At 40.8% G+C, this 72,089-nt stretch overlaps 1 protein-coding gene across 1 annotated transcript; it reads right to left on the bottom strand.

The window, feature by feature from the left end:
- Positions 1-10,694: 10,694 nt before the first annotated feature.
- hsd3b7 (hydroxy-delta-5-steroid dehydrogenase, 3 beta- and steroid delta-isomerase) lies at positions 10,695-50,986 on the bottom strand. The gene is made up of 6 exons (XM_036560784.1): positions 50,626-50,986; positions 35,631-35,786; positions 28,455-28,563; positions 19,385-19,484; positions 16,902-17,064; positions 10,695-11,867 (listed from the first exon to the last, which is right to left on the bottom strand). The coding sequence occupies exons 1-6, from the start codon at positions 50,777-50,779 to the stop codon at positions 11,452-11,454; spliced, it is 1,098 nt and encodes a 365-aa protein (XP_036416677.1). The 5' UTR covers positions 50,780-50,986; the 3' UTR covers positions 10,695-11,451.
- Between the last annotated feature and the right edge of the window lie 21,103 nt (positions 50,987-72,089).

Here is a 72,089-nt window from a genome sequence, read left to right on the forward strand (position 1 = left end):
CCGAACAGAACAAAATACATAAGAATAAATGCGCAAACACAACAAACAATGCCAAGCAAGAAACAGGTCACAAACACATGGTATAAATACACAGAGAGCAAAGAGAAACACCTGGGGCTGATGAGAGGGCGGGGCTGTAGACAAGAGACAGGTGAAGGGAAAGGCAAAGGGAGGAGCAAGGAAACAGAAGCACATGGCCAAAGACATGAGAGAACCCATATGGAAAAAAAAAAAAACATTCCAAATGTATTTATCAAATATATTTTTGCAGTGTATGAAAATGTACAAAAAATGTATTTGCTAAATATGCTTTGTATTTGTGGTTATATTTTTCAATTTTCTGTAGTTTAAATAAAGATTACAGGTATAACGAAATATACTTTAACTGAATGAACGGAACTGACTTCTGTGTTTCGCATTGTAGTTTACATTAATCATTGTACATATCACACAAAATGTATTTCAAATAAACAAGATATCAAATCATAACTGCATTTTCACAGAGTATCAATACCTACAACACTTGCTTTTGCCATATTAAGGTTTCATTTGCTAATATTTAAAATTAAGATACTGTAATACAAATTCAGGAACAAATTGGTTCCAAACAGTAAAGTGGGTTAGACAGTATTCCGGCTATTTTCATACATTTTCAAATGTATGTGATAAATTAATTTACATACATTTCTTGTTGTATGTGTAATATTTTCCCAAATAAATGTATTAAAAAATATGTGGTTAATATGACTCTGAACTGAAAATGAATATATTTCAGTATGGACTGCAATGTACACTATACTGCCAAAAGTATTCACTCACCCTTCCAAATCATTGAATTCAGGTGATCCAATCACTTCCATGGCCACAGGTGTATAAAACCAAGCACCTAGGTCTGCAGACTGCTTCTACAGACATTAGTGAAAGAATGGGTCGCTCTCAGGAGTTCAGTGAATTCCAGTGTGGTGCTGTGATTGGATGCCACCTGTGCAACAAGTCCAGTCGTGAAATTTCCTCGCTACTAAATATTCCACAGTCCACTGTCAGTGGTTTTATAACAAAGTGGAAGCGATTGGGAACGACAGCAACTCAGCCACGAAGTGGTCGGCCAGGTAAAATGACAGAGCGGGGTCAGCGGATACTGAGGTGCATAGTGCGCAGAGGTCGCCAACTTTCTGCGGAGTCAATCGCTACAGACCTCCAAACTTCATGTGGCCTTCAGATTAGCTCAAGAACAGCGTAGAGAGCTTCATGGAATGGGTTTCCATGGCCAAGCAGCTGCATCCAAGCCTTACATCACCAAGCGCAATGCAGAGCATCGAATCCAGTGGTGTAAAGCGTCGCCACTGGACTCTAGAGCAGTGGAGACGTGTTCTCTGGAGTGACCAATCACGCTTCTCCATCTGGCAATCCGATGGACGAGTCTGGGTTTGGAGGTTGCCAGGAGAACGGTACTTGTCTGACTGCATTGTGCCAAGTGTAAAGTTTGGTGGAGGGGGGATTATGGTGTGGGGCTGTTTTTTAGGAGTTGGGCTCGGCCCCTTAGTTCCAGTGAAAGGAACTCTTAATGCTTCAGCAGACCAAGAGATTTTGGACAATTTCATGCTCCCAACTTTGGGGGAACAGTTTGGGGACGGCCCCTTCCTGTTCCAACATGACTTCGCATCAGTGCTCAAAGCAGCTCCATAAAGACATGGATGAGCGAGTTTGGTGTGGAAGAACTTGACTGGCCTGCACAGAGTCCTGACCTCAACCCAATAGAACACCTTTGGGATGAATTAGAGCGGAGACTGCGAGCCAGGCCTTCTGGTCCAACATCAGTGTCTGACCTCACAAATGCGCTTCTAGAAGAATGGTCAAACATTCCCATAAACACACTCCTGAACCTTGTGGAAAGCCTTCCCAGAAGAGTTGAAGCTGTTATAGCTGCAAAGGGTGGGCCGACATCATATTAAACCCTCTAGATTCAGAATGGGATGTCACTCAAGTTCATATGCGTGTGAAGGCAGACGAGCGAATACTTTTGGCAATATAGTGTATGTAAATTGTACTTCAAATATACAAAAATTCATGTCCAATTTTCCATATGGGAAGGTAAACAAGATGGGACTGACAAACAAAGATGAGAACAGGGCAATTCATTTCAGACTGAGCTTTTAGAGACAATAAACTTTGCAGACATCTGTTTCCTGTTGTCACCACAATGAACAATTCTGAGTCAGTTAATTTCTCTATAATGGAGCCTTTTGCATTAAACCACTCTGTATGACTGTTCAGTCAGGCCGGCTTTACACTTTCACAGAACTAGTTGCATAATTTCCGTGCAACTTGACTACTGAGAGCAAAACAAAGCAAATCAAAAACAAAGTTGCACACAGCGCATTTGGATTGTTCTACAAGTCAGGCCAGGGGTCGGCAACATGCAGCCCTATTACTGCCCTGTTGCGACTCCTCAGCAGAATTAGATTTGTGGGTAAAAATAAAATAATTCTCTTTTCCAGTAAAATAAAGCTCTGCTGATCGTTCAACACAGTTTAACAATAAACGATCTGGAGTTAATGTAGAACTGCTGATTCACCCTTTAACCCTGAAGGTTGGCGCGCAGACTACTGGTCACCATAGCAATGCAGATAACAATCTCGCCTGGCTAGTAGCTAACGAAACAGCAAAGAGAGAGATTTAAGACGAACATCAATAATTTGGAGACAGATGGACTGCATTTATAATCACTCCAGCTGGTTTCCTGATACGTTTAATCTGCAACGAGAAACTGTCAAACACTAAAACGTCACAAACTGGAATCAGATTTTCGTTCAAATTGTTCTGTTCCACCTTAAATGACTTCAGCTTTGTAAAAAATCGAATGTTGAGAGACATTTTACAAGAAACTGTTCTACTTTTGGTGGAAAAGTTTCCTGCTGGAGATGTGAGAAAAGCAGCTATAGCTGAGCTGAAGCTTAAAGCAAAGAAAGGTCTGTGTTTTTGTTTATATTAGCTATAATTCTTAGCTTATATTTTACATCAGCACATACTGAGACATATTTACAGCCAAGATGGTGAAATGGACGTAAAATATTGTGGCTGCCAAGGTGGATTGATTTTTGTTGAAAGGACAAAATGGCTGCCCTTAACATTTGGGTTGCGATCCCTGAGTTTGGCAAAACACCGTAAATTCATCTGTGGTGTGTTATTTACATCCCTGCTGAGCAAAACAGTGCAGGCTAGCATGCGTTTCATAACATTCTGGTTTACTGTGGTTTATGCTCCTCTGGTGCTGGTTTAGCTGGTCACCCAGCATGGTCCTGCTAGTTGACGAGCATACCAACATCCAAAACACAGCATATGCTGGTTTTGCTGGTGACCATGCTGGTCTAAGCTGTTTTGCATTTTTATCATCTTCTTTTATTTTTCACAGCTGTCGTTGCTTTTTTTTCTTTATCTGTACATCTTTCATCTGTCTGTGGTTTTTACTATGTACTTGGCTTTTTAACCTGCTCTGTCTGCGCTAAGCCTTTAAAAATAAATGCTGAAGTAGCTCTTCTGGTTGTACTTGATGCCTCATTGTGTTCTAGAAGCACTGAAAGTTCATCTCAGTCTCCTGTTCTGTAATAAATTTCCTACTTTGGATCCCAAAAGGAATCCGAGCTCTGTGTACAATTAGGAGGCATCAAGAGAGAACAAATAAATCTCGCCACATGGATCACGATAACAGCAGGCTAACAAAGAACAAACGGTGGCACAAGCAGCTATTTAAACAGCTGTTAGCGTGTCTGGCTAGTTAACGCTTTTTACAGAAACATCAGCTTCGAGAAGCTCAGACAAAACTAAAACTACCAACCTTACACAGCCAGTGGGGGGATCTTCTGTTCAACCATCCAATAAACCATCTTCAGTTTTCATTTCTTGTTCACTGAACCAGTAAAGCAATCTTTTAAAAGTATGTTGTTGGATGTGATCATGTGATGCACTATCTGCATTTTGATTGGCTGTTTCATGAAACATTGTTCACAAAGTTGGGACTCTTGCAAGGTTGCAGCAGACAGTGTTACGTGTCAGTGCCTCTACCTGTGTGGGTTTGTCTTCTCTCCCCTCTTGGCTGCTCTTCTCCTGCTCTTTTGGCCGTCTCTTTTCGTAGGTTGCTTGGTGTGTCCATCACAATCACTTCATGGACATCATTTGGCCAAACAGCTTGCAGAGTTAAACCCTGGGCATCATGTGACTGATGTCTCAGCTCTTGGCTCATTGGTTCGGTTCTGGCCTTCTGTGTTCTTAGCTCTTGTAGACTTGCTAGCTTTAGCCATTACTTGTTAGCTTTAACTCTTGCTAGCTTTAGCCTGTATCCTGCCTTCTGCCCAATGACAGCTGAGATAGGCTCCAGCACCCCACTGCGACCCAGAAGGATAAGCGGTTTAGATGACGTATGTATGTATGTAGCTTTAGCCTTTGCTAGCTTTAGCCTTGTTAGCATATTGCCTAAACACACTTCATTAGAGGCAGGTACCACCATAGATCAACATACCTAGATGCCACCATTTTAGGGTGGTCAACATCGCTGCTGGACTGCATTCAGTACCATTACAGAGCGGCAGTTTAAGAAAGATACTGTCCGAAATTACACTATTTCAAGAATATTGCTCTCAGAAAGTGGGATAGGATTATATAAGGAGGGAACGCAGCGACCCACACTCATGTTTGTGTGATGTTTGTGTGGATATGGCTGTGTGGTTGGTGAGGCACAGAGAACCTGTTGGTGTGATTGTTGTTCCTTTAATAGTCTATTCAGGGGGTCTTAACTTTATGTAGTAGTTATTTATTTACGATGATGGTTAATGCCCTGTAGCTCGGTAAGTTATAGCATTCCTTAATCTGTGATATTCATAAGAGATTAACGTTAGCACCTTCTTACACAGACCTGAAGTAAGCTTCTTATTTGCCAGCTTCTTGCTCGAATTTTCCCGTTCCACCTTAAATGGTTTAGCTTCAGGCACCAAAAAACTGACTGCTGTACAATTTAAGGTGGAATGGATAAGCTCAAACAAGAAGCTGGCGAATAGGAAGCCAACTTTAGCTTCGTCCTTCTCACTGTGTTTTGTGGGGTTTATTTTATTTTATGTGTATTAAGATTAGAAGTGATCCACACATTGATGGATTTGCTGATGTGTGTGAGATTATGTTTCATGCTAAACTCGGTTTTTAATGTCAGGTACAGACTGAATACTTTCCTGCTGGTCCAGACGGATAACTAGCATTTTCTGTTAGCCTGTTTGTCACTTTGCCTTTGGGCAATGGGACCAGTAAATCGCTGCTGTTGAAACAAAGTCTTGTATCTCTATTTTTGTCGTTTTTTCAGTTTTTGACATAATTTAAAAATGCATGTTGCCCTTTATATTGTGTGTAAATTTCCTGATGGATGGACCAAAAGAAATGGCACAACAAATTACTTAAGAAACATCTGGTTCCATTGACTTACATTAAAAGTAAAGTATGTTTATTCCTTCTCCTGTAAAGTTATATGTTGGAGGTACAAGGTTTTGTTCCGACAGCAGCGAAATGCTTCATCCACTTGTCCAGCCCAAGTGTTCCAGACAGGCCCTGGTGTATGGTTGATTTCCAAGGGGTGGTAAAGAATAGAAACTCCATTGACCCACAACTCTCTTATAATAGAGGTCAATGGACAGATGTTTCTATTATAAGCTCATTTCCAGTCAACAGAGCTTCTGTTCTTTTCTAAGTGCAGGGAATTGTTATTGGTGCTTTGTACAGATGATAGAGATAAGGCTAAAAACGCTGCATTATGCAGCACTGCTGTTGTTACTCTATATGTGTGTTAGCAACAAAACATGGAAAACAGCTGAGAAGGATCCTACACACTGCAGTGTTTTGAATGGGTGGAGTGTTTTTGTTACGTTAGAGATGTAAGAATGATTTATTACATAATACTACTGTGTTGCTAGGCCTGACTGCACCGATGCCCATGTGTTTTGTATGTGTTTAGTGGCTATGACTCAGAGTTGCCTTCTTACTCAAGTCTATTTTGACAGTATCCATGGCAAAGCAGAGGCAGTTTGCTGTGTTTAGGGAATCCCTTAGACTGAAGCCAGCAGGATTCCCCCATTCTGCCTTTTGCTTTCAATACTTCTTTTTCTGTAGTTCTCATAAAATGGTTACGCACGTTTTTCCCTACCAACACGTGAAGGGAATTCACATTATACAGAAAATAGGAATAAACTTTTAAATCAACTTTTACTTCCAGGAGTCAGAAGTCATAAACCAGAGTATTTGGACACCCCCTCCTAATTATGGAGTTCACGTGTTGCAGCCATGAGTCAGTTTGTGAAATTTCTGCCCTGCTAGATCTGTCCCAGTCTACAACTGTAAGTGCTGTTGTTGTGAAATGAAAGCTAGGAGCAACAACTGCTCAAACACGAAGGGGGAATCCATGCAAGCTCACAGAGCAGGAGTGCTGGGCGCTGACATGAGCACTGAAAATTTTCCCATCCACTGTTGCATCACCCACTAGAGAGCTCCAAACTGCCTCTGGAAGCCACGTCAGCACAAGAACTGTGCATCAGGTGCTTCATGAAATGTGTTTCCATGGCTGAACAGCTGCACACTAACCTAAGATCACTATGCGCAATGCCAAGCGTCAGCTTTCAATGGTTATGGGAGGAATGCGTTGTCAATCTACAGGGCATAGTAGCTGCAGACCAGTCAGAGTGGCCATGCTAACCCCTGTCCACCATCAGAAGTGCCAACAGTGGACACACAAGTGTCAGAACTGGTCCTTGGAGCAATTCAAGAGGTCTTGTCCAAAGTGTCCTGTCTTCTTTTTATATCACATGGCACCAGGATGCACTGTGGGAAGAAGACAAGGCAGTGGAGGTAGTGTGATGCTCTGGTCAACGTTCTGCTAGGAGACCCTGGGTCTGAGCATTCATGTGGACGTTGATCTTAACATGGTTGCAGTCCAGGTACACCCCTTCACGGCAATGGTATTCCTCTAAAGCAGTGGCATCTTTCAGAGGGATAATGCTTCCTGCCACATTGCACACACAGTTCAGGAATGGTTTTAGGGACATGATAAAGAGAGTGTTACCCTGGCCTCCAGATTCTCCAGATCTCAATCCGAGTGTGCATCTGTGGAATCTGCTGGAAAAACAAGTCCAATCCTCAGCGATTCCACATTGCAACACATGGGACTTAAAGGATCTGCTACTAACATCTTGGTGCCAGACACCACAGGGCACCTTCAGAGGTCTTGTAGAGTCGACTCAGGTTGGAGCTGTTTTAGTTGCACATGGAGGACCAACAGCAAATTAGTGGTCATGATGATTTGGCTCATCAATGTACATTTATACGAGTGAACCAGTTCTGCTAGAGACTTGTTGAACTGCTGGTCTGCCGTCAGTGTTGACCGGGAGAAACCACGCTGGCAGTGCAAAGACAGCTTGTGCCAAACCGTGTGTTTCTGTTTATTTACAGGAAATATGTTTTCATCTTAATGCATTTTTCGAGGCGCTCCAGGCGTCCTGAATTGAAAAGTGTTCAACTTGAAGCAGTCAAGCAGACTATGCTACAAGCATTTTTCTGTGCTGGTCAACGGACTTCTGTCAGCTCTTCCTTTCAGATGGGAAAGAAGAAGTAATAAGATTTAAACAGCTTCCTGATTTATGTGTTGAGTTCTTTCCAGCCATGGGAATTTGCTGAGTTCAGTGTGCTCGAGCGACATTAGAATTTTGATTACAAATGATCATCTGCATGACATTCAATCCTAAAAAAGTAGACTACTTTCCTCATTAATATACTGGAGGAGAAGTTCTTCAGAGATATTACAGATAAACTTTTTAGGATTGAATGTCATTCTGTTGGTGTTGGTTCAGTTCCTGTTCTTTATCTTGATCACCGCTCACTTTGGAGCTTTAGCATTTTATTCTAGACTGAATGGATCCAAAAGGAGAAGAATAGAGCCAAACTTCAGTTCCTATGACGAATGGACTGAGAAGTTCTGCTGCAGGAACTCAGTCCTAATAATTTGCTGTACTACTACTTTTTAGGCATTTTTATTTTTTTTTGGAATGATACTTTGACTTTTATTGCAGTGATTGCTTCACCCAAGTAACAAAACTAACTTGTGTACAAGTTTAGGTTTCTCTGATGTCTGCTGGTTATTGGAAACTGACAAAGAAGAGATGACCATTTGTATTAAAACATTTTGAAAGACCAGTTGCTTCCAAACTTTTGATGGGCAGTTTAAAGATCGTCTGTTTTAAACCTTGTTGATGCACACTGAGTTGGAGTGCTTGCTACCAGACAGAAGTTCCAGACAGCGTCTCCACTTACCTCCGTATCAGTAGGCCTAACTGTCTGTCTAAATGCCTGGTAACTATCTACCCCACCACAAAGCTGAATTTAGGAAAATCTTGTGTGACATTACTTTAGAAGCATGAACTCCTAGCAACAAGGTAATTCCTCTGGCGTTTCTGTGGTCATGACTGGCAGCGGAGGCAGGGTGTTTCTATTGCTGAGTCTGGGAAGAGTGATTCATAGGCATGAAGTTTTACTTAAGGTTTCTGGAAGGGTAACAGAAAGCAGACCAAGAAGTTCATCCAGCTGTCAGCAGCCACATTCGCTAAAAAAGGTAGAGCGTATTATAACCTGAGGGGCTTTAGGATAGAGAAAAAAAACAACAATCTAACACTTGTTTGATCGCCTGATAACACAAACATTGGCTTTTTTTTTCAGACCTACTCAAATTTACTGGCACCCAATCTGTTGGCACTTGTGTCTTTAGAAATTGAGTCAGTGGAGCAGAATAATTTGTCTCTCAACATGATATCGGTTTGATCTCTAGCTTTGGACAAGAAAGTATTTGTTTTGGAAAATGGGCCAGGAATGCATATCTGAAGACAACACTGGCAAAGAAATGCCAGATTAAATATTAATGAAATCATAAGGGCTTAAAGAATGTATACAGAATGTGAAACTGGCCATGTCGCCAACTTAAATCCATAATTAGCGGTTGCACAGTGCCCATCAATATTGTTAGCTGATTTATATTGGATAACTTGTCTGGCAGTTTTTGCGATATTAACACCAAACCAACTTCAGAGTGTTTGGTCTGGTTGTGAGAGGTGTGCATATGTACAGCATTTTGATTGGACATACGGTTTCCACGTAGCAACCGTTCAGATTCAGACTTTTTTTTTCCCATAGAAATAAATGATGGAATTGTTCTGCAAAAGTTTCCACACCCCTCTTATGCCACAATAACAGAGATACTGTAGCAACCACCTAGAATACTATAGCAAGCACTAAACAATACCATAGCAACAACCTGGAACATCTTAGCGACCAACAGCGATAGCTTAGGCTATGTTCACACTACTAGGTTTAAGTGGCACAAATCCAGTTTTTTGCCTTAATGTGACTCAGATCTGATGTTTTCAGGGCTGTGTGGACACAAATCTGACCTTTTCAAATCTGACCTGAGCCACTTTCGTAGATCGGATATGTATCTGATTTGTGGCCATGCGACCTTAATGTGAGGCTCAGATCGGAATTCATGTGCTTTTTTTCCACTGCGCCATCATTCAGCGTTACCATGGCAGCAGCGCCGAACAGACGTTAAAGCCTGTAAACAGTGGAAAAGCAGCTCATCTCGCCTTTTTCTCCTTCGTCTCGCTCTAATAATGAAGCTGAGAGCTGATCAGAGTTAATTATCTTCTCAGCGAAGCTCGTTCTGCTCGTTAGTTTGTTTGCTGATGATGCACGTGAATCATTATCATGACGTTACTGAGTAGGATGTGCGCATGAGGGTCATTTCAGGATGCTGGTTCGTCCACATTAATGACAGATTGGAATCACTTACCTAAACGAGTGTGAACCATCGAGTCAGACAGATCGGATTTGAGCAATGAGGCTTGTAATGTGAACGTAGCTTCAGTAACCACCTAGAAACACACTAGCCTCCAAACTAACCTCACTGCAACACCCTAGCAACCATAGAGAAGAATATCATTTGAAATCAGCCATCAACAACATAGCAACTACCTGGGATAACAGAGTAACTGCTTAGCCACAGCCTAGCAATCACCTGGAACGCTATAGCGACCGCCTAGTAATACCCTAGCAACCACTTTCAACCTTAGCCTAGCAACATTCTAAAACCCATAGCAGTCGTCTAGCAACACCATAGCAATACAGTTGAATGCTAAGCTAAGCAATCACTTCAGAAAATGCTCTTTCCTAGTTATTTAAAGTGGCTCAATAACATAAGCAACATTTTAAAATTAGCATAAACACTTTTTATTGTATTCAAAATGGCTACATTTTACAAATAAATATCTAAATCAAAATATTTGAATTAAAGTGCAGAAAATAATATACAACAATAAATACATTGCTGACCATTTTGGTCTCTTATTATGTCAAGCATTGAACATATAACATGAATTTAACACATTTATAACAAATTTTTAGTATAGCAGTGAACACAAAGACCTTAAACTTTTGACACATGAGCTGAAAATGTGCTTTCAAGGTATTAATGCAGCTACGTTTGATACAGATGTAAGATTAACGGGTTATCCTGTATTATCAGATAAAAAATTGGACGCTCCAGATGTACGTAATACAGATTATTGCCTGAACATTAATACAAAAGAGACATTAGCAAAAATAGAAATCCACTACTTTTCAGCCCAAAATGATTCTTTTGGTATCATGGAAATTATCAAAGACTACTGAGGTGTTCATAATTTCCCTAACATAAAATGGAACAGCTTACTAATACTGTGCTATGCTCTCATGGTCAGTAGACCAGGGTCATCGTTGTGCTGTACATTTAAGCACAGCAGAAGAATTCTCTTCCTGTCATGGCAAAACCAACAGTATGGATAATGAGAGGTATCAGTTCATATCTATGGTCACCACAGTTATAAGTGATGAAGAAATGTTTCTATATTGGATACATGCCTATTTGAAATACTGTTGGCTTGGAGTAATGACATCATCACATAAACAGATCAAACTGTATCTTTTCACTAGTCCGTCACTTTTGGTCCACCACTGAAACCCAACTCCCACCATCATTTACGTCTTTAGCTGTCACTCAGACGGTGACGCCCTGTACTTTTAGCCTTACAACGCCCTGTGGATGGCGCCCAAGGGAAAGGTGACCACCCAGCTTGTGTGTCCACCCACTAACAGATGGATTTAGGCAAGGTTGCCTAACTTAAATTGAAATTTAACAGCCTAGTTTTAAGTCATTGTTGTTTTTTCTCTATTCTGTAACGGGTAGACGCCTAAAACTATGCTCGGAATGATGACCTTACTTAACAAACATTCAATATTTCCTTTCCATCACTTCCAGACAATCCCTTTCATCCAACCATCTAATCATAATGTCCTGAGCAGTCACTGGGTCGACCCCTGATGAAGCCCTGCTCTTCATCGTTACGCATCTTTGCTGCTGGTGTCCAGAGGAAAAGTGTCCACCCATTTCTGCGTGCGGACGCGGCACTGCTCCCAGTCGTAGAGGGGCCGGTACTGGAAGTGGCGCAGGGCCTTGTCTGAGCTCACGGTGAAGGAGGTGCAGGCTACGGCCAGCGTGTAGCGGTTTAGCAGCGGCGTGAAGTTGTAGACGGGCCGCAGGACCCAGTGCAGCATGTCGTTCATGCACGCCTGGAACCACAGCAGCCACAGCGGCACGCGCAGCGAGCGGAAGTTGAAGGCCGACAGGAACTGCATGTTGAAGTCTTCGTAGCTCTTGTAGGGCGAGTCGTCGTAGCAGAAGTACACCTCGCCTCCAAGCCTCTCGGGATGCTCCCTGATAGCACGCGCCGCTAACACATGCATCCAGGCGACATTGCCTAGGAAACCAACCACAGGAATGCAAATTAGAAAACAACCCAGATACTGAGGTTTAAAGCATGGTGTCAAAACCAAAGGAGGCATGAGAGGAAGGCTTTTCGGCATTCCTGCAGTCTGTAGTCAGCACCATTACAGTTAATTAAACTTAATGAACTTTTAAATAAATTTATTTAACTTTGAACTCATTTTGGTTTACACTCAGTCACATACAGTAAATCCATATGTCATTGCATGGTAATGTTTAATGTAGACATTTTTATTAGCTTAGGAAGTCTGTACTGATCAGATTTCCATTATTGCTAATAATTAATAATGCTAATCTGTTTGCACGCTTATGGGATTTGCAGTATTATGTAAGATAACAGAAGTACTACAGCAGCCATACATCTGTTCATGTTGTAGTTAATATAAACTGCAACGCTGCTGTGAAATAGTGTAACGTGATGGCCATGACTTATATATCACGTTCGAGATCTTGCTACGTCTTGGCTATGACTTAATTATCTCATTCCACACCATGCTGTCATAATCATGACTTAATTATCTCAATCCACTCCTTACTAAGTTTTGGCTATTACTTAATTCTCTTGTTCCTTAACTTATCATGTCATAGTCATGACTTATCTTGTTTCTACAACCTACTATGTCGTAGTCATAACTTGTCTCGTTCCACTCCTTACTAAGTTTTGGCTAGGACAATTATCTCATTCCACAACTTACAATGTCGTCATGACTTACTTATCTCATTTCACTCCTTACTAAGTTTTGGCTATGACTTGATTATCTTGTTCCTTAACTTACTATGTTTTAGTGATGACTAAATTATCACGTTCCACAACTTACTGTGTCATAATCACAACTTAATTATCTTGTTCCACACCTTGCTGTGTTGTGGCAATGACTTAATTATCTCATTCTCAGCCTTACTCAATCATAGTCATGACTTATTTCATTCATTATCTCATTCCATACCATGCTAAGTCTTGGCCATGACTTTATTATCTCATTTCACTCCTTACTAAGTTTTGGCTATGACTTGATTATCTTGTTCCTCAACTTACTATGTCATAGTCATGACTTAATTATCTCGTTCCACTTCTTACTAAGTTTTGGCTATTATGTAATTATCTCAATCCTTAACTTACTATTTCGTAGTCATGCCTTAATTATCTAGTTCCACACCAGGCTACATCATAATCATTACTTAATTATCTCGTTCCACACCAGGCTACATCAAAATCATTACTTAATTATCTCATTTCACTCCTTACTAAGTTTTGCCTATTAAGTAATTATCTCGTTCCTTAACTTACTATGTCGTAGTGATGACTAAATTATCACGTTCCACAACTTACTGTGTCATAATCACGACTTAATTATCTTGCTGTGGCAATGACTTAATTATCTCATTCTCAGCCTTACTCAATCATAGTCATGACTTATTTCATTCATTATCTCATTCCATACCCTGCTAAGTCTTGGCCATGACTTTATTATCTCGTTTTACGCCTTACTAAGTTGCGGCTATGACTTATATGTTTCCCACGCTTTACTAAGTCGAGGTCACGCGTTTGGCTCTGTAGTCCGGTAATGGTGCACATTAACACTTAAACATGTAAGTGAATCCAGTAACTAGATCGCTCATTTCAGTGTCTCATTGCTGTAAAGGGCTCTCATACGTGATTCTAGAGTGTGTAAGCTGTTGATAGGTGTCATTTAGCCCATGTTTAACTCGTGTTACCTGGCTGAGAAGTTCTGCTAAATTTAGCTAACTGAGAAATGCTGTTATCATATCTTTCTAACAGATTAATTTAGGAAATACTGCACAGGAAACCACCCACACAGAGCAGACTCAGATACTGGCATTCAAACAGCGAAACCCAGATGAACATACATCACAACAACATGATTATCTGGTTATGAGAGCAGAAAGAGCTACTTAAATATGTTATTAAATAAACATGGACTTCAAAACCATTAGCACTAATGCCTTCCAGTGATAGATGACAGCAACAGATATCAAATGTATGTTCTACTAAGGCCAAATTGTCTCTTTAAAGCCCAAGCCAAAACCAAGAGGTACAGTGAATGGGGTCTGCAATCTCCTCTAAAACAACACTGTGTTAACTTCTGAAATGATGTGGAAACACTGGCAGAGCGAGAACGTGATACGGCTCTTCCAAGTTCTAAAGGTTACACGCAGCGTACTCTCAGCCCGCCACTCCTTTCTTTCTATCTTTCCCAAAAACCGCACTCCTGACTAATCAGCAGCACCTGTTCATCTGTTCTTCATCTCCGCTCGGCGCTCAGTATCAGCCCTCGCCCCGCTATCAGTGAGAAGTCCTGTCATAGTTGTGTTCAGGCCAGGCCGTGCTCTTATCTTCACTCCAGTTCTAGGTTTGTGGTTCTGTTTTTGTACTGCTTGGCCTCTGAAGATCCTGTCCGGTGATTTACGACTCTACAGTTGCTTGAATCTGTTTACTATTGAGCCTAATTCAAATAAACGCTTCCTGCTTTTACATCCTTCCTGCCCGATGTGGTCAGGGTAGTGTTCCTCAGCCATGAGGCCAGTGTAAATCTCTTGACCCCTCTGAACCTCATGTAAGGTGGTCAGTTATTCGGTGAGTTAGAACAGGTTAAGTTTGTTGTTGGTTAGGTGTACTTTCAGAAAAATATCATGTAGGTATGTTTGCCTTAGACGCATCAACAGTGCAAAATCTGAGTTCTTAAGATTTACTGATCATAGTTTTTTTGCTGTCATCAATGTTTTTATATTTTTAGTGATAAACATAGAGGCTAAGCAAAAAGTTCACCAGTGTCATTTGTTTTAATTTTGCTAGCAAGTTAACATATATATATATATATATATGTATGTATGTGTGTGTGTGTGTGTATATATATATATATATATATATATATATGTATATGTCAGAACTGCTGTATATATACACATACAGCTGTCTGAACATTTTGTCATTTTGGGCCATTTATGTTGGTCCATTCATCATGAAGTTTACATATAAAGTAAAGAGCAACAGGTATTTTCAAATTATGTCAAAAAATGAAAAACTGTTTCAAAAAAAAGTTTTGTTCAGACAGCAGTAATTACACTGTAAGTAAGTTACACTGTTTAAATCAGGGCTAATTTTTGTGGTGTAATCTCAGTTTGTCTTACAGGATCTTTACACTGCAAAAGGTAATATCTTAGCAAGTGAAAACATCTTAAATGTGCTCAATATGTCTAATAGATCTTATTGCGATTGTCATTATTTGATTGAATTAAACATATTCATTCACTTTTTTCATTTTTAGGTATTTCTTATGTTAAAATAACTTTATCTATAGAATTATTTTCTTATTCTACTGGCAGATAATTAAACATTATTTCTTAAATCAAGCTAAATTATAAGCATTGTGTATTGAAACAAGTAAAAATATCTGTGTCAACAGAAAAAAGACAGTTTCTCTAGATAAAATGACTTAAAACAAGTAAAAACGTTTTGAAATGAGTTCAATGTTGATATTTTCTTACACCATTCTCGTAATGAGAAATATGAGATGGACTGACTAGATTTAAGATGTTTTCACTTGCCATGACATTTTCACAGCGTAGTGATGCCAGCTGTAAGGCCATTATACGACAAAGATGAAACCCGATCTGAACAGTGGAACCTAAATTTTGGCTTTTCAACAAAAAACAGCTGTACATGGTCAGAAAAAGGGTGCTGTACAGGAACAAAGTGTCAAAGTGTCAACCCGAAGGTCCAAGGTCTAAACGCCCAACTGATGTAATGCTTTAAAATAGAAGAGTCAAATAAAAAGCATGTCTTATCTACTTTGTTGTCATGGTAACTTTAGTTCGACTGAATTTAGGGCAGAAGCCGTTACAGAATAACAGTTCTTAAGTCTATAATCTTATCGTATTTCCAGATAAGAAAACAGTATTACAGAAACATCATAAGTTGCCAAAATATCCTAAATGTTTTCTCAACTTTAAGATAAACCCAGAGCGTCTTAACTTCTGTTTAACTGTCTGTTTCTAGTGTTTTTTGCACTGACAGGCAGCACAGTTCACTATAACCAGCATAATGACGCTACATTTATCTACACTGATAACAGTGCTTTGACTTGTGAGGGTTTCTTTTTAAACAGCATTTTTTAAGAACTCAGACGCTGCAGACTCGATCTCCACCGTCCCCTCTTACTACCTTCGTGTGTTAATGTTGATGATGAAATATTACAGTGATGGTGGTGAGTAATGAGGAGACAGAGCTGTCAGTTTATCAGGAGGAATAACGTTAGCGTGCTCGGCTAAAGCGTTTGGGAAATGAAACTGAAACTGTGGAGCACGAAGCGCTGACACGATATTCTTCACTTCAGTTTATCACGCTTTAGTTTTATTTGACCTTTTTTTACATCAGTAACGGTAGCTAATGTTAGCTGTCTGGCTGACTAGCTTGACTACGTGTTTACGTTTCAGCTGTGCGCGTATGGTTGGTTGCTAGGAAACAGACACGACCGTTGATTGTCGACTTCAACCGAGTAAGTTAAGATTTCCTAACTTGAGATAAGAAAAGATGCTGTAAGATAAGATGAGATTCTTAAATTAAGATCAGATTTGCGAAAAATCTAATCTTGACCTGTCAGATCTTAAGTTAAGACATAAAGACAGAAAGTTTCTGTAATTCGGCCCCTGGAGTGTGAATGAAGTCAGTACAACTTAAAAAATAACTGACAATGGAACGTAGTTCACTTATTTTCCTAACTACAGGTACAGAAGACGGACCCTTAAGGGTACCAACAGTGACGTGAGAGGTACTGCCCCCGTAACAATTACTCACAATTTCTACAATTTCTGTATTTTTCCTACGGTTGAATGAAATTCAACATGTTCTATAAAGCTTTCAATCCTAGCAACAGTTGCTATGAAAAAAATGCATTTGTGAGCACAACCCAGTCAATTTTAGCATCCAGTGTGGTTGAATTTTCACCTTCAGGTCAATATATTGATGCATGTTTTCACTCATATTTACCCGCATAGACACGTCCGTGCTCCGTGTCACGGGGCACTCCTCTAATCAGCCAGCCCCCTGTGCGGACCCCCATCTGGTAGAAATCCTTCATCAATTGGTGGTTCTCCCCGTAGATCCCTGTGGGTCTCAGGGCACATGTGTACAGGCTTTCATCTCCATTTACCTACAGAGAGAGAGAGAGACAGAGACAGAGAGAGAGAGAGAGAGAGAGAGAGAGAGAGAGACAATCGTTGTTGACAATCCACTGGCAATAAATACTGCATGACAAATGAAATAGTTGAGACAGTGTTTGTGCATAAATCTGTCAGAATTTAGGTGGTGCTACAGCTTCAAAGCCTTAAATACACAAACCACTAATTACATAACTCCCTTCTCAGAATGGAGGGTTAAGTTGATGGATGTGTTATGTCTCCTGTTCCCTTATGAGGAGACAGCTTTTGTGCTGTATGCTGGTTTGTTATGTGGAAAAGCAGAGTTAAAAGAGTTCCTTTGAACGACAAACACTGCGGAACATCTTTCTCTGGAGGATTTCTCGTTAAGGCTCCACTTCATGTGTTCCCTCACTACTTTTATGGAAAAGAAAAGCTGAGGAGAGATATGGACCAAGTTTCAAAGATGGAAAAACTGAGCAAACTACATTGTGGAAACTTCCAACGAGCAGAAAACGAAACAACAATCAATCTTTTTCAGCGCATGGAGATCCTATCAGGTTCACTATAAAAAGGGCCGCAGACACAGTGCTAGCTCTTCCCGACTGAGAGGGGGGGGGTGTGCATGTGAGTATTTAAAGCTGCATGCTGTGGGGCTGAGATAATGGTTGAGAATAAGGCAGTGCTGAGTGGAGAACAGTATGCCGTAATTTCTGGCACAGATTCTTTTTAGGCTGGTGGCTCTGCAGCCTGTGTGTACGTGTTCTTGTGTGTGATTCATTGACATACTACGTTGCATTTGTCATTCTGCTGCACGTTTAAGCCAGCAGCAAACTTCAACAGAAAACCAGGTTTCAAAATGAAACAGCTAGTGATGGGCATTTTGGCTCGTCAGTGAATCACATCAACTGGCTCAGCTCACAGGTAAGAGGCTCTATCAGCTCCCAAAAGGCCTGTTCTTTGTTCCAAAAATTAGCCATCTTAGGCCTCGTCCAGAAGTATCATCATATTTTTAAAAAGCAGGTTTTTTCTCCGAGTTTTGGCCCTTGCCCACACAAAAATGTCTTTTTGTTTACTGAAAACTGAGGTTTTTGAAAAACGCTTTCCAGGTTGGAGAAGAAAAGCTCCATTTTCGGTGTGGACGGGTGAAACAGCCTCTTGAAAAAGCTGACGTGTTTAATAAGCATGACTGTCTGAAATATGATGGACAACTGGGTTGTTTCTCTGTGCTGTGTAATTTGGAGGTGAATTCGGAGTTGATAACGTTTATAATTGATCGTGGCTTTACATTTTCATTGAACTGCAGTGCTGAGGTGTCCGAATTTACTGCGCCAGAGACGTTATAAAGGAGGAGGCTGGTCACTGGCTGAAATATAAATGGGAAAGCTCGCAACGCTTAACATAGCATCTGTTTGTTAAGAAAGTCCTGCCCCACAAGAAAAAGAGCCAATCAGCTTGCTGGTTACATAGAGAGCGAAGAAGCGTCGACGATATTGTGGTACTAGTGAGGAAAGCACTCCCCTTGTGGAGATCTGCGCAGACGCAGTAGCCAGAATGACCCAAAAAAACACGTTTTTTGTGCATTACTGAGCCAAACTCTACAAACTTTTTATAAGGTTTTTGTCAGATTTTACTGTTGATTTCAAATCTGTTTCTGAAACGGTAATTTGTTCGGTTTCGAGTATTCATGTCTCGCCCCATTCGATGAGAGAGGAGTCTTGTCTTACATGGCTTGAAATAACTGCCCTGCGGAGTTGCAAAGATGGTCGGCAAGTGAACAGACTTTCCTATAAGAACTTTGACTGTTCTCAGTTCTTGTAAATGGGAAGTCACTTCAACTGCAAATATTATAATACCTCAGTGATAAATTACTTCATGATCATTAACTAGAAAAAGTCAGCGTCTCTGCCTGATCTGGACTGCGTGGATATAGATGTTTCAGTGCGGTTTCGTATCCATGGCAATGTAAACAATCCCACAGCAAGCCATAGGCTTTCGTTCACTCTTTAAGCTTCTATTTTCTGGCAGAAATCGGACTTAAATCAGAGTCTGAGTGAAATAACTGCGGAGGTCTGATAGCCTGCAGGTCAAAATCTACTGTACTGGTAACATGCCGCCATCATGTTAGTAGAAAATATAGGTAATCTCACCCCCTACTGGGCTGGCATGCTCATACAGGTGTTTTTTGAGTTCTTTTTGTGTTCTTGTGTGGATGTAGATATTCGAAAACGCTGCTCATATGACCAAAGATTTTTTTGAAAACGGAGAGAAAAACCTTTAAAAACATCCAGATACAACATGATATTATCTATTTCTCAGGTTTGTATCCATTACCTTTTTGCCATTGGCCTCCAGCACCAGGGTCTCTGCTGCAGCTTTGCTTTTGGGGTAAGGCATGTCATGGTACACCTTATATGGCGTGTCCTCATCACCCCTGCAGTAAACAGATGGGAAAGTGATACAGAGTTAGCTTCTAAATATGGAATGGGAGATGGGAAGATGCCGGTATATATAAAACAGGCAAAAGAGCCTACTAAAATAGTCACGCTCCCCCCAAATCATTTAGATGTTATTTTTAAATAAAAATCACATTTACACAAATATATATAAATATGTATTACAAAAATATGGTTCTTCAAGGGTTCTTTAGTAAAATAAATGATTCTATAAAGAACCCTGAACACTCAAAGAACCCTTTGTGTGATTAAAGGGTGCTTTGCAACGTTAAAGAGAGTATGTTTTATAAGAAAACGGTTCTATACAGCACCAAAAAGGGGTCTTCTATTGTTACAGGCTTGACACTGTAAACAATAGAAGAACCCTTTTTGGTGCTATACAGAACTCACATCCTCAAAGACACATCCTTCACCAAGTTTTGACTGAGTTCTCTTTGAATTCTCTTTCAACACGCTCGCAATCATCAGATTCATTTGCAATTATTTTCAATAAGGGGTCTGATGTTACAAAATGTTTTCACACATTGTGTGTAATTACACATTTTCACCAGAGAGGGCTCCAAATCCCCAAAACTTACATAGTGTAGCTTTAAGAAGAAATGCTCTCTGGCTAAAGTAACAGACTAACATTGTTAGCCTGTGTTATCATTAAACTGGCACAAATATTCTCAATTTATAGACAACAAGGCCATGTTTGGGACCTTGAGGACCTTTATGCCCATCATCCTGATTAATATGAGCTTACTGTAGATGTTTAATTATTATCAGAACTTAATAACTTAGCTAGCAGGTACAGTCTGAGTACTGTACATGGTATGGACGGCCGGACGGCCCCGGAGCAGACTGAAGAGAAACAGACTGGAGTGAAAAAGAGGGCGAAAGAGATACATATGCGTCTCGTTTAATCATTGTGTTCAGGCGACTCTACATGGCGGAAACAAGCGCAGACGTTTTTTTCAGAGAGTGTATGACAAATAAGAAAAGAATGCTTTGATGTTGTGAGCTTTATACGATGCTTGTCTGCCGCAGAGGGCTTACATTTTTCAACCAACAGAAACAAACAGCACTTCCATAATCCCAGAACAACAGGCTTTGTAGAATCAGGAAATGTAACAGTGATATTAAAATGATAACAATAGCACCCTTTTGTTGAAATGCACTGAGGGGTTCCAGAGCAGTTGGCCAAGGGTGATGCAAGTGAAGTGCTGTTTTTCTTTGTATGGGGTTTTGGTCTTCCAGGAACACACCCAAAGGAGAAATAAAAAACAACAATCAAAAAGCTGCCTGCCCTCATTCTCTGTTTAAAGGACAATTCCACCAATTTTCCAAAATGTCTGCACAATTAAATCATTACAGTGTAAAGTCACTCACAGAGGTTTGATTGTTGAGTCAGTGTTGGTGATAGGAACCAGACATCTGGAGAGTTTAATGCCTTTAAAACCTTCCTCACAGAAAGTTATTACATGAAATGGTAACAAATACACTGCCTGAGCCCTGAGACATTGTTTTATGATAGTTTTACAGTTATGGCCCAAAATGTACTACGTGAAAGTGAGGCAGGGTGGAGAGGAACATGCAGGGTAGTGTGAATCAAAAACACCCCACAGAAAACTTTCAGATTTAGTATTACTTTATCATTACGGATTTGGCCAACAGAGCCTGAGAGGGAGTGAGTTATCGCAAATGACATCACGGCTGTTATTCGGTCGCAGGCATGAGCCAAGAGTGAGTATAGAACATCTGCTGTGATGCTATACATGATTACGCAGGATCTCCAGCGCTTTTATTCAACAGTCCTACAAAATAAAAGACAAATAATTATAGCAAAGTAGCCCCAAACATTGTTTCAAATTGGCGAATCCTTACGCCAATAAAAGTAGTACCCTTTTGTGTGAAGCACAGAGCCATAAAACTGTCGCAATAGCTGTGTTCCAAAGCCCAGGCTGCAGCCGAGGTAGTGCGGGTCCTCGGTAGGACTGTCCTATGAAGACTTCTCCTTAGCAACCTATCAGTCACACAAATGGAAGTCCTAACAAGGCTGCATGATGACATCACCAGAAAGGTCCCGCCTCTTGCAATTGCAACGCGAAACTTGCGAGGGAACTGGTGAGAGACAATGGAGCCCGTTGCATTGTGTTTGTTGCTGTTTTGTTTCTTCACGGAAATGGAGGAGATGTTCTTATGTAGAACAATAAACTACATTCGTACAAATACTTGGACGATATGCGGACGATATATGATATATGGATGCTGTAATTAATCAGTCTTAACTCTGCTCCAACGGCTTCGTTTTCCATCATTTTCTTAGTGCTGTTTTTTTTTCCGCGCGTCGTTCATGCACAAAGAACTGTGGGTAACCAAAGGCCTGGAAGGATACATCTGTTGTTTTTCAAAATCACTCAGAACGTAGGCTGCATTTCTAGGCTGCACACGAAGGGTGCTTCACTTTGGAACAGCCTTCTGTGACGCAGCGGCCGAGAAATGCAGCCTAGACCTTGGAACACAGCTAATATCAGGCTCAGCTCAGCTTTTCCATTACTTGCCAGTCAAAGTTAAAGCATTTCTTTCCATTTATCTTTGTTCAGTTAAACTGTATCTGTTCGTTTTTTCAGTATGTGTAGTTGTTACATCACAGCTGCCAACTGAAAAGCTTGTTCAGTGGCAACGACAGGTTCAGAATTTGATGCAGGCCCACTGCCTCACTCTTCAGAATCTGACCAAATGAGCTGCAGGACGAATGTCATCTTACAGAAGCCACCTAATGTATCGTTTTCTGTTTTTGCACGTTCTAAAGCTGCACGGTCACCTGCAGTTGAAAGGGAGTTGTTACTCGGAAACTCAGCGCAACGATAGTTAATGCGGAAAAAAAATTGTCATTATCATGTACATCTGGACGTGTAGCACGCTTCTCAGTCAGCTTGTGTTGTTGGAACAAACTGTTGTATAAATTACATAGAAAAAACTCAAGACACGTGTAGGTTCACTGGTTGTTTTGGACAGTAAATAAAATGGCTATATTTGAGTCTCTTTTCACCACCAAAACTGTGAAAACTTTGAATTACTTTCCTTTTACATTTCAACGAGTGAATCATGCAGAAATTCTGAACGACTGGTGAAATTCCCCTTTCATTCTCCAAAGACTTATAAAGTTTCTTAATAGATGGAACACGTGGCAGAAGAGGGAAAGTATTGCTGTGGCTCTTCTCCTATTCCTGGGGGCTTGCAGATCAGTGTGTGTGTGTGTGTGTGTGTTTGTGCGTATATTGGTTTAATTGCTGGAAGACTGTAAAAGTTCCACTGGCAAACACACTGGCTCACAGCATTCTGCATTCTTTACTGATTTCAGGCTATGCTAGCCTGGAGGACAAAAACAGATGCTGAAGAAATATGAAACTACGCTCTCCACAGATAAACTCCAACAACTGTCACTGTCATGCAGACTGGCTTTTACAGGAAGGACTGATCTGGTTGTGGACCCTGACTCTGAACGTAGCTTTTGATCCTGTTAACAAACTTTAAATGTCAATAGATCATTATTGTCAGAACAGAACCTGGTATGACCTCTTTTCAGGAGAATTCTAACAACGTTCTTAACTTTTAACAGAAGTTAATGTAGGGATTTCTTTAACTTTCATTTCAAACTGATCGTGAAATGTACAGCTGAGCTGATTTTAAATGATATAAAAGCAAAAAAAAAATAGACGTACAAAGTTCTGACATCAACCACGTGTCTTTCTTCTTAATCGTTATATTTATACATGAAACAATGCTTTTGAACTGAACCCGTGTCTTGATGATTAGATCAGTGATCTAAGACAGTGGTTTGAGGTAGTAGAAACATTGGGCATTCATCCCCAGGATTAAACATGTTGTGTTAACTTCAGTGAAGTGTACAGTAAGGAATGCACTTAAAATAATACCAGACTTCCAAGAAATTGTTCTGTCCACTTTTTCCAGTTCAAAACAGGTTTATTCCATTATCTCTTTCCCTTCTTCCAATTCTGAGCAAAAAGTTTCGTGGCACACTTTTTGAAATGAAAAAAAACAAAGCTTATTTAAGTCCAATCACAGGTCTAGTCGACTACCATGAAATAAAACAGGTTTATCAATTGGTCTGTGTTATAAAATGGACAGTTCAGGCTCTGCATAAAAGTTCAGGCTCTGAATGTCTGGCTAAGCCATGTTTGAAGAAGTCATAGAATAAAGCAATAAGCTATTAAAAAAGCCATACATTACAGTGAGTTTACCACAGGTAAGGTTTGTTAGGCTACATGAAGCAGAGTAAAACCCTCTTAACCCTCATAAAATCACTGTAACACACAGCTTTAGGTGGCTGACTGCTTTATAAGGTGGCAAAAACATAAACTTATATTTAATAATAATAAGAGCACCTCAAGAAGGGCCTGGGTTTGATTCCCCGGCCGGGCGGTCAGGCTCCTTTCTGTGTGGAGTTTGCATGTTCTCCTCATGTCTGCGTGGGTTTCCTCCCACAGTCCAAAGACATGAAAGGCCAGTTGAAGATGCTAAATTGCCCCTAGGCATGAGTGTGTGTGACCCTGTATGTCTGTGTTGGACCGCCAGCCTGTCCAGGGTGTTTCCGGCCTACCACCCAATGAGCGCTGGGATAGGCCCCAGCATCCACCCGTGACCCAGGAGGATAAGCGGCTAAGATAATTAATAATAATCACAATGGAAGTTCTCCCACCAAAAATGTAGTTTATTCAGTATAAGCTATCGTTGCCAATCTGAAGAAGAACAAGAGCTTTCACTTTCGTTTTTTTCATTCTTCGTTGTATAATAATCAAACTATTATAATAGAGCAGCGTTTAATACAGAAACAAACACGTTATAAGCTGTTTTTGCTCACCACTGCAATGATAATGCTAATTTCTGCATGCATCTCCTGTGTTATGTTAGCATCAAGCTAACAGTACCACACAGCTGTTTTCCCACTCTGGGTTTAACGCTACTTAAGGCAGATTTAACTAAAACACGGACATTTAAAGACATTCAAGTTACATCTTTGACGTTTTTATTTTGCAGTCTTGCATTGAATCATTCAGTACATACTTCAATTCAAAGCCTAACACTGAGTATAATGATGGAGCAGTTTAGCCTTAGCTATCGTTTAGCCTAGCTCTTAAGAAACTGAGTTGTCAGCCTCATTTTAATGCAAAATTACTGTTTTTTTTTTTTGAATTGAGGTTATGGCACATTTTGTATTTTATGGTTTTATTATTTTATGGTTTTATTCAGCACATAAATATAAATTGTGCACAACAATTGCAGAAAAATGTATTTAAGTGTTTTCTTTGCACATTTCCTCTATATAGATTATCCGTGCTGAATGTGAGTGTGTGAGCGTGATGGCTCGACTTTGTAATAAAGAGCAGCATAGCGCAGCGCTAGTGTGGCAAGCAGCGTAAACTCAATGAGCAATCCGTCAAGGCATCTTATCATGCTAATATGAAAAAGGTGGCTAAAGAAGGAGAGAGAGCCCTGACCTCACCCACACAGACTATTTTCAGTCTTGCAGTAAATCATTCAGTAAATACTTCAAAGACAGTGAGTATAATGGGGGAGCAGTTTAGCATCAGCTATTGTTTAGACTCCTATCTTTTAGCCTGTTGAGAAAATGAGTTGTCAGCCCCTCAATATAAACAAGAACATCATCTGTTGCTTTAGTGGTCCATGTGAGCGTCATACCAGTCCATTCACTGCACAATTGTTTTTAGTGAGTTGGCATATTTATACAGACTTCAATTGTTGTGAGGCGGTCATAGTGGTACGTAAGTGTTTTACAACTGCTTTGAATGCGGCTCAGAAAATCAGCTTTTAGGACTGGACTGTTTTTAACATACACACAGCATACATTAAAGGAACAGCTTGGTGGAAATTCTTAATCTTAAGTTCCAATTTCAGCTTAGATGTGTTCACGCCATTTCACTAAATAGCTTTACTAAACAAGGTTATGTAGCTTATCAAGGTGATTTGAGGCAAATATATGCAGATTTTGGCTTGTATTTGTGGAAATGGTTTGGGTGACTAATGTCTTCCAGTGTTTGTTAGCAGTGTTAGCCTTAGCAGCTCCAGTCCAAAACTAAAGAAGCAACATTTGCTGATCGATAGCATTTGGGCCAAGCGTAAAATCATGTAAATGAACTATACTACTTTGTAAAATCATGCTACTTTGTTAAGAGAGTACAGTATTAATGCTCAAGATATTAAAATACTGTGCTGTTGATGGAATAATCTTTGAATATAACAGAAAATGTATTTCTTTGTGCCATTTTATAAAAGAAATAAGCCAGTCAGCTAAAGTGATTTCACCACTCTGACTCACACAGTGGTAAAATTAATATTTTTGATATGATTACCCCGGAATGGAGGCGTATTGCAGCGCTGCTTTGAGATCAGAGATTAAGAAATGCAAGTGCATTAAACAGAGCAGAAGAAGGAAGAGATGGGTATCAGATGAGCTGAGGCAGTTCACTGTACAACGATCAAGCTCTGCTTATGTTGGTTCAGATGTGCTGGCAGAAAAACCACTAAAGCCCTCCAGGACTGGCGCTGTGGACCCCTGCTGCAGGAGGTCAAAGCTATGAACAGAAAGTTCAGTGAGCGCACGTCTGAAGACTCTATAGACTCTCTTCTCTTTCATGTCAGCAATATCAGCAAACACTCTATATCCAGTTTCCGTGGGAAAAAAAACAAACATCTTTTGAGGTCTGTTCTTTAATCTTGTGCGCAGTGATGGTAGAACACTGTAAATACACATACATGTTTTTGTATTAAGGCCTCTCCAGCTATTAAACCCTTCAGATCTGACCAGTGACGAAGTCGCACATTACAGTAGTGTGATAACTTTTTCTGTAATGAAGTAGTAAAACACAGTTCAGGTTAAATTCCTATAATAAACGGTTACTGGCTTAGTCGTATGCAAAAGCTTGGCTGCCCCTGGTCAAATGACATTTTGTTGATTTTCTACACACTTAAAATTGATGGTTCTTTAAGGGTTCTTCAGTAAAGAAAGTGGTTCTATATACTAAAAGAACCCTTTGCATGATAAAAGCGTTCTTTGCATCGTGAAAGGGCTCTTCAGGTTCATAGAGTAACAACAGAAGAATTTTTGGCGCTATTTTTTTTTTTTGCTTTCCAAAAACGTATTAAATAGAACCATATAAAACACTTTCCATCAATCTGAAGAACGCTTTTCATGATGCAAAGAACCCTTTATTCATGCAAAGGGTTCTGTTCGTTTTCATGGCTCTATATAGAACCACTTTCTTTACTAAAGAACCTTTGAAGAACCATCTTTTTTAAGTATGTAAGTGAAAATGAGCTCTACAGAGAACACACTTCAGCACATTTTAATGCAAAGTTACTGTTTATTTGCTGAATTTAACATGTTTGAGCAAAAAATAACACATAAAAATAGCCTGTGCAAAGGTTACGGCACCTGTATTGTATGTTTTCCTTTCTTTTCAAATTGTGCTAAACTCAGCAAGTGAGCACAAAAATCTTCTGCATTCGACTGTACGTCTCTAAGAGAACAATATTGTCTTTCTGCAATGCATTTAAAACGTAAATTTCCTCTATATAGATTAACCGTGCTGGGCCTTGTGTGTAATCTGTGAGCATGTTTGCTTTTTGCAAAAGCTGACTGCATGATTTTGATTGTGAACATGAGCAGTGCAGCACAGTACTAGCGTGAAAAGCAGTGTAAACTCAGCAATCTGTCACAGCATCTTATCATGCTAATATGAAATCTGTGCTAAAGAAGAAGGGAGAGCCCCGACCTCAACCGCACAGATGATTTTCACTCAGAAACTGCAGTGTAAGCTTTACATTTTATTTCCAGGCGGCTGCTTTCAGATTGTTTCTACTGGCTGTTTTTTTTCAGTTTTCAATCAGCATTAGACATTCATAGTTTTAGCATAACAGGCTGTGTCCTGTTCAGAGTAAAGGCAGGGATAGTGACAGGCCTTTTAAATGACGTTTACTGTGAGTGGATATATCGCTGTTGTCGGAACAAAACTTTGTATCTCCATTGTTGTCGTTTTTTTTTAGTTTTTGACAATTTGAAAACACCTGTTGTCCTTTACGTTGTGTGTGAATTTCATGATGAATGGACCAAAAGAAACGTCCCAAAATGACTTGGAAAAAAGTCTGGTTCCATTGACTTACATTAAAAGGAAAGTAGGTTTTTTACTTCTCCTGTAAAGTTATATGTTGGAGGTACAAGGTTTTGTTCCGACAGCAGCAATATCCCTCTAAAGCAGTTACTGGAAAGGACTGTTGTGTTTTCCTTTGTTCAGTTAGTACAGATGCGTTTTAATTTTTACAGAGTAACACAAAAGTAAAGCAGTAAGTAGTGAGATTATGTTCTCCAGAATGAATGAAGTAAATCTCATTACAGTTTGTTACTATTGTTACAAGCTTGACATTGTAACAATAGAAGAACCCTTTTGAGTGCTATAGAGAACGCTTTTCAAAAAGGTTGTATATAGAACCATCTACAGCACATTCTCAATGGTTTTATATATAGGGACAACATGGTAGTGCAGTCACCCCACAGCAAGAAGGGTCTGGGTTCAATTCCCCGGCCGGGCAACCAGGGTCCTTCCGGTGTGGAGTTTGCATGTTCTCCCCATGTCTGCATGGGTTTCCTCCAGGCTAAATTGCCCCAGGTGTGAATCAGTGTGTCTGCCCTGTCTGTGATAGACTGGCCCAATGATCCCTTGTATGGGCTCCAGCAACTCAGGAGGATAAGTGGCTTAACATGTGTGGTTCCATATAGAACTATTTTCTTTACTAAAGAACCCTTGAAGAACAATCTTTTTTTTAAGCGTGTGGTACTGTGTCTGACACTGCACAGACGTAGGTATCAGAACTGGGGGAGAAAGCTGAAGACTAAAGAGAGAATGAGCTTAGAAAAACAAGCACACCTGATAAAAGTGTCTCCCTTCACGTTGGGACCCACCACCTCCATACTGCTGGTGTAGACCAGGTACTGAATGCCGAGCTCCACACAGGCATTTATAACGTTCTCTGTACCTGCGGACAAAGAAGAGAGAAAAGCACTTTACTGGACCGTCCCTGAACGTCAGCAGCACAGCACGCAGGCAAAGTCCGGCCTGGAAAAGGAACTGTTGCATAATTTACAATGTTCTAAGGAAATACTTGGAAATTAAAGTGTTATGGGATACAAAACAAAGCAACATGCCTCAAAATGAAATTTTCTGTCTAAATCATGGATTCTTAATAACAGCTTCTGAAACCACAAGCCATTTAGTAGCAACTTCCTGCAGAAAACCACATGTTGTTCCAGCTCCCTACAGCAATTTCCAGAAATATGGGGCACTGGTGGGTTCCTCTGCCTCTGCGTAAACCTAATCCATGCACGTTTAATGGACTGTGCTACTTCACCAGAGGGTTCTTGCACAATTCTGAGGTGAGTTTAAGGTCATTGCTTGCTACTTTAGCCATGCTGGCGGAGACTGCAGTAGATTTGGCATCACCAGTTCGGCCCAAAGTAACAGAGCACGTCACATTAAGCACAGAATAAGGGTGGGTGAATAATCAGTGAATAACAGTGCATTAACACGACTTCGCAGGTGGGATTCAGTCATAGGTACGAGCTCAGGGCGAGAACAGTGAATCTTCACAGCTGTAACAATCTGTGAGGACTCTACTGCTTTCAAACAACAGTTCTGCAAAATGGATAAAACAAGTAAAGCAAAGAAGCCAAGAATATCATACCAAACGTGCTTTAATGTCGCCAATTCCTTCTACCAAAAAAGCTGCGTTCCAACGTCCAAAAGTGATCAAACTGCAACCAAATATATATTTTTTTTTAAAATGTAGGTCAGAAAACGTAGATCATTTAAGATTTAGTCATTAATGGACTGTCTGAAAAGTGCATATATAAGGTAAAGTCACATCAAATCACTTGTAGTAATAAGAGAGGCTTATTTTACTACAGGTCTCAGTTATGGGACGTCTACTTTTTGGTGTGCTTTTTATTTAATGAGAAATTGGGGAGACAAAGTTGGACATCCAACAAATGTCCAACAAGAAAACGGACAAACTGCCCTGTTACGGGATAGAATCATAAAACTGTCAAAGTCTCAGATTTAGCTCAGCTTTTTTACTACTTCAGATTAACCTGAATGTGGTTTTGTTCCAGTTGCACCAGCCATCGGGTCACAATGTCTATAACGCAAATAAAGGCATTTTATTTACCATCTAAAACAGCCAGATTCAAAACTACAACGCAAAACATTATAAAACAATGTCTCAGACATCAGCATATTCATAACCATTTCATGCGGTAACTTCATGTGAGGGAGCTTTTAGAGGTGGACGTCTGGTTCCTATCACCACCACTATAAACAGTTCTGACTCTATAAGTTTCTCTAGAACAGAGCGCTTCACACCAAACCACTCTGAATGAGTTCATTTACATTTTAAAGATTTAATTATTCAGAAATTTTGAATAATCTTTGGAATTCTGCTTTGAGCAATTCTGTTGGTGTCCTTTGTTTTGAATATGAAACTAGAGGCTAGAGAACATGTTTTTTTTTTCCACTCCAGATGATGATTTGTCAACAATCTCCAATAATGATTGGTTTCTGGAGAAATAAAATGACCCATATATTCTGCCTCTTGGCCTCATTTGTTATATTCTTTTTCTTTTTCTGCGCTCTTAACAATGGTTTCTTTGCAGCAGTTGTTCCCGTAGGGACAAGTTTAATGCAATATCCTCTGCAAAGTTGAAACATTTGTATTTCATGCTGAAACAGCTGTAATTCTACTAGTGGTTAACTGTGATATTTCCTGGGCTGTGAATATCATTTATTTCATAGTCTTGAGTCTTGAATACCTGGCTCTCTGACTCTGAGGTCACATTTGGCTTCCTCCTGACCTCATTTAGTGCTGACAAATATCAGATTCTTCAAAGTATTTGATGATCTTGGCCACAGCAGGTATTGATGCTGAGTTTATGCTATGTATCTTTATATCTGGTGATCCTCGGATGTTAGCAGTGATTGTCTACAAGAAATTAACCAGGTACTAAAAGAATAATTTCTAGACATTTGATTTAATTTAAGATTTATAGGCAATAATGTGGTGTTGGTTGAGAAGAAGACGCAGGAAACATGGTGTTTTAAGCGAATGCTCCTTTATTAAACACAGATGCAATGGCGACCCACAGCCAAGAGCTGACAATGGCTGAGATATTAGCCAGGTCACTTCTAGCCATACAATTCTCTAGGCCTGGCTCCCAGCTTAGACCAACTACGCCCGCTCTAAGCGTCAATAGCAGGGGCCCCAGGCTACGCCACACGCTGGCATGTCTTTGCCCGCCGCTGTCCTCTGGCCGGGCTCTGCTGCTAAACCTTGTCGTGTTGCTTCCACCACTGTCTTCCCCACCATTCTTGCCATGCTGCCTCTTCCTCACACTTCCCACTTCTGACACCACTGTAACGTTGGTGAACAGGAAGATGTGGGAAACATAGCGCTTTAAAGAAATGCTCTTTTATTGAACGTGGCCGAAGTGGTGAACTGCCACCCAGCGTTGACCGAATGGCTGAGATAATAGGCAGCTCACGTCTGGCCATACAACTCTCCCTGTTGGTAGGCCATAATCCCATCCAAGCTATCCCACATCCCAGCACGGAACAGTATAAACTGTTCCCATTGTGCTATGCCTGCCATGCATGACCATGCCTCCTGTGTGTCCAACGCCAAACAAGCCAGCAGCAGGACGCTATAATATATGGCGGAAACACTGCCGGTCTCCACTCAGAGAAGATGAGGCTGTTTGTGTCACGCAATCAGGACTTCAGTGCCAGCCCAAGAATGTAATCAGGAAGTGGTGACTACTGTTTGCTTAATGTTCCAAGCTATTAGGAGACACACGAGAATAAGCAGAAGCACCTGAAAGGCTAAAAAAACAAAACCATCAAAATGTTTGTCGGTGATTAAAGTAGCAGCTGTTGTGCGTCATGAGAGAGAAAAACACACTGACAGGTCCAAATCAGAGGAATGTGATGTGATGAAAACGAAAGGAAAAATACCGCTGAGGGATTAGAGCCCAGCAGGGCTCTAGAAGTTCGATGGAAACAGTGAGAGCCAAGGTGTATGGAAGGTTGCAATAAAAGCAGATATTTATGAGTTATTCTGGAAATCTTAGCAGACTTCAGCTTTACTCTGTCCTGCTCTGTCAATCTCACTCATGCCCTCATATACCACCTAACCATCCCTACGCTTTAAACTGCTTCATCATAGTGATTTACACATACAGTTATATGCAAATATTGATTGAAAAATATTGATTTTCTTTGTGTAAATAAGTTAAAACAGGCCCCATTTTATGTTCTATTTTTTTCCAATACGTTAAATTTAGCAAATATGTGCAGAAGTGTGTCTTCTGCAGAGGATACATGCTTATTTTATCTAAAAAGAAATGCTAAAATAGAAACAAGAAAGGAAGAGGCTTGTGATTTTGTGTGCAAAATATCACCGTGCACCTATGATACTATTGCGTGATGTGGTGGAATGCAGGCCGCTTTCCGTCTGAATGCATTTTCAGTGTCCATATGGACTGCAAGCAGCTCCTCATGCTGACAGACCGAGGATCCTCTTACATGCCTTTCTCCAGCAACCTGTTTCAACACGGGTGGTTATGTTGTAACACCACGTTACCTGCCTGCTTACATCACAGAAAACAAACCTCCTTTGTGCTCAGGACCTTTGTTCTCGCTTTTGATATGGTTTGGTAGTTTTTGCTGAAGGTTTAATAAATTGTGTGTTTACAGCGTATAAATCACTTCTTGTTAAAATAATGAAATAACTGAAGCTCAACCATGTGAAACAGCCAAAAGGCTACTGTTACTGTAGCTATTTCATTATCTTTTCGCTTTTAATAACTGATATAATGAAAATGAAAACATTTTTTTTTAAAGCAACACTATGTAAGTTTTGGGGATTTGGAGCCCTCTCTGGTGGAAATATGTAATTACATGCAATGCGCTGAAGTACATTTTGTAATATCGGTTGTGCTTCAGACCCCCACAAGCAGATAAATCTGAGTGCGGTCGAAAAGAAGTCAGTCAAAACTTGGTGAAGGACGTGTCTTATGAGGATAAGTACGAGGATCTACTATACTCATCACATCTTCATCAGTATAATGTTGAATTTTGCATTTGAGATCTAAGGGCACATACGAAAGACATACAAAATATGACGCCCGCCAAATCCGTCCTGGTACCTCTGACTTTTCAATGATTATTTCAGGCTTTGCAGGGCGACTGCAAAGCGGTGCTCACCATATTTTTGTGTGTTCTTTTTCTCCATACTCAGTAATGCTATCCAAAACAATTCGTTCATATGAGTAAAGCTATGTTTAGCGATTTTAAGAATTTCTATAACCAGATTTAATTTTTTCAGTTTTCAGGCCCAATTATCTCTTTACACGGTGCTCCAGGTCAGAGGGTCTCATTATAGAGAGAGCTGAGATTGTTCTAAACGTTGATATGTTATTTGTGGGTATTATATTGAATGCAAGTGCCTTTAACCCTCTACTGCATGCATTATGATTAAAAAGTTTAAAAACTTCCCTTTCTTTCATTCACTTTTCTTGCATAAAATGGTTAATATTATATATTATGATTATCGATAATCGGTCCTGATTATTAAATCCAAAAACATTTTAAAAATGTGTGCAGGGGAGTACTTTTGGAGTATGTTGCCTTGAGGCAACACTGTGAGACAGTGGGAAATGACAGAGCCGTGTTCCCTAAAGTGGTGAGACCTGGCTTGTGACTGGTTAAATGCATTCCACTGTCGCACAGTGTTGCTTCTAGACAACAAACATGATTCTGCAAATATATTGTTAACCCTATTGTTGTCTTTAAATATGTATAATGTTATTGTAAAGTAAGGAAAGTGAGTTTGTTGCCCTGAGGCAACATTGTGCAATGAAGGGTTAAAGGTGAACTTATGCATATATGCAAAAATCTAGAACATTCCCCCAGAACCCAGAGGGTTAAAAGATAATTTGCTGAAAAAAAAACGTAAAGATGGAAACTATCGACTCAAGCCTAGTAAAAAAGCAGGGAGAAAGCTGAGCTGGTGGAAATTCTCTAATGAAGCTAAAGCCCAAGGCAGATGTGATCAAAGGACAGGAATTAGCAGTGACACCTTCCTGCGCTCTGCTCCGCTCCACGGTAAACAGAATGGACGCAGAGCAGATGGATTCCCTCGTGTGACGTGGCCTGTTTGAAATTAGCTACAGACGGCCAGTGATGAATCGTCACAAGACCACATTCTTTCATCAGAGGAAGAACGTTTACTCCAGCACGCACACCAGTGCTGAGGCTCAAATTACCCACATGTGGATCTGTGATCAGTTTGTGCTTTCTAGACAGGACTGAACAGGACCTTCAGCTAATGAGAGCTGATCTTAGATCTGTGTTCCTACCAAGTCGCTTCATAAATATCGGTCACTGTGTGGACCACAAGCTTAACTCAAGCCAAATTGGACTAGAAAAGTGCCTGCACTTAGTTAACGCTGTATTGAACTGTTACTAGTTTTCTACCTAAGCATACAAAAAAAACAAATTCCGGAGAGACTGACCAGCTTTTCAGACAGTGGCTGGACTAACAAACTAATTAAACTAAGCAAAGTAAACAACTACAGAATAATGAATCAACCAGAAATGAACAGAATAAATTTCAGTGAACAAGATGAGCTGTGAATGTTTTACAGACTGACTGGAACAAAACTACATTCAGGTTTGTTAAAAAAAGCTGAGATGAACCTGATATTGTGACACTTTTATGGCTCAATCCATAGCGTAAAAGTTTTTTAGCTGAAAACTTGTCGATATGAAAGCAGGTTTGGTGCGATGTTCAGAGCTTTTTTGCTTTACTTTTTTATTTATTTTGTACACCTGTTATTATACAGGAAGATTCAGTCGAAAGAGGCCCCGAATATTCTGTTGTAACTCCCGTTAGGATGAAGCAATCTGAACCAAAAAGATACACTACATACCTTGACGTATGTGTAATCGATAACATGCCATGCGATGCTAAAAGTGATCTCTGTTTTCTGCCAGACACATGAAGGGGTACGGGGGTATGCACCAGGAAGTTGCAAACGGAGGTTAAACGTTGTGACGGCTGTCCGGCGCCTACCTCATCGCTCCAACGCAGGGGCATCCCGGCTTGTTCAAAGCTCCATATACTGAGGAGCACATTGCACATTGTTTGGTTCAGATTGCTTCAGCCTAGCGAGAGTTATTACAGAACATTCGGGGCCTCTTTGGAGTGAATCTCCCTGTATAAATGCAATAGAACATGAGTGGGAGAGTGTTATTACAAAAGCAACCAACTTCTAAGACTGAACTTTGGAGGCGTGTCAGCAGGTTTCTTTGAGAAACTGAAAGTGAGTCAAAAATAATAAGTAATCGCTGTAATAAAGGTAAAAAGTGACACACTAAATACTGAAACTTCTGTGTAATTTTCTATAAAATATCTTTTCATTTTTTTCCAAGATGCTGAAAAATTATGTTTATGGATGTTTTGCTTGGAAATTAAATGAAGGGTGGTCTCTGACATTTTCCAGTACTGTGTATATGATGCAATAGGACACAATTTCATTCTACAGCAGCATCATGTGAATATTTCATGGTGGATATATCAACATAAATTCCCTGGAATAAAGTCTGTCATATAAAATTACATTAAAAGTTCTTTGTTTTCGTTGAAAGCATTTCAGAGGTGGATGTTTTGCCAAGAAAGTTGTGACACGTTGGGTGTTAGATTCCTGTTAGTGGTAGCAAGTTACCAAGACGTGGTGAGGTTTACGGTCACCAGCATGTGAAATGACACCCTCTGAATAATGTTCCGGAGCGCAGGCAGGAAGGGAGCGGTGCCCAACTTGTAGAGGAAACATGTAGGTCACTTACTGGCAAATCTGAATTCCCAGCACAGCCATGCTAAGGGCTTTAATGTAAAAGCTACGTCACAGTGTGGGCTGAGGCCAGAGCCAGATTATCTCATTGACAGGTAATATAAACTCTGACATCCTTTACAGAAAGCTGAACTCCTCTCACCTCCCACATTAACAGCGTAGATGGTCTTCTCTGGTACTCTGTGCCAGACGTCCACCAGACTGGCCGCATGGATGATGAGGTCAGCTCCCCTGCAGGCTTCCAGAACGTTCTGGTAATCTGTTATATCTCCCTGAATGACCTCCACCTTGACCCGCTCTGTGAGAGAGAGAGAAAGAGAGCGTGTAATAAAGGACCTACAGTAATCTCGACAGTGTTTTGAAAAAAGCTAGGTGGGCAATATGACCACCATTATCATTATCATGGTAAATCACCACACGATATGCTTTTGGGCACATATAATATACATCACAGGTACCATCCCATTAAAACTGCATAGTAAAAAAAAAACAGATGGATGGATGGCTATTGTGAAGATGTTTTGCAATCCTACATTTGTGCCGCTCCACTCACCCTTTTCTGAAACAAAGCACAACAGCTGTGATCACAACACAGCAGGTTTCTAACCCAGTGTTATAGCCAGAGTTCATGGACCGCACCAACACAAACAAACATCTGGCTGGTGTGCTTTACCTGCGTTTGATCGTTAAGAGACTCCACCACGTTTTCATTCAGTCTAGTTCATTTGGTTTGAAAGAGCTTTTGCAGGAAAGCTGTAAACCGTCAACGAATATCCGTGTTTGTCCACTCTGTGTACTCCGGCCTTTAAGGAAGCAGTGATGACTGGAACACACTATTCAAATAACCTAAAACAATACAGCTACTCAGTGTGTCCAGTAATCCAGCATCATTTATAATATTAGCGGTGCCTGGCACAGTGTGACCTGTGTGGAAATGGCATTTATTCACATTTATTGTGTGTATCATTAAAACACTTTTATCTGAGTGCGATCAGAGTAGAGCAGTGCAGGTGTGTGTGAGGCAGGGTGAGCAGTTTCTTGGCTAATCAAGGATGTGAGGGCGTGTTCTGTGTAGGGAGCTGCCGACCCCTGGCTGACTGCTCTGCAGGATGGGATGCTGAGTGTGAAAAAACAGGATCTGTTTGTACTGAGTGAGACTTTCAGGCTACAGTTTGTTGCAGAGCAGACTAATATGAGACGATCATTTTAAACCAATCATGAAGGGTTTTTTTGTGTAACACTGACCAATCATTAAGGACTACACCCAAGGTCAGAAACACTTGGGTTCCTAGGGGTTCCAGGAGCCTCTAACGAACCTCTTGGACATGCTGAATGTCTCAAATGGCCCTGAATCAGGGTGGAGCAGCAAATTGGCCTGCCGAGTTGATCCTTCATAGCCTGTTACTGTAACTCTGCCCAGGATACCTCTGAAAAACTTTACAATATCCCGCAGCATATTTGTAATCTGAAAACTTGCCCAATTTCCCAAGAGTTTGGTGGAAAGAGTGAATTTTTGCTCATTTCTCAAACTGAAGGCTGAAGCTCCCTGGCTGTAAGCATTAACTCTTCACTAGGTGTGGTGTTTCTTGTTCGAACATAGACAAAAATGTGGTGCAAATCTTCCTGCCACTGTTATTTTTTTAACACTGACTCTGCGGTTAAATATTTAAAGCGCTTTCTGATCAGGGGTCTCCATCTCCTCGCAGACTGAAGGGAGCCGTTTTCCGGTGACAGTCAGAAACTCTATGACCCCCTCTTTCAATTAGTATGTGATTGGTTCCTAGGCGCCTCACGGTTGTAAAAATATGGCGCTTTAAAATCGGACGAATCTTTTTGAATCACCCCGTATTACTGGCGTGCATGTAATCGCAATTAATTCAATTTGTGCGTTTTTGTGCGTTTTCGTCCTCGACTCGCCGCACACTGCGCAAGAACGCTACCTATGAATCATGCATATGTGGGCATGTGTTGCATGTTGCATGTTGTGTGTGTGGGAACGGCCTGCGTGTGTGTTGGTTATTTCCATAATGTTTTTCTCGGTAAGCAAGATCTTTACATTTGGTTTCAGAAATTCTGAACTTCACCACAGGCTTCCCCTAAACGCTCAGCTCAAGGAGGTCAGGCTCTTGACTGTGTGGCTGTGGGTTTGCGAGTGTGGGAGTGCGTGTGAAAGAGGGGATGTTTGTTCTTCTCCTGTCTCCTGCATATGTCCTCGAGCCATTGTCCAACATGTTTACATGCTCTGGACTGTTAGAGACCTCAGGAACACGATTCCCTCTGTACACAGGAACTGTCTACTGACAGCCCATTCAACAGTAAACAACACTGCTCTGATAACGGCCCACACCCCACACTTTAAAGCTCATGACCACCCTTTAACCACCGTCTGCCCTAACCACGAAATCTGATTAATCTGATAGCAGCATGTTTTTCATCAAACCTGTCTAATTATATAGACCGCCAGATGCTAAGTAACTACAGTGGGTCACTTTAACCTGGGTTTTTATGAAGGTGGGCTGTTTTTTTCCCTCAGGTTTACACATCTGCTTTTCCCTGTTGCTTAGCAACAGCTAGCAATTGATAACTCGCTAGCTAAAATCAGCCAAACTACTTGCTAATTAATTATAGACGACATAAAAAAACAATGAAAAACTTGAAAATCTCAAGCACTGCACTAATAGGACCCCAGCACTGCTAACAAGCTATCGTTTCGATATGTATAGGTGAATAGATGGTTCTGCATAGGTTCTAAGTAAAGGGAATGGTTGCATTTAGAACAATTTCATGTGTAAATGGTTCTCTGCATGGTGAAATGGTTCTTCAGACTGATGGAGAACGTGTTGTAACTGGTTCTGTACAGAACCGTTTTGAAGTTGCTTCTTTATAGCACCAAAAAGGGTTCTACTATTGTTACGATGTCAAGTTTGTGACAACAGAAGAGCCCTTTTTGATGCTATATGGAACCATTTTCAATAAGGTTCTTTGTAGAACCCAAAGCTGCTTTTGGTTTATCTCATGCTTTACATCTGTGAAGGACCGCAAACACTAACAACTCTTCCGTTACAGCTGTCACTGAAGGCCTGCCTTACCTTTGATCTTGTAGGTCGGCTCAGAAAAGAATGCTCGTGACGGAAGCTACTTGACCGCTGTGCTCAATTCAGAGTGCCGAGGGAGTTCGGCACGAAACACAGCCATGAGGGGTGTATTAAAAGCTCCAAAAGCTTTGTAAACCGGAAAAAAAGTCACTTTGCTCCATAAAAACACACCCATTGTGAAGCACCATGAAAAGAAATTGTGTTAAAAACATTTTTGAAAACATGTTCATTGCTCTGCAGAGCTGTTGTGCATAAAAAAATACAATAGAACAAGTCATGTGTCGTGGTGAACAACAACATGGCCGTCAGGTCTGGCCCGCACCTGTAACCAAATCACAGCCATGTTGTTCGCGATAACACACTCCTCGTGTTCTGCTGCTCAACAAAGTGACACCCTTTTCCCCGTCTCCACAGAAACTCTCCAAAACGTCCCAAACAAACAATACTGAAACACGGATGGGAAATCAAATAGAAAGTGCGGCATTCCATTGTCTCAAGCTTTCCACTGAGTCTTTCCATTTAGAGTTACCATGCATGTCATGTGAACGCCATGTGGAACTCATTTGGTTCCCAATAAACCATTTCTCCACTTCGTGCGCTCTTTGGTGGCTCAACACAGGCGCTATAAAACCCTGTATATCTGTTTGAAACATATACAGACCACACTAGACCAGTGTTTTCCCCACCCAGCCCTCAGGAGACCCTAGAGAGGCCACATTCCGCAGTGCCAGCTCCCAAAAGTATTTACCCAAGCATTGAAGATATCATGGTGTGTTTGGGCCAATGGCAAACTTCCCAGGAAGGAACTACTGAAGAAGTTACTCTGTGCTTACTGAAAGTCGTAAAACACAACGTGATAAATTTAGTCAGGTTTAATGGTACCATGTTAGCTTTCTCTGATACCAAAACAACACAGTAAACCAAGCTGACAATAATCCTCATGTGATAAATCCAAAGCTGATCACGCAAAAGACTGGTCGTTGCGAAAACACAGGTCTAGCATGACCGTAGGACTAGTCATTGACCTCAAAGACCCCCAGCCTGTTCAGATTTTGTTCTGTTTCAGCTCCTAAACCAACTGATCTAGACAAAACATGCATTCAAAGCCTTCATCACCTGCCTCAGGTGTGTTTGGAGACTGCTTGGTCTTCGCCGAGGACTAAACTTGAAACGGCTCGTTTAGACGATGGTAGCCAGCATTTTAACAAACAGTCAAAACATTAAACTTAGTTCTGACTCATTTTTCCAGGCAGACTCGTACGAGCTTGTATGAAGGGGTCAAATTCTGATTCTGTTCTCCATTTCAACCGAACAATGTTTAGAGTGCTAGCAGAGCGTCACCTCTGCCAAAGAATTCCCCAAGAATTAAAAATGAAACCTCACCTAGACCACTGCTTTTCAAACTGTAGGTCGCGACCCATTGGTGGGTGGCAGAGTGGGGGCAGGTGGATCGCGCAGAAGCTGCATCAGAGCCTATTTTTTCGTTTTACAATGAAAGCACAGCTCAATGAATCACTCTTGTTGTGGCTGATGTGGGCTGATGTGGGCTGATGTGGCGAGAAGTCACAAATCGAGTGTTGTGAAAGTAACAATGGAAGGGAAGTGCCGAAAGCTTCTGAAAGACCATGCTTGCACTACAAACGTGTAAAAAATATTCCAGTTGACCACACGCAACTAACTTTATGCCGGTAACACCAATGGCGAAAGCAAAGGTGAACAGTGTACACAGCTGACTGGCCTACTAAACTAGCATCTGGTTGGTAGTACAGTAAATGTACTGTAAACTATATTTATACCAGGGCTGGGCAATAGGATGATATTTATCACTATCATGATAAATGAGTGCTGCCACCCAACGTGCACCTGGACTAATCTAGACCCTTTTCAACATCCACCATAGACTCATCACACACCCCTTTACCATCACTGCACACCTAGTGACTAGTGAGTACGCTACATGCACCCAATAATCTGATCATAACCGGATTTCTTCAGTTATCTGATTATTCAAATGGTCATGTAAACAGCACACTCTGATTTCTTAGATCAAAGTAAGGTCTAGAAATCTGATTAAGAAATCTGATAAAGAGGCTGGATTTTGGCTCAGTAATCAGATTTCTCAGTGTAAACTCTTACTCTGATTTCTTTCGGATTTCTCAGTCTGCGCATGTGCGAAAACAGACCGCAGTACCGGAAATAAGCGAGCAGCGTTGCCACAAGACGCAGCAAAACACTTTTGGAGTGAAGCTGAGACCAACTAAGGATTTAAATATTCTTTATCTTCTAGATGATGTATGTTCATATTTTCAGGTAAAGTGGCGCGATGTTTAAAATGAAAAGGCCACATGAAGTTTGAGTTCTAAATTATGTTTATGTCACGTCTTCTTCTCTGAGTTTACTGGCTGGGTGCAAAGCAGAAATCTGATTACTGTCTGACTCATGTCGACCTGGAGTTGCCCATGATTTGATTACTCAAGTGCATGTAAATGTGTTGATCGGATTACTAAGAAAATCTGTTTTTTGCAGTGGTTCAGCACAGTGTGGGTCAAAGTTCAACAAATGGCCCACAAAGTTCTGTGCAGGGCGGCAAAGGAGACGACGAACAAGACAAATGTAAGGCCTTAAGTGTAACGTTTATTTTTATTATTTTTCTCCTCCACAATCTCATTATATATAATAGTGTAGACCTATGCATGCCTTAATATGCTATAATAATATGCTACTGTGTAGGCTTGAATGAATCGGTCAGCCCTAATGACTCAAAGATTTGTTTGGCAGGTTTATGTCGTATTAAAATAAACATTAGGTGGGTCTCTTGACCAAAACTACCTCAACATGTGGGTCCTGGAAAAAAAATGAATGGGGTTCCTTCCAGATCTGGAGCTGGAACTGATTGAAAGCAGGAAAACAACTATAATAATTAGTGCATGTTTGTTACACAACAGGGAGAGGAGGAGTGCATTAGACCATCAAACGAATTTTAGAAAACAGGATAGGTGTTGAGGTGTTGAGGTCCAGAGCAACGTTTTCAGTCCCAGATTACACAATTACAAAACAAGCAGCTCTCCTAACGGTTCAAAGTGCTATATTTCACAAAGTGTCAGTGTGTCAGCGAGCCGTCAGGACCTAATCAATCAAAACAAGAAATGTAAGTGTCATTTTGAAAAAGAACTGTGCTCATTTTTATTTGGAGTCAAATGACTGAGGCACAGTCAGGGCATGTATTAACATATCACTACTGTTATTTTTCATTTCTTTACATTCCTTTAAAAAAGTATTGCTAAAAATTGTTTGAAAAGTACTGAAACGGGGCCTGGAGTACCACGGCCCTGCAAGTAGTCTCATGGGGCAACAGAACATCACATTAACGGTAATACCTGTATGGGACAACTTAAACTTGTTGGACATCGAACAGATGTTCAGATTTGGCCGATGTTTTACAATTGATGATGTATTTATTATATTCTGCAGAAGCAGAACACTTAAGGGACACTGTCCCCATTACTGCATTATAAATGTTTATGTTTATGTGTTCAGCATCGATGTGTACATGAAAACTCCCAATTCCCATATCGGTCCTGTCCTACCAGATGTCCTTTACTTTGAGTCAACATTTCTTTATGAATGGGCCAATAGAAACATTCCAAAATGGCTATCTTAATAATTTAAGAGACAAAGGCCTTGTTCAGATTGCCAGCCAAATCCGATTGTTGGCATTTCCAGATTGTATCCAGACTGATTTTTGATAGTGTGAACAGGAAAAAAAACGCATGAAATCCGTCTTTTGCTAATCGAATCGAAATCACATTTGGAGGTGGTTTGAAGTGCGATTCCAATCAGATTTTTACAGATGCATCTCAGAGACGCTCGAATCAGATTTCAAAGTGTCTTTTGCATCACTTGCAATGTGATAAACAACAACAATGTCAAATCCAAAGTGACGGAAGTGCTGGGATTTAAGAAGAGCGCCAAAGATTCATGCTTATGCCAGAGAATTTAAGGGTTCGGTGGGCAAGATGACGCACCTCCATCTTTCCTGCATCCACGTTCGAAAGCCGCATAGCTATTGTTACCATGGCAACCCACGCAGACAGACTGGTGACGTCTGGACACGAAAATCAGATCTGATCACTTGCGAATAACAGAGCAGACAGTCGTCTCTAAAGATCTGATTTGAGAAACGAATCTGATTTGTCTGCAGTCTGAACACAGCCAAAAAGTTTTGTTACAGCAAAATAACACGAATTTACACTAATTAAAAGCTGCACAAATGAGGCCTTGACGTTGCTTTGTATTCTCATACAGCACTTTCAAGACTTTGGGGTGTTTTGGGTGTTGAACTGAAATGGAATAATTAGTGAGTTTCTGCATGAGCGTTGGCATCTTCATTGGAAAATGAAGGGATGGAAAGGGATGTTAGCAGGATGGGACTTCTGATGAAGGCAGCAGGGCCATTGATTAGAGGAAACCGAATGTTTGGGCATGAGTGCGTGCTGGACAATGACCTTCGACCACCAGTAATCCCAACAGCATCAGCCCTGCGCACAAACATGGGTGTTTCTGTGAATGACCAATGTCAGGGCTACACTGACCAAACATGCAAGTATTCAGCATGTTTCCTGTTCATTTCCAAATCCTTTCTGTCTGTCGATTTTGCCAGTCCCATATGTGCCATTCTGATCTTTTCAAGACCCCACCCTTTTTTATTTTTTATTTTTTTTGGCCAGTTGTAACTGTAAAGCAATCCTGAGTGTGGGAAAGGAGCTACATATGCAGCAAGAAATGTTTCGTTTGACTCGTGTTCCAGTACCAAACTTACTGTCATTTTCTTGTGCGAGTTTCACACCCTAATTCATGGCAAACAGACAAGCTCAGGTACTATAAACTGAAAATGTAAATCATTTCTGATAAATTAATGGCAAAACCCATTGAACTATTTGATGTGGTGACAGACAACCACCAGACATGTTTGTCTAGCATGTTTGCAAAGCGGCACATCATCCTCCTTTCGACTTTTTCCAGTTTTCACAAGCACGATTCAGTCTTTTCTGCTGTTTTGTGTAATTTAGTTCATTATGTAAATGAAGATATTACTGCTGTTTTATCTGCGGCGGTGTCACTGTTTGCAATTCAAAGAAATCTACTGCATAGGTAGCTAGGCTAGTTTGCATAGCCAGCTAAAACTGTTGACACTGAAATAACTAAATCAAACATGCCTTCATTTTCATCTCCTTACTGGGAAAAGATCTTTAGTAAGTCTATTTCCTGTGAATGCATTTGAATACACATACGATAGCCAAAGTGTGTGATGACATTGTTGGTTTGCCAACTGGCTTCTGCTAAACGCGTTCAAGACACACCTGCACCAAGCTAAACATAGACATAGATAAAGATCTAGATCTAGTTTGTGAGACCATGCTTTCAACATGGTGGTGGTAGTATGAGGGAAGAATGATTGAAGGGAGGGAGAGAACTCTGAGAACTTGGTATGGAGTTCTGGGTAGCTAGAAAGCCAGACCCCCTTATAGCTGTAGTAGAACTGATGTAGGACTAAGGAACAGGGATGAGATGGGGCGGTGGTTGGGATTGCAAACACTTCGGCACGGAAACGGAAGGTGAGGATGTTCATTTATAGGGCGTTAGATTGGAAGAAGAGGGGGTTTCAGCCACGTTCCTCCCCCCAAACTTCAGTTCTAACATAACTACATATGTAGCCAGATACACTATTTATCTACTACAGCTATAAGATCAACTATTTCTAATCATATTTCCATGATTTCCATGGAGAACTTCTTATAGTAATACATAAACTGGTCCCCCTACCTTGTAAAGTTTCATGGTTTCCTGCTATAACACACCTGATTTAGCCCCAGAACGACTTCAGTGTTAGCTAACGATATGATGTGTGTTCAGGAAACAACTGTGCAGTTCAGATGGACTACAGCAGCGGAGCTCAATCCGGGTCCTGCTGCTCGTTCCAGTACCTGTTTTACCAAGCCTTCGTCCACTCAGCCTCACCATTTCCTCTCAGAGGAATCTCTGATACCATCTTAAGGGCCCCTCTATTACTTTACCTCAAGTAAACTTCATTACACGAATGATTAGTGAACACAAGGGATTGTGTGAACAAGAGCAGCAGAATTTGCCCAGAAATCAATGCAACCAGATGCATTTCATTCTTCAAATTTGAAAATACGGCTAGAAAAGTTGTCAGCAATAAAATCTGTTTAAATGCTAATCACTTTAAAGCCGTAACCTTCAATTAGGTAAAAAAAAACTGTTATACATGACTGTGGATACAACTTCATTGCCCTGCTAGCTTGCTAGTATGCAGGCTAAAGGCTACACAGCTAGCAACAACAAAGGAAAGAAAGGCAATGCCATTATTCACCAAAGCCAGACAAATGTTACTCACGCATTACGTATATTACATTCAGACTTCTACATACATCCTGTTTTACATATTTACATTTCTAGACGATTAGCTCAGCGTAGCGTCCGGTCCTCTCTGTCCTCTCCTCCGCTTGTGCTGTGAGTGGCCTTTTGTGTAAAGTAGGTGAGACGCACTTCCGAGTGGTGAGTCAAGTGCTTGTTAAAAGAAGCTTCGACTCATGACGTGGATTTACATCACAGCTTTATGATACAAATGGCCATTCAGTGCAGAAGGGGAGAAGAAGACAGAGAGGAGAGGATTACGCAAACAGAACGCACCCTCAGACGTCAGACGCCATCCTCAGTGAGCTAAACGGCTAGCCATGCAAACTTTCCAGAACAAAACATTTTTAAGACGTTTGAGCATAACGTACCTCACGCGTGTGAGGAACTGCTTTGTCAGGCTAAACTTGGAGTAGCGTTGTGGAGTGTCTTTCTTTTTGTTCCTGTTAGCCATGTAGCGTTTAGCATGCTAACGAGCCAGCTAGCAAAGTAAAGTGAGGTTGGATCAGCAGTCACGTATAACAGATGGAGTAGGTTATAACTTGTAACATGTACAGATAGAGTCATTTATAACTTAAAGCCCTGCAAACCAAATGTTATGGTTTTTAAATGTTAAGCATTTTAAAGCAGTTTATTGCTGTAGCTTATAAACAGGTTTGTCCTCCATTATTTTGGGGAAATGCATCAGGTCGCAATGATTTCTGGGCAAGTTCTGCTGTTGAAGTCGACGCTGGTGGGTCCCCCTATCTTACACCCTTCATTTCAGCTAATAATGTAATGAAACAGCCCTTAAAGTTGTAATTTGTAAGATTTTAAGTTTAAAACATTCCAAAATTAGCTAAAATTATCAACAGAATGTAAAGAAATAACAGTCTATGTTTCGTGTTGAAGAGAAATCTACTGAGGTTAGCATGCTAACCAGTTAGCCTCGGCCCACCCTGTCTTATAATACAACTTTGTACCTCAAGAGACAATAATGAGTCACTGCAACCTCTTATCAATCAAGTTGAAGGTACCACCCCAGGTTAGAACCTTTAACAACACGTAGCCAATGAAAGGAACAGTTAACACAATGATGGCTGGAGCTCTTGGTAACCATTTTCACCACCGCCACCCGCTGCCGGAAAGAAACCACATTCAGCAGCAGACAAGAAGTAAACAGAAACGAAACAAGAGTTCACAGTGGTATTGCTTTCCACCACTGAAGACCGCTGCTGAGTAAAGGATGGAGGGATGGAGGTGGATGTTGAACTTTAAATGTTTCTTCTTGACTGGTAAGGAGGGAATAGTGGTAAGGAAGGAGGAGGAGGGTTTTTGCATGTCCTTGTTTCTTATGACAGGGGTGGACACCACAACTTTCTGGTGATATTTTAACCCCTATTTGTCTGGAGTGAATTTAACAGGTTGAATGTTCTTACATATTTTTGGTCAGCATCTGGCCCAAATTAGGCACAGTTGTGTGGTTCACCTTTGGCTGACTTGTGGCCCTGATCTGGTACAGATGTGGCCCACATCTAGCAACTGTGAGTGGTCTGCCCAAGTGCCGTCAATCCATGTGGCAAGTGGGCCAGATGAAAATGGGGGGTGGGATGTAGGCCAGATCTGGGCCAGAATAATTTTGCCATCTGAAATTCCAGTGCCCCTCTAACCCTGTCCCCAATTCCACTAGTGCTCGGGAATCGATCCTCAAAGAATCGATTTCTCGACTCCAACACATCTGGGAGGCTAATGACTCTGAGAGTCAGAAAGTTTGGAGTTGACTTTGTGTTTTTTCATCGTAACTGGCTTGAGAGGCATTTGATGGAGATGTGCGTGCAGCAGGAGAGAGATTGAGTTTGAGTAGTGGGAGTTTGTTTAATTGACAGCTTTAAACAAGGTCAGCACTGCTCACCGCTGCTGTAAGCAAACTGCTCCCAGAAACGTTTTCAGTATGCCAGCTTCTACACTGCACCACTCTGCACCCTGACTCTGCATTTTTCACAGAATGTTGAAATTGGCCTTTTATTTGCCTGTTGTTTATCTGAAATTTCCATTCCACCATAAACAATGCCACAGTGACAGCCTACGCACCACTAAGGTAAATGCTGCATCATTTAAGGTGGAATGGAAAAGCTGAATGAGCTGGTGGAAGAAACTTGGTTTCTTTTCAAAGAACTGAAAAAGAGTTGACATTTTTTATCTTTTCAAAGAATTATGACAATGGTATTGATTTTCTCATTCCCTTATTATGTGAAATAGACTATCTGATTGTAAGATGTGTTGAATCATTAATCAGCTGGAATCATTTGTCAGACTGCCTGACATTATTTGGTATAATCTGCCAATTTTTATTATCTCTCTGTAATCTGTAGCTACTCTAAAAAGTGGGTAAACTAGGTTTAGGATGGTTCAACCTTGGCTGAACCCATTTATCACCGGCTCTGGCACCATCTTGGTTGAAATTAAGTGGAGTCAAAGAGTCGACTCCATCGATTCCAGCAGCAGGAGTCGAGAGTTAAAGTCGACTCCAGTAAATCCAAAGTTGTGCATCACTAAATTCCTCTAGTCTGCGCTCTTTTAACATCCTAGAGAAGCAATATTGTCACTATTGATGGAAGAAACATGACTACTACTTTTCAGTCATGCTAACTTAAGTTACATCCATGAGCTAACGACAAGGTTAATAAACCAAGGCTAAAAGCTGTACTTTCCTGCCCACATTTAGCCCAACATTTTTCATGGCTGTCCCCAGACGTGGCTGTAGTGCAGGGGTTCCCAATCTCAGTCCTGGAGACCCCATGCTCTGAACATACTTTACACAGTTAACCAAGCACAGGGGAGTTTGTTGTTTGGTGATTTTTGTTCTAGATGCACAAAAATGTGCTTGTGTGGGGTCACCAGAACTTGGATTGGGAACCCAGCTGTAGTGTTCTCCCTGCGCTAACACATCCTGTTCCTCTCAGAAAGGTGTTGTTAATTAGTGCATTACATACCTGCCAACTTAATCCTAAAAGAAATTAGGACTGAGCTCTCAACTCTTCACTTTAATTATTTAGGCCCCATATAAATACACTTTTCATTTTGTTCTATTCATTACTGTCAATGAGTGTGTGTACATGCACTCAATAATCCGATCATAATCGGATTTCTGCAGTCATCCAATTTTTCAAACGGTCATGTAAACACCAAACTCCGATCTAGAAATAAAGACAGCTAGATTTTAGCTCAGTAATCAGATTTCTCAGTGCATGTGAACTCTTACTCTGATTTCTTTCAGATTTCTCAGTCCGAGCATGTGTGAAACAGACTGTGGAACCAAAAATAAGCAAGCAGTGCTGCCACGAGACGCAGCAAAACACTGTTGGAGTGGTGCTGAAAACAAACATGAAATAAAGGATTTGAATATTCTTCATATATGGTAAGTTTATATTTTCAGGTAAAGTGGTGCAATGTTTAAAAACAAATCTAAAAAAACAACAAAAAAAAAATCTCAAATGATCTGAAGTCTGCCAATTAATGAAGTAATGCCAATTGCATTAAAGCATTTTGCAATGTCAAACACCCACCACAGTGAATTTTACAGCGTGCCAACACTTTCCAAACGACTGCTCCCCTAGATTTGACTACACAATGTATCAAATTTAACGCAAATTTAAGGGCATTTTTGCATTGAAAATGTACAAAGTTTACATGCTGACTGATTGTGCTCAGCATCTGCACACCAAATCTGCTCCAGGGCAGGTTTAGTTAGAGACTTCAGATCATAAACAGCTCTTGGACTAATCAGGGCAAGATTCTGACCAATGGTGGACCCCTCTAGTGACATGCATGGAGTCAATTATGTGAAAAAATATTTTTTTAGCAGGGGCAGCAAATCAATAAGCATTGAATTAGCACTAACATGGTGGTACTGCGGTACTTTTTTTTACCATTATAAGCACTTCAACCATAGAATACAGAGAGTTCTTCTTCCTTCTTTGAGAAATAAGCCACTCGACTTCTCCTCATGTTTTACATGATTGGCTGTTTGTCATAAACATCACGCTTTTTTGTGCACCAGGATTAATCACAGCCTGAGTATCTAAACCTGGGCTACAACACTAAAACATTCGTTTTTAAAACGTCAATTCAATAAAAATAACATCCACCAATGCACTAAACTAAAGTTATAAAATGTATTGATGTCTGTTTTATTCAAAGATGCTGGCTGAAAATCAAACATGGATATATGCTTTGAGACACAGTGGTCACAAAAAGTATTTGGACATTTGTGCCATAGTTGCCTGGTTGGACATAAAGCGTCTACCATCGGTTTGATGTTGTGCCAAAAGTGGTTTCTTTGAAGCAAATATATTTTGCTGAACATTTAATGAAATAACCTAAAAAAATTAATTGAAGTTTACCAATAATTGAATAGTTAAAGTGTCCGAATACCTTTTGGAGCCACTGTATATGAATGACATGTCTTTTCAGCATGTCAGACTTACTCAGTTGTATATTTCTGGTTGGTTGATTTTTCTGAATAAGTTCAAATTAGTTTGAAAACTTCTGCAAAGTTCACTGGTTGAGATATAAACAGATTCATTCAGAGTGGTTTGGTGTAAATGGTGCATCTTAGCGAAACGTGTCAATTTAGATTTCTTGGTGATGGTAACCAGGGGTGGCCATGACTACAAGCAGTTTTATTTACTATCCAAAATGACCAGTGAACCTGCATGTGTCTTCTGAGTTTTTATATCGTCGCCGTCCAAATAAAAACAAGTATGTCCAAAACAGTAACTTTACAGGAGAAGGCAAAAACACTCTTATCTTTCAATGTAAGTCAATGTGAAGAGATTTTCGTCCAAGTGATTTTAGAGCATTTCTACTGATCCTTTCGTCATGTGTTCCAACACACGGCTGGTAAAAATAAACAAAAATGAAGCTACATGGTTTTCTTTGCAGCAACGATATGTAATATTGATTATGGTAAAACAGCAGTAAAACTTACAATAAAGTTTTCTTTGCATATTTCTTTGCCTCTGAACAACCTGCATGCACCCTTCCACTTTTAAAAACATATTTTAAGTCAACTTATTTTAATGCATTCAGCATATCAATGACCACTCTGTGTAGTTTTCTTTGAGCATTTTGAGGCATTAAACCCTTTAGACATCTGGTTCCTATCACCACCACTGAACAATTACGACTTTGTAAGTTTCTCTAGAATGGAGCATTTCACACCAAACCACTCTGAATGGTTTTACTTACAAAGTAACCAGAAATTTGGAAAAATGGGTGGAATTTCCCTTTAATCTTTTCAATGCAGGGTTCAGGCATCATCCATATCAGCAGGCAATACCTCTAATATTTAAAAAAAACACCTTTTCATGACCTCTAAATGTATTTCTTTACATTTTTTGAGATCTGTTTTCAGATTTTTTAGGGATCCGTCCAGCTGAACTGAAGATTCAGTTCACCTGGATCCAGGTATCAGGTTTGGTCCGCATGATTCATTTTAATAGAAGAAGAAGAAGAAGAAGAAGAATCCTAACAAAAGCAATAAGTCTCCAGCACCTCTGGTGCTTGGACCCCTAATAATACACGCTGGTCAGTTTAACAGAATAAAAGAGACCTTTTCTCACTCACCTGTGCTGAGGCTCTGCAGGCTGGGATCTGCAAGCTTATCAAAAAGCCTGATCTCTTTGATGTTCTCCTCCTTCTCCAGCAGAACGTTCAGGAGGTGCTGACCAAGGAACCCACATCCTCCTGTTATAACGTAGACCAGCTTTTCAGTGGCCATGGTGAAGCCTCGTCCTCTGCGTCTGTTGACTAATTAAGCCGCTGTGCGGATCAGGAAAGGAGCTTTAGTGGTGATCAGCGCTCCTCTGCTCCAAAACAGACCTCTGAGCGACTCCTTTCTGCTCTGCCCTGTAGAGAGGAATGAAGCGAGTGAGCGGAGCGGCTTCTGTAATATACTGTGGGAGGGGAAGGGAAGGAGGAGGGGGGGGAGCGGAGGGCGCAGAGTCAGTCACGTTCAAGTTTGGCGTTATGAAGTCAACAGTTGAGCGGTAATTCAGGAAAAGGAGAAGCCCTGATTGACGGTTATGTCGCTCGGTCAGAAACCGCTATTCTTTATTTTTATACAGCAGTTAGTTCCAGCCACGCGAGCTGATTGGTTGAGAAGCGTTCTAACCGCTGTTATTTCACCATAACGTCACGGTTTTTTCACAAACACTGTACCACTCCGCTGAGACGCCGTTGCTAAGCAGCGACTTTAACAGCTGTAGCAGACGCTCGAGCCATTTGAACGTTTTCACTTCTTACTTTGCCACAAACAGAAAATGGAGACTTCTAAGATCACATTTGACCGACAGCCGATTCGGTCAGACTCTGAAAATGAGGCTACACTAAATTCCCAAACTGTCGTCACCACTGACCAGCTTTTCAGTCGGTAGCTGAGACAGAAGAACAGCTAAACAACCTGGAATCAGCCAGAAATGAACCCAATACCGTTCGCCAAACAAAATGGGCTGTAAGACGCTTTATAGACCGGCTGGAACAAAAAAAGGATCTGGAGAACGAACTGTGCGGCGAGTTTGTTACTCTGGGTTAGAAACAAGCTGCTTGTTAAGGAACTATAATCTGGCGGAAGGAACTGCGAACATTAATTATTATCATTATCATTATTATCGCTATAACATCACGCCTGTGATGATCTACGGCGACCAAATCACAGCCGTGATGTTATAGCGATAACACACTCCTCGAGTGTTCTACCGCTTTTATACAACAGTGAAATAAATAAAGTAATAAATTAATAAACTGGGCTGTGAACGCGGCGTTTAATATGCTTTAATGTTCGCAGTTCCTTCCGCCAAATTATAGTTCCTTAACAAGCAGCTTGTTGCTACGTCAGAGTAATGAACTCCACTCACTCGCTGCACAGCCGGCAGTTCGTTCTCCAGCTCCTTACAATAAATTCCCAAACTGCCATCACCACTGAGCAGCTTTTCAGTCGGCAGCTGTGACAGAGGAACACCTAAACAACCTGGAATCAGCCAGAAATGAACCCAATACCGTTCGCCAAACGTGTAGTCTGATCTTCAGAGTCTCACCAAATCAGACTGAGCCACAAAACTGCCACAATATCAGGTTTAGCTCAGTGTTGTCATTTTTTGGCAAAATATTTTGTTTGGCAAATAAATTTCTTAAATCTTGGAGAGACTAGATCACCGTCTTGTCTTGAAATGATGTGCATCTGTGAGGAGTGAGCAATCACACGTATACAGTTTGGGGTTCTACAGAAGCTGCTGCTGCAAAGCGCTAGTTTCATTATGTGCACACACATCACGGTCGACGGTTCTCAGAGCTGCAGTTTGGAAACACTGTTGGCTGTTGCTGCTCATCAAACGTCATAAATAGTTGTGTTTCACTCTGATTTTTTTTCCCACAATTCACTCTCTGGTGTTTTCTTCTTCTTTTTTTCATGACCTAAAGGATAGTTCTGCTCATCCTCCCGTTAAAGTTATAAATATGAAGAAGGCGTGGCCCTTGCGTAATTTGTGTGGCCCTATTTAGCGTGCATAGTGAGCATGCAGGGCCAACCAGCTCCCGGCTTTAGTGTTTCAGAAAGGGCTTTAGGGGTGGGGGCTGCAAAGCTCCACCACCCCCCCCCCTCCCCCACCACCTCTGTTACAAGAACATTTGTTGTTGCTGTTGTTGTTGTTTATGTTATTGTTTGTTGGTTTAGGATGTGTTTATGTGCTGTTTTTTTATTGCGTTGGGCTGTGGGTCAGTTAGTGTGGGTTTGTGTGTCTACCATAGAGAGAAGTCACATGACTAGAAGTGACCTTCCCCACTATTCAGGCCTATTATGTTTAATAGAACAGCATTTCCTTGAGCAGAAATAATGACATTCTCTGATTCTTCTTCGTCACCAACTGCAAGTCTGACCTCAAATTGAATATCTTGGTGTAGACTCGGACTGCTGAGGATTGCTCTCCCTTCACGTTTAGCGAGCTCGGTGTTGGGGATAGAGCTTAGCCACCAGATTAGCAGAGCCTTCAAGTAAATTCTCAGGCTTCAGAAGCCTCGGCTCCTACGCTGGAATTGGAAGTTCTAAGGCAAGTTAGTGTACTACAGTTTACACAGTGCTGGGAGTTTGTACCAGCCAGACAGCACGTGTTACCAGGGTGGCGGCACACAGTGCCCTGCCATACTGAACCCAAACGACTGCCACAAATTATGCCCTTTGTGTCTTGGATTAGACCATCTCTGTGAGGCACTGCTGAAAACATGCACAAACTGCGTAATCATCCCCTTAGCTTGCCAAGAGACAAAAGCAGGCCTGGAAGTCACACTGCCAGCGCTGCCACGCTCTGCGAGGAAAGCAGTCAAGCGGCCCCCAGACAGACCAGGGCAGACGCTACATAAGAAAAGACTGCCTTAGCTCAGCTAAGAACACTTTTCAAAGATCTTAAAAACAAGCTCGTCGCTTAGTGTGAGTCGGATGCTAGACCGCAGCCGCCTGGAGAGTCTGATTTTAGGTATTTTCAAATATTTCAAAAACTAAAAACCATAAAAAAAAATGGAGATACAAGGTTTTGTTCTGAGAGCACCGATATACATACATACATACATCATACATATTCGTGCATATATATATATATACAGTAATTGCACGAATTTACACTTAAAAAATCAACAAAGTGCCATTTGTCCAGGGACGCCCAAACTTTTGTATATAACCATGTAAGTCAGTCAAGTCAGGTCTGTATTGTTATTCTTTTTATTGTATTTATTGTTGTTCTTAGGCTCTCATCTTTCACAGCTCTCTCTCTCTCTCTCTCTCTCTCTCTCTCTCTCTCTCATGCAAACGTTTAAACACCCCTTTTTTGTTGATTTACATAAATACGGCTTTTTTTCTGCAACTTTTACTGCACAAATGCTGTTTACTGACTTTCAGTAGTCAAGTAAAAGTGAAGTGAAGTCAAGTCAAGTCAAGTCAGGTCTTTATTGTTATTCTTCAATATAACTCGTATACCTTGGAACAAAATGGTGTCCTTCAGGCCCTGCAGTGCTGCACTGAGCCATAATGCGTGTTTAGTCCGTTTGCAACAGTTTCTCTGCATTTCCAAGCTTTTGCGCAGCCCTGTGAATGCAGAGAAACTGACGTTCTTGGTTTAATTAAATTACAGTAGCACTTGCATTAATGTAGCTGTGCAGACTGTTCCATTGAGTGCTTCAATAGCAAGTTTGGTACGTTTATAACCTGCAATCTACAATGTACTGCTGTGTCCCTCCTCAGTCAGTTCTCTAGCTTAGGGGTGTCCAGTCTTAACCGCAAAGGGCCAGTTTGGCTGCAGCTTTTCATTCCAAACCAGCAGGAGGTCCACGTTTGACATTTCTGTGGTTTCATGCACCAAAAACACTCAGAATTCATTTTTAGATAAGCATAAATATACAGGCTGTTTTTGTTGTCGTGCCTTTAAGACTGATATATGCACACGACATCTCTTCTGATTGCCTGCACTGCAATGTGCCACTGAAACACCGTCTGTGTGCAAAACTACATACTTCCATACTAAATCGTATTATAGTACACCACCAGTAGAAGTCCATTCACCATATATGTAGTTTAGTAGTATGTGCTTTTGGACGTAACTACTGATTTCAGAATTAATGGGCGGGGCTAAACTGCTGTAGACTGAAAGGGAGGATGTATGTAAATGATTAATTTTTTTGTGACATGAATTCAAAATGGGCTGTTTTACAGCTTAGTTCTCCCTATATGGACTGCAGAGTGAACAGTGAAATGTTCTGAATCTTCCACAGTGTTTTTTTATGCTTCATTCAACTCTTTTATTCCAAAACAGTGAAGAAAATGCGTTTCTCCAGGATATGGGCCCTTTAAGTCCAGTTTCCGGTGGATTTTGCAGTCGCTGGTGGGTATGAGACTAGGTAGCCAATCCGTTACATATGATATACAGAGCCCTGTTTCCCAAAAGCATCTTAGTGCTGAGATAATCTGAACTGGTAGAGAGAGTGTTCAGTGTGATGCTCGCTCGACCATTTAAGAATCACCTTTGTGCTTCTAAGATGCTTTCGGGGTGGCCAGCACAGATCAGTCAAGCACAGCTGGACTGTGGAAGGACAAAATACGTCTTTGTAAAAGATAAGAGATGAAGGTACACCGTGTGCAGGAGGGCCAAAGGGCTCTTTGCAACAGGTTTTATAGCATTTTAGGCTTGATAAGAGCGATACCCTTTGCATTGCCATGCTATCGTGATTTGTAGTGGGTCCTCTAAGAGTCATTAGTCACTTCAAACGCTGCCTTAAAACAGATGTCATGAAAGTACTGGGACACAGAACGTCTATGCAATAGGGCTATATCTGTTTTTTCCCTCTGAAATGAGGTTGGAACTGCCTCTGATATCTCTTCCATAGTCCAGCTCCAATGATCCGGTTCTGATGAATATTTTATTCCTGCCCCTGAGGTCCACATATTATGTTTGGCTTGTTTTATGTTCAAAAAGCGCCATCATTCATTTTTATATGAACTTTTATCTCCCTGTCTTTATCCCTTAGAGCAGCGGTTCCCAACCCAGGTCCTGGACAAGCCCTTCCTGAGGAGAAGTGCGTGTTTTAGAGCAGGAAGACATAAAAATGTGCAGGGTAGAGGAAACTCCAGGACTAGGGCTGGGAAGTTGTGCTTTAAAGTTTTTTTTACTATGCCTTTAAAGGGAAATCCCACCCATTTATCAAAAAATCTGAATAATTAAATGGTTAAGATGTGAACAAAGTCATCCAGAATGGTTTGGTGTGAAATGCTCAGTTTTAGAGAAACTTACCAAGTCAGAGTTGTTCACAGTGGTGGTGATAGGAACCAGACGTCTCAAGAGTTTAATGCCTCTAAAAGCTCCCTCAAAGAAAGTTATTGTATGAAATGGTTACAGATTTGCTGCCTGAGACATTGTTTTATAAAAGTTTTGAGAGGGTTTGGGCCTAAAAGGTATTTTTAAAAATATATTAATGGCAGAGGAAAAATAGTAACCAAAGGAAACCACTGGTTTTCAGACCACGTCATACATATTGACGTGTTAATGTCACACATACAGGCTCAAAAAAGAGGATCCAGCTCAGTGTTTAGGTCTCAAATGCAAAATACATTATACTGATGACTGATACTGATAGTCTACTCAGGCTTTAGCAGAGCTCAGTAACACTGAGATTAATAACTGATCATCACATTGATTTATCAGTCTACTCAGGCTTTAGCAGAGCTCAGTAACACTGAGATTAATAACTGATCACATTGATTTATCAGTCTACTCAGGCTTTAGCAGAGCTCAGTAACACTGAGATTAATAACTGATCATCACATTGATTTATCAGTCTACTCAGGCTTTAGCAGAGCTCAGTATCACTGAGATTAATAACTGATCATCACATTGATTTATCAGTCTACTCAGACTTTTTACAGTTGCTCAGTCTTATTCACGAACTCTCTGTACTTTACTACACCCTTGTGAAGAAGGCCCAATACTTTAAACTGCCCTCCACAGTGTTAAAGAGCTTTTACACCTGCACCATCGAGAGCATTGTGACAGGAAGCATCACATCACGGTTTCAGAACAGCACCAAGCCTCTCCAGAGAGTGTTGCAATCAGCTGTGCACATCATCCAAATGGTGCTTAAGTCCATTTACAGAAAGTGGCGCTGGGAAAAAGGCCAGGATAATAGTGAAAGACCTCAAACATCCCAACAATGGAGTCTTCTCTCTATTGCGGTCAGGGAAATGCTTCTGCTTCCTGAATGCCAACACAGAGAGAATGAGGACAAGCTTCTTCCTGCAGGTCATTCAGGCCCTGAACCAGGACAACTAGGACTGTTTATACATGCACTCACACATAGACAAAACTGGACTACTGCACAACACCCATACATCCTACATTCACAAGACACTGTTATATTTAAAAATATGTATTATATTTATTAACCCCTTCAATTCCACTACCTCCTGCTCATTTGCACACATCTGCACTTTACATTTCAGCAGATATACTAGTATGTTATAATCTCTGTATGTATATTTTTATATTGTATATAGGTTCTTCTTCCCTTTTTTATACTTTTATCTTATTTTTCTCTGTTGTATGATCTATTTTCATGGCAACAGAGTTGTGAAAGCATTTCTCTGCACTTTATACTGTGATTGAATGTGTGTGTGACCAATAAAGCTTGATTTGAAATGATTAGATTTGATACTTTATAAAATGTGAAGTTTTTTAAAGCCTTTTCCTTCATTTTACTTGCTGCAAGTCCGTTTAGGTATGTAAGTTGTCCAGCTTTTTGGAGTAGAGTGTAAACTCTTCTACATAAGTAGGTAATAAGTGAAAGAATCATGCGGTTTGTGATGCAGTCGTGTGTATTTTAATCCCTGCTCCAGTGTCTGCTAAAATAACCTTTCCTTACACATACCACACAGCAGAGCCTAGACAACACAATGCTGACTCACTGATTCCTGTGGCAGCTTGTTAATGGCCGGTGGCTTGGACGACCTGTCTCTGCATCTCGTAATAGTTATGTTTTGATGAATTGATGAGAGCTTTAAGGCATCCAGCATATGGGATCACTCGGACAGGTTAACACAGCGATACAAAACCAGCATGACTTCATTCACATACAGTCAGAGAGCACCCTTCATTTTAGTCAACACAGCCATTAAGTTATACATACACTATATTGCCAAACGTATTCGCTCGTCTGCCTTCACACGCATATGAAATTGAGTGACATCCCATTCTTAATCCATAGGGTTTAATATGATGTCGGCCCACCCTTTGCAGCTATAACAGCTTCAACTCTTCTGGGAAGGCTTTCCACAAGGTTCAGGAGTGTTTATGGGAATGTTTGACCATTCTTCTAGAAGCGCATTTGTGAGGTCAGACACCGATGTTGGACGAGAAGGCCTGGCTCGCAGTCTCCGCTCTAATTCATCGGGTTGAGGTCAGGACTCTGTGCAGGCCAGTCAAGTTCTTCCACACCAAACTCGCTCATCCATGTCTTTATGGACCTTGCTTTGTGCACTGGTGCGCAGTCATGTTGGAACAGGAAGGAGCCGTCCCCAAACTGTTCCCACAAAGTTGGGAGCATGAAATTGTCCAAAATCTCTTGGTCTGCTGAAGCATTAAGAGTTCCTTTCACTGGAACTAAGGGGCCGAGCCCAACTCCTGAAAAACAAGCCCCACACCATAATCCCCCCTCCACCAAACTTTACACTTGGCACAATACAATCAGACAAGTGTGGCAACCGTCAAACCCAGACTCATCCATCGGATTGCCAGATGGAGAAGCGTGATTGGTCCCTCCAGAGAACACGTCTCCACTGCTCTAGAGTCCAGTGGCGGCGCTTTACACCACTGCATTCAAGGCTTTGCATTGCGCTTGATGATGTAAGGCTTGGATGCAGCTGCTCGGCCATGGAAACCCATTCATGAAGCTCTCTACGCTGTTCTGTGCTTTGTTTGGGCTTATATACTAAAACCAGTCATAATTCATTGACTTAATTGAATTAAACAGGCTGTTTTTGTTACTTTTAAGATTGATATATGCAGTTGATATATGAAACACCCTGTATTGTGCTTCATTTAAAAAGCAGTCCAGGTTGAAACACTCTTTATAACATCAGGGTGAATGGGTGGAGCTAACATGCTGTAGGTCTAATACAGGGGTGTCCAATCTCATCCACAAAGAGCCGGTGTGGCTGTGGGTTTTTACTAAAACCAGCTGGAGCTCACCTGACTTGTTTAATCAGTTGGTTTCAGTCTTTAAACTGCTGAACTTGTGATCTCCTGCTTTGTTGGAATGTAAACCTGCAGCCACACTGGCCCTTTCTGGACAAGATTGGACACCCTTTGTCTAATAGGTCAGTATATGTAAATGCGATGGTTTTGATGACATCAGAAAATGTTTTTGCAGCATCATTTCCTCATTTGCGACTGTATCGTTCAGATAGTGCATTATATGTTTTGAAACTTTAACAGTGCTGGTTTTCCATTATATGGACTCTTTAACAGGTTTAAGCACCCCACCTCTGAGATGAGACCAAAGATTTCACCAAAAAGAAGAGCACCCTGCACATTTGGGTCAAAAACAACAGATCGCTTTTGATTCTGAGCACCAAGGAAAGCAGCTGAGTCAGTTCTGCTTCATCACTGCAGTCTGGGAGAAAAAGCAGCCTACTGTGCTGGAACAGTATGGACCCAGTAAGACTGAATAAATGACCTTTTGTTATACACATCAACTTGTAGGGTCTGGACAACACAAAGGTCACCCTCTGATTCCCGTGGTGGCTCACTGCTCTGTTTACCGCTGTGTCAGCTCATTTATTCTCCTCTCCATTTCTGGGCCCCTCACATCTCTCGTCACCCCCTTTTTGTTCTTGCTTATCGACCTCTCCAGTAGAATTACTCATGGTTATCTAGTTTCAGCATGAACAGCTGTGGCTTTTTTGGCAGGAAGTTTGGGCCAACAACAAGCCTGGAACGAGCCCAGTCTTTCCCGAACACCTCTATGGTCTACACTGAGTTGCGATTTTATCAGAAATCGCTAAGCTGTACCTTCCCTCACTGGCCGTTTTATCAGAAACACCTACCATATAGGTGCACTTTGTAGGGAATTTTGTTGGTATGAGATTTTCTTATTTGTTCAAACAAAGATGCGGCCAAATACCCAAATCAATCTGTCAAAAAACGGCGAGCTGTGTGAACTAAACTCGTTGTCCTAATACAAATTTGCAGCATTTTTGAGTTTTTCTCTCGTAAATGCACCAGTGCAACATTAACATTTCAACATTTAACTTGAAAGTGAAGGTGAAGGTCCAGTGTCTGATATGTATGCTAACATTCTTTAGCCTCTCTAGACACTCCCTAGCCTCCCCTTCTCCCCATCGTTTGGCTTGGGTGAAGTACGGATTAAAACCAGAACATCTCCATTATTGTAACACTGAATTTTAAGATCTATAGCTAAATAAACATGTAAGTTTGAGAAAATATGGGCCCTGAATAATATATTAAAAACGGTACATTATGGAGTTTTGCAATGACAACCAAGATGCAGCGCTTTTGAGAAGCATTTCAAAATGTAAGCCAGTTGAATACAGTACATTAATTGTAAGTTTATATAAGTTTCTGCTTATACTTATATTCACTACTCACTGCATGCTGAGTAAGAGTTGGAATTATGAAGCTATAACAAAATGAAGAGTCAGTTTTGGCATGTTTTAACGTTGTAACAGGTTCTAGAGAAATGAAGTGAGGCATGGGGCTCAAAATTCCTACCACGCTGGTCATACTCATATCAGCTGAGACTGAGCTGTATTTCTCTAAGGAAAAAATGAACACTAATTTTAAAAAATGCTGCTTTCGCGTCCTGTAAATTAAAATTTTCCGAAGGCGATGCAGTTTTTCACAGAATCCTCTGAATTATGCGGTTGTTAATGAGCCAATGCATACTGCATTGATGTTTTAAGACTGGGCCTCACCAAAATAACCAAAATCTGCTAAAGCCTGAGTAGACTGATAAATCAATGTGACGATCAGTTATTAATCTCAGTGTTACTGAGCTCTGCTAAAGCCTGAGTAGACTGATAAATCAATGTGATGATCGGTTATTAATCTCAGTTTTACTGAGCTCTGCTAAAGCCTGAGTGGACTGATAAATCAATGTGATCAGATATTAATCTCAGCGTCACTGAGCTCTGCTAAAGCCTGAGTAGACTGATAAACCAATGTGATGATCAGTTATTAATCTCAGTGTTACTGAGCTCTGCTAAAGCCTTAAGGACAGTATATTCAGTATTCAGCCATCACTGCAAGTATTTTAACACATGACTTCAGCGGTCTATTGTTCACATTTCAGAATGATGTGTCTTCAGAGCGCACCCTCATGGTAGGCGTTTTTATAAAAAGGCCATTGAGTGTAGGTACAAGGTACGTAGGTGTTTCTAAAACTGGCAGTGTTCTTTGTATTCACCCCCACACTGCAGTCAGACTCATGAGCAATGATGCTGATCAGAGAGATGAACGTCTCTAAACCTGTTCATGAGTAATCAAAATAACAGTTGAATGGGTATTGTGTGCAAAAGAGATGAGAAAATTGTTTAATACTTTGTTACCTGATAGAATCTCGTCATTTGGCTCACTTTGAGGTCACAAAAACATATCAAATTCCTTACACAGTCTCCCTCATCACAGAACACATGATCTGGGACTCAGGATCACCTGACATCACTCCAAAGACAACACATTAACAGCTGACTCTGCTTGGATTGGCTCAAAAAGCCTGTTTTAGCTAAAAATATGCCCTTTGGTTACCTTTGAAGTCTTGCCATGCTCTGAGGACAGAATGGCGTTTAGCAGAAAGGAACATTCTTTGTCACTGGACGGTGGGTGTGACTGTTGGTCATTCTGTGTGATTTCACTTGAGACCATAAACTGCAAAGAATAGCTCAGTTTCCGTGTTCAGCTTGCCTTGATGTGTAGCCTGTGACACACATTACTGACCCTGTGTCTCAATTCAGGCGCTATGTTCAGGTTTGGGAGGGTTACCAACCTGTTACTTTTTATTACTTTTGGATTACTAGTCTTTTAAAGTCATATTAAACAAAGACCACTTTCTAGGGCTCCCGAGTGGCGCAACCGTCTAAGCGTTGGCCCTATCATCAGGAGATCGCCAGTTCGATCCCTGGTGATGCTACAGCCGTCCGTAGCCGGGAGTCCGAGAGAGCACAACTGGCCTCGCTCTCTCCCCCCATCACTCAGCGCGATGCTAGTCAGCGCAGGCGTCTGTTAGCTGACGTAACAGCTGTCCAATGACGTTGCGTGAGCGGCAACTCGAAAAGAAGCGGTGGTTGGCTTCACAGGTCTCGGAGGAGGCCTGTGTTAGCCTTCACCCTCCTAGCGTTGATAGCATCGTGTGATTGGGGGAGTCCTAACTAGCGGGTGGAATTGGAGACGACTAAATTGGGGAGATAATTGGGTGAAAATCAAAAAAAAAAAAACACTTTCAGCATCCGTAAAGAAGGCAAACTGGAAAACTGCACTGTTTTATGAAACAAAATGATATAAGTCACCAATAATTGTTGCCAAAATTACGCCAGAATTTCCAGCTAGGCCGCATTCTGTCCCAGAGACATCGCTAAATGAAGATTAATAACCACCAACTAGCCAACTTCATTGTAGCTTCCACAAGAGAAAAAATGCTGACCATGCCTTAAATTAGTTGCTGATGTCTCTGTAGCTAGCTGTATTTTTTCCGTTCCACCTTAAATGGCGCAGCAGTTACACGGGGGAATTCAAACAAGAAGCTGGTGAATATCTGACTTCAGCTTCATATCACTGAAGAATTAGGGGTGGACAATAATAAATATTTGCCCCCCTCTTTGAAGGCATATGATTCCCTAAATGTAACTAAAGCCCAGCAGTGAGGAGCTGAACTTTACCCTCCTCTGCTGTCACTGCAGACTGGCAGGGTCGCCTACAGAGCAGCGCTAGTATTTGAGGGTCCCATTTCATGATTCACACATCAATGGATAGTACATTGATAACAGTCTTTCTTGAATATGCTAATGTTTCTTTGTGCAAGGACGAACGCATCAATGGAAAGTCTCCATCAGGAACGTACATTCTGACTAATTTTGACCTTCGAGTATCTGTAAGAGTTAAATCTGAATAAAATCTGAGTTGGTACGTTTCTCAAATGTGCTGTCAGCAGGAAACATTTCACATCAAACCTCTGAATGACTGTTTACATTTTAACCACTGAATCATGCAGAAATGTTGAAACATTGGTGGGGTTCTTCTTAAAAGGCTGGCAATGAGTGAAGTCTCTCTGAGCAAAGCAAACACTGACATCAATCCACGGTCAAAGTGCTGTGCTGCTTCTCTGTCTGACAGACTTTGGCCGCTAACAACTCGAGGCCACGGTCAAGGCCGTGTTTCTCTTTTTTTCATGAGGTGGTCAGGAAGGGCAGACAGATAAATTACGCCCACAGTGGGTGTAGGACATTTAGTAGAGGCACAAAGTAGGGAATTTGAAGTAAGGACAGACTGGGACTGACCTTAAAGGGAAAATTCAGCAGTTCATTCTTCAGCACGTCTTAGCTGACTGCTCAAAGGCCGTTTGAGCAGAAAGAGGAAGGTTGCTGTTATCACACCTCCATGTTTTGACTTGGATGACTTCTGTCTTAAGTGGCATGGTTCATGACCATGAATGTCTTCTTTTCATTCACTGTAAAGCCTTTAAGGCATACTGGAAACATGATAGATTAAATGGATTTATGTTACAATAGATCAAACAGAAGCAAGACCAGATTAGTTGAATGAGCCAAAGCCCCTCTAGGATATGATTAAACAAGCCAAGAAGATGATGGGCTCATTGGCACATATAGCTCTTGGCACTGAATACAAATGCCAAGGAAAGCTGAGACATCACTCAATGCTAGCTGATATTGCTGGGAAGCAGACAGGTCACACCATCAGTCACACATTGCATCAATAACACAAACACACGTCAGACTAACAGCAACAACTATTTACGCATTTAAGTCTCTCCTACAGCGAGTGTGGCACTCCCCATGAGTCTGTGCACACTGTGTGTGTGGCTGTTTTGCATGGCAAATGCCTTCCGAACATCCATTTCTGCACGAGCCAGGAGTGGGACGCTGCATAGCCCCCCCTTTAAAGGTCAGCCATTCCGGTGACCACACAGAGTTTGAATAGAGTCCCTCCTCTCACCTTCCTCCCTGCAGCAGGCATTTCGGAAAGTCCACCTTTCTGGTAAACACACGTCACGAGGCACATGCTTTTTAGCCGCTCCCAACACCGGTGTGGCGTCAAGATGTAGAATGAGATGCAGAAAACATTGCGCAAATGTTCTTTTATCAAAGTGGGACACTACAATAAAAATAATCCTAGTAACAGTCAAAGAAATGTGACAATTTACAGTTACTTTACTTGTCAACTGAAACTCCTAGCAGTGTATTTAATTAAAACTACAGTGAGAAGCAAAAATATTAGGACAATGAGGTGAAATTGGTTATTTGTGTTATATATTCATGAAATGTGCATTCCAGATCAAAAGATGAGACGAAAGCACAGAATGTCAGCTTTATATCTGGGCAATGTTTTCCATACAACACAAACAATGTAAGAAAAAATGCCATTTGTTGCGTTTCCTCCTTCAATTGAGCAAGTGAGCATAATTGCTTGGACAAATACGCTACAAATAAAGTTGTTCAAAGTTGGTATTTTTCATCCAAAATGCTTCACATGCAATAACTGCCTCAAAATTGTAACCCAGTGACATCACTAGACCCTCGATAACGTCATGTGGAACGCTCTGCCAGGCCTTTATGGCAGCCTCTTTCAGTGAGTGGTGTTCTGACTTCACTTTCAGGAGGTGAAGATGGATGCTAAACTGGGTTCTTTCTTTCTCTTCTGATGTTAAGTGGTTTGTCTAGTTTGCTTAAGTTCCTTGTCTTTCTGCATTATGAACTTCCGTCCAGTGAGTTCGAAGACATTTGCTAAGACATGCAAGACAAGATGTTTACGTACACTCCAGAGCTCATTCTGCTGCTACTGTCACCAATTGCATCATCAGTGAAGATTACCGAGTCATTTTCGGAAGCAGCCATGCATGCCAAGCCCTAACACTACCTCCGCCATGCTGTACAGATGAAGAAGTGTCTCTTTCCCCACACTTTCACCGTTCTAGCACTTTAGAAGATTACTGTTTACCTCACCTGTTTACAAACTTTGCTCCTGGACTCTTGTACCTCCTTGTGAATTCAACCCTGGCTTATCTGTTCTTTGTGCAGATAAGAGCTAAATACTTCTTAACCTCAGGCCAGGATGGCCTGACTGTTCTAAATTCACATTTTCATAGTAGTTTCTTTTTCAAAATAATCTTTGTGGTCTTAGTTTTAGAATGATAAGTTGTTTTGAAGTGCTTCTCATTGGTATTTGCTTTAAAAAGTTGTTCAAATTTATTCAATTTTTCTTATACCCCCAGGGGTAGTTGATCAGTCAAGATATGTTTGGAGTTTAGAACTGAGATGTTTAGGTTTAGAACTGGAGCTACAAGACTAACATTAATAACAAACACTAGAACTCAATAATCACCCAAATCGTTTTTGTAAATATATCCCCAGAACTTCTCTCAACCTGCTCAAACTGCATCCATGCTTTCATTATGGTTGTGCAGACATGCCATCATGATTTGGAGAATGGTATAACCTACTGATTTTTGGAGACCTCTATGGTGGAAATGTATGCATGCAGTGTGCGGAAGAACATTTTCTAACATGTGCTTGGACCCCTTCCCCGAGCGGACAAATCTGATGATGGTGAGCGCATTGTAAGAATTCAAAGAGAAGTCAAAATTTGGTGAAGGACGTGTCTTCTGAGGATGAGCGAATTATCTACTATTGTCATCATATCTTTCCCATATAATGTTGATTTTGCATTTGAGACCTAAAAATCGAGCTAGATCTTCTCCTGTAGGTGTGGCATTTATACGTAAAGATGTAGGATGTGGTCCAAAAATATTCAATAAAGTATTCAATAAAACTATATATATATCACAACATAAGACTAGTTCAGCCAGTTGTAGCATTGAAGTCCTTATGAGTAATAAGCTTTAGTATGTACTAAGCCTGGTATTTTAAGAGGTTAAACATGGCCTATATGGAGTCCATATTAGGCCTGAATGGTCACTTGTACAGTAGCGTGTGCTGCATTCAGCACTGACTCATAAAACTGCAGTTTTCACTGAGCTACAAATACTCAACATGAACGTAGAAGCTAAAAGAAAGTGCCACGTTTGTTCTGTGGTCTCTTACTCAGCCACTGTGAACTCAGTTCTGCTGGATGTGTGCATCGTCAGTGTTTCTGCAAGCAGATCTCACATTTTAACCATCCAAACATCAGCAGTTCAATGTAAAGCAGCATCAGTGTTTCCATATGGTCTCTGTTTCTTGGACTACATTCATAAAAAGCCTCTAAATGGTCTTACCTCGAGCACCAGACAGCAGAGTTCTTCATTTCTCTGTCTCTTCTGCGTTTCTTCTTAGACTGTGATCTGATATCTGAGACACATCAACCAAAACACAGGCGCACACTCATTCTCACAGGAAACAATGTGCTATCCTTCCGCTCAGCTCAACCAACTGCCAATAATGGAGAGAGAGAGAGAGAGAGAGAAAGAGATCATTCAAGAAAATGAGAGTTAACGTTACAGTACCGTTGGTGTGTGTGGATCTAAAAAGGAAAAATATGGCAAAAAATCTAATTTATATGATTTTCTGCTTACTCCCAGTTGCCACTGATGACATGTTTGGTGTTTCAGTCTTTATTTAAAACTGGAGCTGCTAGGCTAACTTTGCTAACAAACACTGGAAGTCAATAGTCACCTAAACCTAAATGCCCAAATTTTCTTTCAAATCGCTTCATCCGCATACAGGTCCTAATTCAGGTCGCACATGCACTTAATAATCTGATCATAATCGGATTTCTGCAGTTATCTGATTATTCAAATGGTCATGTAAACAGCACACTCTGATTTCTTAGCTCGGAGTAAGGTCTAGAAATCTGATTAAGAAATCTGATAAAGAGAGCTGGATTTTAGCTCAGTATTCAGATTTCTCAGTGCATGTGAACTCTTACTCTGATTTCTTTCGGATTTCTCAATCTCTGTGAAAACAGACAGCGGTACTGGAAATAAGCGAGCAGCGTCGCCGCGAGACGCAGCAAAACACTTTTGGAGCGACGCTGAAACCAAATACATGCTTGATGAAATGAAGGATTTAAATATTCTTCATCTTCTAGATGATGTATGTTCATATTTTCAGCTAAAGTGGCGCGATGTTTTTTAAAAAAGCCGCGACATGAAGTTTGAGTTTTACATTACGCTTACGTCTTGTCTTCTTCTGTGAGCTTATTGGCTGGTTGTAAAGCAGAAATCTGATTACTGTCTCATTCATGTAGACCTGGAGTTTTCACATTATCTGATTACTCAAGTGCATGCAAACGCGTTGATCGGATTACTGACAAAATCTGATGTTCTGCTGTTATCGGATTATCAAGTGCATGTAAACGCACTCAAAAAAAACCTTCTCCCTGTAGCTAAAAGAAGAGGCAGCCATTCAGAATAACCAGAATTACTTTTTTTCCACACAAGACACCTGGAATTCAGAACACAGGTCCTCCAGAGGCTAATGTAGGTAGAAAAGCTAAACAAGGGTACTCAGATAATCAATACAGTGTCCAGTGATAAATTTGAGGACCACACTGTCTGTACGAATAAGCCTCAATTGAATAGGTTTGAACCTGAATATAGACATGACGAAAAGTGTCCACCTCTAAGCTGCATATGACCTGACCTCACATGAGCACAGTGCAGACGGAGAAAAAGTAAACAGCGCTTACATCGCATTCACTTCTTTTTGAGGGGCCATCTGTAAAAATAAAAACAGTGGTAGATTTTTGATTTGGCAATGATCAGGTGAAAAATGACCACCACACATATGGAGATTTTCCACGGTGCCTTTACTGAGCTTCTCTGTGGTTCATTGCCAAATAGCCACAGTCTGCGTTTGTCTGCATTAGCGGGAAATTGGTTGTAAAGTACCAGACAGACTTCTTTGTTCTGTTTTTGCAAAATGGGACTCATTTCCTTTGGTTATGCGGATGATGACGTGGTTGTAATTTTAGCTCAAATGTCTAAGTAAGGTCTACGCCATTTTAGTAAATTGTTTTTAAGTAGTGCACAGTGGTGTATGAGCATGTTACTTAGAGTTGTGTGCAAAAGTTTTGGCAACATGTTTTTTGGACTTTCTAACCGTAACAGATTACATTTTATACTTTCTGCTCTATTTTTTCCCCAATATGTTAAACATTAAAGCAAATAAACAGAAACTGTGCACAAAAATGTACAGATACTTGCCGTATTTAGGTGTGTCCTCTGTAGATGATGCGTTAGCCTGTTTTCTTAGAATGAACAAAACATGTAATTTGACCAGGAGCGTTCAAACCACATCAATATTCATGAAGTCTGAACAGGGCCTGTTAAAACATTAAAACATCCAGTGATGTCTGCATGGAATATTACTCACCTGGAACTTCCTGAGATCCTCTTACGGAGATCTGTGGGGTTCATATGTCCTCACCTGTACACACTGTCTCAGACTACAGGCTGCAGGTTACAGTATCGGCCTAATCCTGCCGTCTCCAAATCTCTGTCAGTCCACGGCTGGTGTGGAGGCCTCATCTAATCTGGATGATGGAAACGATGAGATTAGCTGGGACACACTGCGGGGTTAATCTGAGGTCCTCTGAGGACCTTTTATACTAAAATACTTTTTTTGTAGAGTAGATATTAAGCAATATGGCTTCTTCATATCCACATTTATAGACATTATAATCTCTGTGGATTAATCATTTTACTGACTGCCGAGCTGATTGATTTATCATGTTTTATCTCTTTTTCTTGCCAGTTTTATCTCTTCTTTTGTCTGTTGTCTGTTGTTCCATTCGTGTCCAACAACTAAGATAGTATGATAAGATAACATACCACAGGATTTGGTCTGATTGGTCTGGGGTGATGAAATCTTGCATAGTTATATATCAGGTGACCCATTGCGGGTATAGGAGTACATGCAATTTTTAATGTTAAATTACTGTGTTTAAATGTTTGTTTGTAATCACTTGTTTGTTTATTATACATAATTTTCTATATACTAATAACATGTGGTGCCCAGTGTGAGTTTAAATCTTATGAACTAAACATAAAAGGGTATTTTTTATAACTTTTTAGAGATATTATGTACAATAAATTATGCTACAATCATCTGTCTTGAAATTTTATCACCAATCTAGGATGTTCTGCATATTGTTTTATATTTTATTATAATTTAATTCTGGATGTTTTCTGACTAACTATAGAATCATCTACAGCACTGTTCATCACTCTGGATACATCTAATATTTTTTCCATTTTTATTTATAACATCCTAATAATGAACTGAAAGCTATGGTGCAGGACCAGTAAACTGAATTCATTTTAAGCATTTATCTGAAAATAAATTGGTTTTATATTGTTGAAAGTATTGTTTCTAATTCACTATCAAAGATTCTGTTGATTTTTGGAAAAAATCAGCCGTCCTGTACAACTGAAATTTGGGCATTAATTTGCACTTCTGAATTTGTGCTATGTTAACGTGTTCTTTAACATCTGGCCAGAGACAACAGATTGTTGAATGGCAACATCCCTGACAAATTAATGAGTAAAAAGAAAAATAACCAGATGATGACTAAATACATTATACATTTATGTATAGGGTTTATATATATATATATATATATATATATATATATATATATACGTAACATTTTATTTGGAGTGGTCCTTTGTAGATGATTAATAAACTCCTAACATTATTACCAGTAACACATCAACACCATATCAGTGAAGCAGCAGTACTGAAGCATCTGAATACACTGAAGTAAATATCTTATAGATGTTCTGTTAATACATTACTTACATTAAGTAGATGTTAATATGTTACTTCCATTAAACAAAACAACCTCACCCAACATTACCCAACACCTAATCCTCACCCTGGCCCTAATCCTAACCCTAACCTTAACCTCAACCTCAACCCAAAGCCTAATCCTAACCCTAACCTCAAAATAAAGTGTTGGTCTGAGTGGATCAGACACAGCAGTGCTGCTGGAGTTTTTAAACACCTCAGTGTTGCAGCTGGACTGAGAATAGTCCACCTCCTGTGACCACTGATGAAGGACTAGAGGATGACCAACACAAACTGTGCAGCAGCAGATGAGCTATCGCCTCTGTCTTTACATCTACAAGGTGGACTGACAAGGTAGGAGTGTCTAATAGAGTGGACAGTGAGTGGACAGTGTTTAAAAACTCCAGCAGGACTGCTGTGTCTGATCCACTCGTACCAGCGCAACACACACTGTTGGTCCATTGGTCAGTTTCACACAGAATGTAGACGGACACACAAATCCACCAGTTCCACACAGTGAGAGGCAGATGACATGTTTCTCAGCCCCTCTTCACAGCCTCATAACTCCAGATGTGAGTCACGTACAATCTGGTGATAAGATGGAATGGAAAGGGCAACTCTACAGATTCAGGAAATGCTTGAACCATGTTTTTGCCTGTATTAAAGACAGAGAAACAGATATAGAAACATCAAAATTGACACACAGGTGAGGTAACAGACCCCAGAGGGTTCAACGCTGTGCGGTTTTTGTGTCAGGTGTACACGACTGTTTGAAATGAAGAAAACTGCAGTTGTGTCTTGATCTCAGCACGGCCGTCTTTGCAGAGAGGTGTGAATTGCTTTCACAGCAGGGGCTTCTCACCCCTTCACGACATTTCACACTCAGAGACAATAGGGTCCTAGTTCATCTGAAACACAGGGAAACATGCATGTGCACAGATAGCCCGGGGGGTCTTATTTGTCTGTGTGTGTAATATATTTTAAAATTCCTCTTCGATTAATTTTAGCAAGATCTTAAGATCTCAAGATGCCAGGACTTGAGCTTACAGGTCAGCTTGGGTTCTACTAGGTTCATTGCTCTTGGGTGCCCCGTTCTGGTGCAGAACCAAATGTCTGTGGTCCTCAGTGACCTGCAGACATCACCACAGTGCTGAAGATCCCCATAAAATGCCGGTGATATCTTTACGAAAGCGTCAGATAATGTGTTGGACTTTGCAGTACATTTGTGTAATTTGTGTTTTTTGTCCTGAGGGGAAATGTTATTATTTTAGTTAAAAATATCTGAGTCAGTTTCTATTCCAGTTTGTTTGATTTACATTTGATTGCTGTCCAAAAAAAATACATCTCTATTTTTTATCATTTTAGCACATCGTCTGTCCTTTACATCGTCTGTAAAGTTTATGTAATTTACATTTACATTCCCATTCATTCGCTGAAAGAGAGAGAGAGAGAAAAAGGGATAGAGAGCGAAAGAGAGAGAGAGAGAGAGAAAGAGAGAGAGAGGGAGAGAAAGGGAGAGAGAGGGAGAGAGAGAATGAGAGGGAGAGAGAAAGGGAGAGAAAGGGGGAGAGAGAGGGGGAGAGAGAGAAAGAGAGAGAGAGAAAAAGAGTGAGAGAGAAAAAGAGTGAGAGAGAGAGAGAGAGAGAAAGAGAGTGAGAGAGAGAAAGGGAGAGAGAGAGAGAGAAAGAGAGAGAAAGGGAGAGGGGGAGAGAAAAGGAGAGAGGGAGGGAGAGAGAGAGAGAGAAAGGAAGAGAGAGAGAAAGCGAGAGAGAGAGAGAAAAAAGAGAGGGAGAATGAGAAAGCGAGAGAGGGAGATAAAGGAAGAGAGAGAGAGAGAGCGAGAGAGAGAGAGAGAGAGAGAGAGAGAGAAAGAGAGGGAGAATGAGAGAGAGAGAGAGAGAGAGAGAGAGAGAAAGAGAGGGAGAATGAGAGAGAGAGAGAGAGAGAGAGAGAGAGAGAGAGAGAGAGAGAGAACCAGGCCCAAGCAGTGCTGCTGATGCCCAAATCCAAAAGTGCTGAAATGATGGTCCACAGTGTCAGAAGCAGCTGACGAGTGGAGGAGAACGAGCGCAGTCCTCCCTTCTGTGATTGACAAGCAGGCGGTTTCCTGGACATCCTGGATTACGTCCAGACTGGTTGTTGATCCTCTCTAAATGTTTGAGTAGCTGCAGCAGGACAGCCTGTTCCACAGATCTGGACTTAAAATGAGAGGAATGAAAGGCATTTATTTGTTTGTGACAGGTTGTTTATTCAATCTTCAAATGTTTGTTCAATGGCTATTCATTCATCTTATTTCTACCTCTACTGTGGACTGTCCCTAAAGGGCATAAAAGGGGAATTCCACTGATCTTTCCAAATTTTTTCTCGTAATTGGACTGTTAAGCTGTAGGGGAGAGCGGGGCACAACCTAACACATTTAGTTTTTGTTGAATAACTTTTAAAAAGTTGGAATAATCATATTTTTACAGAAGCAACATAAACATCTCTGCTACAAACCAACACTTGAACTTTTACCGTTCTA

This window comes from Colossoma macropomum, unplaced genomic scaffold (assembly GCF_904425465.1).
Source record: "Colossoma macropomum unplaced genomic scaffold, Colossoma_macropomum, whole genome shotgun sequence".
NCBI classification, from domain to species: Eukaryota; Metazoa; Chordata; class Actinopteri; order Characiformes; family Serrasalmidae; genus Colossoma; species Colossoma macropomum.

Bases quoted from the DNA above. Each gene is read 5' to 3' on its own strand.
- hsd3b7 (XM_036560784.1), bottom strand. From the start codon at position 50,779: ATGGCCACTGAAAAGCTGGTCTACGTTATAACAGGAGGATGTGGGTTC. The intron at 19,485-28,454 runs GTGTGCTTGTTT...TGTTTACTGCAG, and splicing joins AAGGGAGACACTTTTATCAG to GGGTGATGAGGACACGCCAT. The intron at 17,065-19,384 runs GTAATGGATACA...CTCTCTCTGTAG, and splicing joins TGGAGGCCAATGGCAAAAAG to GTAAATGGAGATGAAAGCCT.